At 43.2% G+C, this 60,948-nt stretch overlaps 7 protein-coding genes and 3 non-coding genes across 10 annotated transcripts in view; 3 read left to right on the top strand and 7 right to left on the bottom strand.

Moving 5' to 3' along the window:
* Positions 1–1,830: 1,830 nt before the first annotated feature.
* Positions 1,831–1,902, bottom strand: trnag-ucc (transfer RNA glycine (anticodon UCC)). The gene has a single exon. It is a non-coding gene; the product is annotated as a tRNA-Gly (tRNA).
* A 9,677-nt stretch (positions 1,903–11,579) lies between these two features.
* Positions 11,580–12,533, top strand: LOC115829430 (olfactory receptor 56A4-like). The gene has a single exon (XM_030793536.1). It carries the CDS (start codon positions 11,580–11,582, stop codon positions 12,531–12,533), a length of 954 nt encoding a protein of 317 aa, XP_030649396.1.
* A 3,698-nt stretch (positions 12,534–16,231) lies between these two features.
* On the bottom strand, positions 16,232–16,303 carry trnag-ucc (transfer RNA glycine (anticodon UCC)). The gene has a single exon. It is a non-coding gene; the product is annotated as a tRNA-Gly (tRNA).
* Positions 16,304–18,908: 2,605 nt separating this feature from the next.
* Positions 18,909–19,862, top strand: LOC115829407 (olfactory receptor 56A4-like). The gene has a single exon (XM_030793507.1). It carries the CDS (start codon positions 18,909–18,911, stop codon positions 19,860–19,862), a length of 954 nt encoding a protein of 317 aa, XP_030649367.1.
* Positions 19,863–23,214: 3,352 nt separating this feature from the next.
* Positions 23,215–23,286, bottom strand: trnag-ucc (transfer RNA glycine (anticodon UCC)). The gene has a single exon. It is a non-coding gene; the product is annotated as a tRNA-Gly (tRNA).
* Positions 23,287–26,025: 2,739 nt separating this feature from the next.
* On the top strand, positions 26,026–26,979 carry LOC115829323 (olfactory receptor 8U1-like). The gene has a single exon (XM_030793402.1). The coding sequence runs from the start codon at positions 26,026–26,028 to the stop codon at positions 26,977–26,979; it is 954 nt and encodes a 317-aa protein (XP_030649262.1).
* Positions 26,980–28,464: 1,485 nt separating this feature from the next.
* Positions 28,465–29,415, bottom strand: LOC115829226 (olfactory receptor 6N1-like). Its single transcript, XM_030793286.1, has one exon. The coding sequence runs from the start codon at positions 29,413–29,415 to the stop codon at positions 28,465–28,467; it is 951 nt and encodes a 316-aa protein (XP_030649146.1).
* Positions 29,416–35,628: 6,213 nt separating this feature from the next.
* On the bottom strand, positions 35,629–36,579 carry LOC115829224 (olfactory receptor 6N1-like). The gene has a single exon (XM_030793285.1). It carries the CDS (start codon positions 36,577–36,579, stop codon positions 35,629–35,631), a length of 951 nt encoding a protein of 316 aa, XP_030649145.1.
* Positions 36,580–43,002: 6,423 nt separating this feature from the next.
* LOC115829649 (neuronal acetylcholine receptor subunit alpha-10) lies at positions 43,003–53,889 on the bottom strand. The gene is made up of 5 exons (XM_030793810.1): positions 53,829–53,889; positions 48,692–48,837; positions 47,878–48,032; positions 44,843–45,375; positions 43,003–43,748 (listed from the first exon to the last, which is right to left on the bottom strand). The coding sequence occupies exons 1-5, from the start codon at positions 53,887–53,889 to the stop codon at positions 43,003–43,005; spliced, it is 1,641 nt and encodes a 546-aa protein (XP_030649670.1).
* A 2,204-nt stretch (positions 53,890–56,093) lies between these two features.
* The window catches only part of nup98 (nucleoporin 98 and 96 precursor), a 19,378-nt gene continuing 14,523 nt past the window's right edge, over positions 56,094–60,948 (bottom strand). Inside the window, 9 exon segments of the mRNA XM_030793498.1 lie at positions 56,094–56,474; positions 56,722–56,833; positions 57,272–57,426; positions 57,596–57,837; positions 58,064–58,285; positions 58,488–58,639; positions 59,854–59,994; positions 60,372–60,529; positions 60,808–60,948. The exon segment at positions 60,808–60,948 is cut by the window's right edge and continues 120 nt beyond it. Coding sequence (XP_030649358.1) covers positions 56,272–56,474; positions 56,722–56,833; positions 57,272–57,426; positions 57,596–57,837; positions 58,064–58,285; positions 58,488–58,639; positions 59,854–59,994; positions 60,372–60,529; positions 60,808–60,948 — 1,526 coding nt within the window. The 3' untranslated portion in view covers positions 56,094–56,271.

Below are 60,948 nucleotides of genomic sequence, written 5' to 3'. Positions count from 1 at the left end.
TTAATTCCAGGTTGGGAGGCAACAAAATAGGAAGTCTGAGTAATATCTGGCTAAGATGAATAAGCAGAAAGAGTAATGAATGGGTAAGTGGGGATATCGACTGATAGTCCGGTTATGAATAAGGCACAGATGAAGGCATAAAGTGCTGAGGATAAATAACGTCCAGGAACAGTCAATCCTGTAGTGTGCAGAGAGCAAAGTGATTAGAATAGTGAGTAAAAAAGGTAAGTCCCAGTTAAAAATCAGTCCTGACATATTTGAGTGATCAGATATATCTCTATAGTATTCTGGAAGTCCTGATGTGCAAAGAGCAGAGTGTCAGGTACAGATAGTGTTGCAAGTTTAGTCCAGGAGCAGTTCAGTGTCGGCAGGCTTGGCAAAAGCAGGTGAACTGTAGAGTCTGAGAGCACCCAGCAGGAATGACCTCCTGCATCCCTCCTTTACACACTGAGGTTGAGTAACTCTGTTGTTAAACGGTGCTCTTTAGCTTGGCTAACATGTTGTTTACGGGGTGGAAGGCATTGCCCAGGATCACCAGCAGTTTTGCCAACATTGTGTCCTCCATCACCTCCTCCAGTGTGACCAGCTTGGATCCAATGACAGGCCCAGCCTTCTTTATGAGTTTATTCAGTATGATGGTGCCCTTTGCTGTGATGCCTTCTCCCCAGCACACCACAGCACAGAAGATGGTGCTCGTAACACCAGACTGATAGGACATGTGGAGCATCGTGTTGCAAACATTGAAGGACCTGAGCCTCCTCAGGAAGTCAGGGTTCATACACATTTTTATCAATAAATTTCCATGACTTTGAGGAATAAGATATTTTGCCATAGGCTACATATTTTTAAGTGATGTATATGCTTAGGTGCAAGTCAGAATATATGGTCTAATAGCAATTCTCTGACTTGCCACTATGCTGCACCGCAAATCTGTGACTCCAAAACTTGCGTACGTGAGTTGAGATTTGACGTGAGATTTGATCGTAGCATCCGCTCACATCCATATTGATAAATGCCGAGCTTTGCGTGGAAATGACCGTATACCCAGTTTTCTGTCGTACGTTTGTTTCGTAAATGAGTGCCAGTGCTGTCATCGTTTTCTAAAGGTTCCGTATTCGCCTGTCTACACGGCAACATAAGGGTTGGGACATAAGGATAAACTTTTCTGTTTTCACAAAAAATTCCATTTTTACCGTTGTCGTGTGGATGGCCCCTGAGTTATGGTCTGATCTGCCAAGAGGGGGCAGGGCAGTGGAGCTGTAGGCATCTTTCACACTTGCATACAGTAGTCTTACTTTCTCTAGTTGAGCACTTGACAAATTGGTAGAAAGAGGGAAGGACGGTGGAGAAAGAGGCATGATTAAAATCACCTGTGATTGAAGGCGCCTGGGTATTTTGTTTGCAGTCTCACAATTACTGAGTGAATTACGTCACATGCTGCTTCTCCTTCTCTTCATTCTCCATTTAACACCGGCTCTGCATCCCCGCTGTCTTCTCCATACTTCCTCCAGAATTTAGGGCTTTCCTCCGGCCACAGTAGTCAACCACTGCAGGGCAATCAGCTGATCGCAAGTGTAGATAATGCCAGCAGAGTTGCAGGCGAGGCTTCCAGTCATTAGAAGTGGTCCAGGGGAAAGGAGAGCAATAAAATGTATCCAAACCATTGAAAAAGCATCTTGGTGTTGGATGATGTCCAGTAGCATAAAACAATCTATTTGAACACGACAAGTACTAAATACAACAATAAAAATGCAATAAAAAGGACAAAGACACATGGAGCTGCTACAACAGGCTGCCGGACGCACGGTGCTATCTTGAGTGTAAAACAGCTGCATTGGCCGGGAATCGAACCCGGGTCAACTGCTTGGAAGGCAGCTATGCTAACCACTATACCACCAATGCACATAACAGTAGTTCTCCGAAATTCATTCATCTATGAAGAGTCCTCATAACTCTGTTTTGTGGATATTTACTTTTGGTCCAGGTTGATAATGTGTCGGTAAAGTCTTGACAAACCTTTTGGGAGAAGAACTGACAACTGGGGTAAAAGGCTCTGGCCAGGAACTATAATGTGATCGAGTTCAATGCAGTCCACCAAGATGCTGTTTTAGCTATCCTACTGGCAAAAAAAAAAAATCACAACAGATGTCAAATATGCTGACGTAGATTCTCAGATAATTCCAGTTTTCAAACATGTTGTTTATATCCCCCTAAGGATTCTGAAACACATTTCCTCCTGATATTAAAATGACCTATACTAGCTTGTCACAAACGTAGCACAAAATGGGACAATTTTTGCTACTCTGTCTTTCTAGGTAGTTTTTGCCTGTGGACTCTAGTTCTTGAATTTTCAGGCTTCCTGCTGGTCAGTGTTTGATAGCCAGCTGCCTTACACGTGCTGTCAGTAAATGGTCTGAAATCTGTGCCCTTTTGTTGGGCTTCTGTAGAGCCATGAGATGAACTGCTAAGTTTATCTGTAGGGATGGATGTGATGTGATAAACACCTCTCTTGCCTTAGTCTCAGGCTATGTACTGTGGAACGGTTTCCAGGATCCATGTTCAGTAAAATCACATTGCCATAGTATGGGTTCTTTAACCCATTAAGGCCGAATGCAACATTTGCATGATCCCCTTAAGACCATGTTGTTCATCTCCTTTTAGAGTCGGATGTGATGTCACTGCGCTTCAGATGATGTCATCGTTTTCAAGAGCCCTGACCGATGATTCTTTGAAATACATGTGCGGAAGGTGAAATGCTTGTTTTCGTTTCTTTGTTTTCAGCACAAAATGCGTTGCTTGTTTTCCTGAGCGAGAGGAGCGCATCAATGTCTCTCGCTCAGGTACTAAGCCATTGTCACTGTCTGAAGCATAACTTTAGAAACGTTTTTGTGGTCCAAATGGAGATTAAGAGGCTAAGACGGGCAAAAAAAAAAAAAAAAAAAACAGAGCATTTTGCCTTCCTCACGTGTATTTCAGCGAATCACGATGCATTTCATTGGTAACAGGTCTTGAAAACGATGACATCATCTAAAACGCATCCAGCTCTAAAGGTAGAAACATGCAAACGTCGCACATGGTCTTAAAGGGATCTCACAAATGTTGTATCCAGCCTTAATGGGTTAACCCAGCTGTAGTCCACAGCTGCATTTTCAGAGGCCTCAGATACATCTCCTCCTCTGAAATGTGCTTGGCTTTGAAATCCATTCAGCCTTAAGTCAGTTTACTGCATCTTAAGTCCTCTCTAAACATTGCAAGTAGCTGTCTGGATGATCTTTGCCATCTGCAAAGCTGGGAAGCATCCAAGCTTCAGCGCTGTCTGTATAGAGTGGTGGACGACCCATTTCTTCAGTTTCAAGTAAAGAAAGGCAGGTTAGGCAGTTGGGAACAGGTGGGTTCCGAGTTTCCTGCAGAAGATGGTAAGAGATTCCACATGTAACAATTGACCTAGGAATTGAACCCGGAGAGCTTGGAAGCCCAGTGCTTTACCCTTATGCCACCAAGTGTAAGACCCAAATGCAGAGAGCAAGGCAAAAGTGATTCAGTAAAGTGGTTCCTTTTAATTGATAAATCAGGGCAGAGGAATCCAAGAGAGTCAGACAAAATCAAAAATCAGTTCCAGGCAGAGGTCAAAACCAGTAAGCAAAAATATCCAGCAAAAAATCCAAGGAGACGGCAGGCAAAATCTTAACCCAAGAACAGGCAAAACAGAGGTTCAACAACAGAGAATAATAATAAAAAAAAAAAACTCACAGAGCTTACAACAAAGCTTGATCAGGAATTGCACATGTGGTAACAACTCAAGACTGAGCAAAGAACTGAACAGAGCAGAAGGCTTAAATAAATAGACAGAACAAGACACAGGTGAAAACAATACAACAATAATGGACTAAACAGGCACAAAACTAAGACTGAGGACCCCACATGGTCAAAAAAAGAACTACACCGCAGTCCTAACTGCATGAGGGAGGTCGTTCCACCACCGCGGGGCAATGGTGGAGAAGAGGCGTGGTCGGGAAGAGCGGCTGAAGTGAGGGGACCGTCAGTTGACCAGAGGTCGTAGAGCGGAGGGTTCTAGTAGGGGTATATGGAATTATCAGGGACTGAAGGTATGATGGGGCGGAGCCTCTTGTGGCCTGGTAGGCCAGCACCAGTGTCTTGAACTGGATGCAGGCAGCTACCGGAAGCCAGTGGAGCGCAGTAAGGAGTGGAGTGACATGAGAGTGCTTAGGGAGGTTGAGTACCAGGCGTGCAGTGGCGTTCTGAACGAGCTGGAGCGGCCTGATGGCGCAGGTCGGCAAGCCAGCCAGTAGAACGTTGCAGTAGTCCGGGTGGGAGATGACAAGCGCTTGGACCAGGAGCTGGGTCGCCTGTTGTGTGAGGAAGGGGTGGATTCTCCTGATGTTGTATAGGGAGAATCTTCAGGATCAAGTGACTGCCGCGATGTGACCGGAGTAGGTCAGCTGGTTGTCAAGGGTCATGCCAAGGTTTTTGGCTGCTGTGGTGGGGAACACCACAGATCCCTTGATGGTGATTGCAGTGTCGATCGTTGGGGAGTTCTTAGCGGGAAAAACAGAAGCTCCGTTTTCTCCAGGCTGAGTTTGAGGTGGTTAGCGGACATCCAGGAGGCAATGTCAGCTAAGCAGGCTGCGATACGAGGCTGAACCTAAGAGTCAGAGAGGGGGAAGGAGAAGAACAGCTGTGGTAAGAGAGACCATGGGCGGAGATAACTTGACTGAGTGATCTGGCGTAGAGAGAGAAGAGGAGTGGACCAAGTACAGAACCTTCTGAGACTCCAGCGTGGAAAGGGTGGGGGGAGGAGACCGATTCCCTCCAAGAGACCTGGTAGGAACGGTCAGAGAGATAGGACTTGAACCATGCAAGTGCAGATCCCACGAAGCCCAGCCCTGCAAGGGATGAGAGGAGAATCTGGTGGTTGACTGTGTCAAATGCTGCGGAGAGGTCTAGGAATATGAGAACAGAGCTGAGAGACCTCCGAGCAAGGAGGGCCGTCTCGGTGGAGTGGCCGGCTTTGAATCCAGATTGATTCTGATCCAGGAGATTGTTCTGGAGAAGATATGGAGAGAGTTGGTTATATACTGCACGTTCCAGGGTTTTGGAGAGAAACGGTAGGAGAGAGACTGGACGGTAGCTACTGACATCAGCTGGGTCCAGAGTGGGCTTCTTAAGCAGTGGCTTGACCCGTGCCCTCTTCAGGGCAGAAGGAACTGTGCCAGTAGACAGGGAGCTGTTGATCAAGGACGAGATGAAGGGCAGAATGTCGTCCGAGATGACCTGAAAGAGAGGGGAGGGGATGGGGTCTAGAGGACAGGTAGTAGGACGATGGGATTTTATAAGTAGGAGAGCTTCAGAGTCAGATAGAGGGGAGAAGGAGGAAAAGATAGTGGGGGGGGGGGTGTGCAGGATCCGAGGTGGGAGGGGATGGGGGGAAGGAGTTGCAGATGTCTTTGATCTTCTTCTCAAAGAAGGAGACAAAGTCATCAGCAGATAAGGATGAGGGAGGAGGAGGAGGAGAGAGGACGGAGGAGAAGGTGGAGGATCCAAGTAAGGCTTTGTTTTAAATTGCTTCAATAGCTGCGATCTCTGGTTTCTCTCTTGTCTCTGTTGCTTGTTATTTGCCTGAGTAGCCGCGATTTCTGTTTGCTCTGCTTACTCTGTTGTTGTTCACCATATATAAAGGCGCTTTCGCACCGAACAGTTCTAGGGTCTAATTCGATAGGAACTACCCCCTGTGGAGCTTCCCCTAGAACTACATTCGTTCTAGGGCCTTTTTTCTGTTTGCTTTCGCACCGCCAGTAGGAACGCTGAAGTGACGTAAGCCGGCCGACGGTATAGCAGCTAAGAGCTGTTGTTTATGACTAACCAGGATAGCTGCACATTTTGAAGTACAAATTTAATGACTTTTAAGACCTTTTAAATACCTCCAAAAGGAAAAAAAGAACCATTACTGCGGCAAAAGAAATCGACAAACTAGACTACAGTATACGCAATGAGTTTTATTGAATTTGAATGACAGAAATATTGATTGCACATTAGATAACCTATAACTGCCTTCTCATTAACGAAAATAAAACTGTATGGTGATAGACCCAGTCCAATGGAGAAAATAATTTCCCAATGCATTTATGCATTTACCAGCGCAGTAGCAGTGAATGACTTGATGGGCATAGTACTTTTCGGGTGCTAGCATAGCGCTTGTGCCTGACCCTTGCTCGCGGCATCGTGTTTTTTTTCCCCCGCCGCAGCCCTAAAATCGTAAACTGGATAAACACATTCTTATTTTAGGTTAAAATGCGGATCACAGCCACGCAAGCGGACACACAAGCACCTACCGAAGCGGAGTGTACGCTACCTCTTCAATGTACAAATATACATTGGACATTGCAAAATGGTCATTTTTGGGGGATATAAAATACCGGTAAAATAAAACATAAAAACGATGTGCCCCCTCCTACAATTCCAGACATTTTGAGACATGAATATCAAAAGTTAAATGAAATACGTTCTAAGACTTTATATTTTGCACGGATCTTTAAAAATGGCGGTTGCAATCATCGTATACCTGCGTCTGGGCCAATGGCTGTACACCTACGTCACAAGGTTCCTATTGTGCTGCAAAAGTACCTACCCTGGAGTAGGGGCTAAAAAAGCCCCTCAAAACGGCGTTCTTAGAACTAAAATAGTTCTAAGTTCCTGCGGTGCGAACACGCCAAAAAGGGGGTACTTTCTCCAACAGTTCTAAGAACTATGAAAAGTTCCTCCAGTGCGAAAGCGCCTTAACTTACTTCGTGCTAGATTCTTTCAGGTTCGCTTTGACTTAGGTTCTCTGTCAATTTATAACTGTGTGCTCTGTCTGGTAGCGTCGCAAGCTTACTTTACTAGGGAGTTTGAATTGAATTCCTGTCGCATCAGCTGTTGAGTTGCTGATTTGCGTTTGTTTGTTTGTTACTCTCGGCCACAGCCGATTTCTGGTTTGTTCTGGTTCCTGAGGGGGCGGGGCTGTAGCCAGCCCTTAAGCCACGAACGCTGTAGTCACAAGTAGTCACTACCCTACTTCTCTAAATACCTTTGTCCCCCTCCTTCTGTTTATCTATGTAATTGGGCAACTACACCTATTAATGCGGATTCCTTGTTCTGATACTGCCACACTTTCCCAATTGTCTTTGTCCCTCTCACACACACACTAATCATGTGTCATCTCCCTATTCCTGTTCGAGTTTCCTCTCACAATCTCTACAGGTGACAGCTGCTGCATCCTCGTGGACGCAACCTGTCTAACCTCATCCATCTGCCGCGCTCTGCTGACACTACTGTTGTCATTTCTCTATTGAAGTTTGGAGGTTCAGGCATGGACCAGTGACTCTTCATAGACACACAGCTGGGCACTGGAGATCCTGCTCTCTGAGTCTGCAGTCTGTTTGTGAAAACAAACAAACAAACAAACAAACCAAATCTTTGCATTTCATCTCTGCTCAAGCCTCCATGCTGTCCCTGCACTTTCTGGCCCTCACTGATGGCCTACTCTCCCTCCTTCAGTCCTTTGACTTTACCCACGCGGAGTCCCCCGAACGCACAAGGGTGGCAATCAGCTGGACCTTGTCTTCACAAGAGGCTGCCATGTTCCTGATCTCACGGTCACACCGCTCCACGCCTCAGATCACTTCTTCATGTCTTTCTCTTTCTCGATCTCACCCTCCCTGAAATCCTCTGCTCCCACGCTGCCAGTCTCAGCTAGGCGTAACCTTTGCACCCTCTCCTCTAGTGCCTTCTCTTCTATGGTCTGCTCCTCTCTCCCATCTGCGGAAGCCTTCTCACTTCTTCCCGTGGAGGAGAAATCCTCTACGGTCCTTTCTCCACTGGCCTCCTCCCTGGACACCCTCTGCCCCCCTGTCACCAAACCAGGTCGCCTCTCCGCTCCCAGTCCCTGGCTGACTGATAGTATTCATGCTGACAGAGCCAAACTTCGCACGGCTGAACGGAGATGGCGGAAATCGAGATCCCCCAACGACCTATCCCACTACCACTCTCTTCTTTCTTCTTTCTCCTCTACCCTGTCCTCTGCCAAATCTACCTTCTTCCACTCCAGGATCAATTCTGCCTCTTCTAACACTTCTCCACCTTCTCCTCCCTCCTCCTCCTCCCTCATCCCTATCTGCTGATGACTTTGTCTCCTTCTTCAAGAAGAAGATCAAAGACATCTGCGACTCCCCCCATCCCCTCCCACCTCGGATCCTGCACCCTCCGCCCCCCCATCTTTTCCTCCTTCTCCCCTCTATCTGACTCTGAAGCTCTCCTACTTATAAAATCCCATCGTCCTACTACCTGTCCTCTAGATCCCATCCCTCCCCTCTCTTTCTGGCCATCTCGGACGACATTCTGCCCTTCATCTCGTCCTTGATCAACAGCTCCCTGTCTACTGGCACAGTTCCTTCTGCCCTGAAGAGGGCACGGGTCAAGCCACTGCTTAAGAAGCCCACTCTGGACCCAGCTGATGTCAGTAGCTACCGTCCAGTCTCTCTCCTACCGTTTCTCTCCAAAACCCTGGAACGTGCAGTATATAACCAACTCTCTCCATATCTTCTCCAGAACAATCTCCTGGATCAGAATCAATCTGGATTCAAAGCCAGCCACTCCACCGAGACGGCCCTCCTTGCTGTCTCGGAGGAGCTCCACTTGGCCAGAGCGAAGTCTCTCAGCTCTGTCTTCATACTCCTAGACCTCTCCGCAGCATTTGACACAGTCAACCACCAGATTCTCCTCTCATCCCTTGCTGGGCTGGGCTTTGCGGGATCTGCACTCGCATGGTTCAAGTCCTATCTCTCTGACCGTTCCTACCAGGTCTCTTGGAGGGAATCGGTCTCCTCCCCCCACCCTTTCCACACTGGAGTCTCAGAAGGTTCTGTACTTGGTCCACTCCTCTTCTCTCTCTACGCCAGATCACTCGGTCAAGTTATCTCCACCCATGGTCTCTCTTACCACTGCTACGCTGATGACACACAGCTGTTCTTCTCCTTCCGCCCTCCTCTGACTCTTAGGTTCAGCCTCGTATCGCAGCCTGCTTAGCTGACATTGCCTCCTGGATGTCCGCTAACCACCTCAAACTCAACCTGGAGAAAACGGAGCTTCTGTTTTTTCCCGCTAAGAACTCCCCAACGATCGACACTGCAATCACCATCAAGGGATCTGTGGTGTTCCAAACCCTTGGCATGACCCTTGACAACCAGCTGACCTACTCCGGTCACATCGCGGCAGTCACTCGCTCCTGCAGATTCTCCCTATACAACATCAGGAGAATCCGCCCCTTCCTCACACAACAGGCGACCCAGCTCCTGGTCCAAGCGCTTGTCATCTCCCACCCGGACTACTGCAACGTTCTACTGGCTGGCTTGCCGACCTGCGCCATCAGGCCGCTCCAGCTCATTCAGAACGCCACTGCATGCCTGGTATTCAAACTCCCTAAGCACTCTCATGTCCACTGCTCCACTCCTTACTGCGCTCCACTGGCTTCTGGTAGCTGCCCGCATCCAGTTCAAGACACTGGTGCTGGCCTACCAGGCCACAAGAGGCTCCGCCCCATCATACCTTCAGTCCCTAATAACTCTGTATACCCCTACTAAAACCCTCCTGCTCAACTGACGGTCCCCTCACTTCAGGAACCCGGCAGCCGCTCCTCCCGACCACGCCTCTTCTCCGCCATCGCCCCGCGGTGGTGGAATGACCTCCCTCATGCAGTTAGGACTGCTGAATCTCTTACCATCTTCCACAGGAAGCTGAAAACCCACCTCTTCAGAACCCACCTGTCCCCCACTGCCTAACCTCCCTTTCCTTACATTAAAAAAAAAAAAAAAAAGCTCGTCTTGTATCTATGTTTGTCAAAGTATCCCAGGGGCGCAATACGAAGGGGTAAGCTGACGCTCAGTCTTATTGTGATCTCTGCTTATGAGGTATTAGGAATCCGACTGATGCACTGATTGTAAGTCGCTTTGGCTAAAAGCGTCTGCCAAATACCAAATTGTAAATTGTAAATTGGATCCTGCTCTGAAGGAGAATCAATGTGACTGATGAACAATGCACACACTAACAGCAAGTGCTATGAGGATCGGTATTATGTGGGCTGGCTACAGCCCCGCCCCCTCAGGAACCAGAACAAACCGGAAATCGGCTGTGGCCAAGAGTAACAAACAAACAAACGCAAATCAGCAACTCAACAGCTGATGCGACAGGAATTCAATTCAAACTCCCTAGTAAAATAAGCTAGCGACGCTACCAGACAGAGCACACAGTTATAAATTGACAGAGAACCTGGGTCAAAGCGAACCCAAAAGAATCTAGCACGAAGTAAGTTATATACGGTGAACGACAACAGAGTAAGCAGAGCAAACAGAAATCATGGCAACTCAGGCAAATAACAAGCAACAGAGACAAGAGAAAAACGAGAAATTGCGGATAGTGAAGCAATTTAAAACAAAGCCTTACTTGGATCCTGCTCTGAAGGAGAAGCAATCTGACTGAAAAACACATTATCTCATTGCTCCAAGAGTTGTGACCTCTTCTTTACTAATTCATGAGCCGTCTCATTCACATCGTCCACCTTGTTTACTCTGATATTGTTCTGTAACGAGGGTCAGCAACCACTCTTTAAACCAGTCTTTCTCTGGAACAAATTATATTTGGTGCTGTGTGTAGGGCTGGTTCCTTCAAATTAGATTTTATCACAATTCTTAGCTTGCACCCACAGAGTATTAAAACGATGAATGTGGTTCGTTGGTGTCTTAACAAACAAATAGAAAAGATTTGGGCAAGTTAACTCAAAGTCTTAAATGTTATATAGAATACTCATTCTAGCATTTGATGTGCCTTCAGCAGTGCACTATACCAATACATTTATAAGTTACAAGAAAGTTTATTGGTCATGTGAAGTCTTTGTGTTGTTTTGTTACTGAAAGCACTTTTGTACTTTTTTTTTTTTAAGATTAAAAATGTCTTAACCTGACTCTGTCTGCTAACCTGTGTTGCGTCAGTGGGTTGATCGCCCGCATCTAATAACATGCACAAGGTTTATGAGATTTCCTGACACCTACAAAACTCAATCCAGACAATAACAGACTACGACTGTATCCGCTCCCCTGAGTAATGTTATGTTAATGACGGTGACAGTCTGATGCCCCCATATAAAAGTCTTGCTTTTCGTACGAGTTGTCAATGTTTTAGGGTGAGTGCAGACTTTATTTTATAGAGAACTTTAGACTTAAATAAAGAAAACATTCATTTAGTTACTTATGCATTTAACTCATTAAACTAAAGCGATACATATAACCTGTTACCCCTGTTTCAGGTGGTAGAGTATAACTTGTAGATTATTTCAGTAGTTTGGTTTTTATGAGTGCATGATTTTCAGAGCTTTTTGTAAAGCTCTGAGATTCACTATTGGTGTTGGATTTATGCGACCTAAAAACATTTGGCCTCGATTTGTTTTAGACTTCTCTAGAATTCCAGTCAGGTATTTTGTCAACGGTGGTTAATGTGTTCTTTCTTCTTCTGCAGGTTGTTTTTAAAACCAGATGGAAAACAAAACAGACATGGCAATGTTTCACCATAACATCTTGTTTATTGAGGGACTGACAGTTACGGAGCAAACCTTCTATCCGGCCTTCATCCTTTTTCTCCTAGCCTATGTCTTCATCATGGTGTCTAATATTGGACTGCTTGTCCTCATCACTATGGGGAAAACCCTTCATGAGCCTATGTATATTCTACTGTGTAATCTACCAGTAAACGATGCACTGGGTGCCTCTGTTTTGATACCTCGTTTGCTTTATGATGTTGTCAAGCCAGCATCAGAGAGATACATCACCTTCTCCGAATGTATAATTCAAGCGTATATATCTCACGTGTTTGGGACAACCTCTCATACTGTGCTGATGATCATGGCCTATGACAGATATGTGGCCATATGCAACCCCTTAAGATATCCCACTATCATGACCAACAAAATGGTGATTAAACTGACTGTATTTGCCTGGGGAGTGGCATTTGTTTTGGTGGGAATTCTGTTGGGCCTTACCGTTCGCCTCTCCCACTGTAGATCATCCATCGAAAATCCCAGTTGTGATAACCCATCTCTGTTTAAGCTGTCTTGTGAGGATTTGTTAATTAACCAGATATATGGCCTAACTTTTACTGCGGTGCTGTGGGCTTCCTCAATAGGCAGCATCGCTCTCACGTATGTAAGAATAGCTGAGGTGTGTTTGCGCAGCAAGAACAGTGCTTTGAACAGTAAAGCTGTGACAACATGCAGTACTCATTTACTTGTGTACATTATCGTCCTGTGTTGTGGTTTCATTATCATTGTTCTCCACCGTTTCCCTGACTACACATTCCACAGGAAGATGGCTGGCATCATGTTTCAAGTTGTTCCACCTGGTTTGAACCCTATTATCTATGGCCTACAAACAAAAGAAATAAAACAGAAAATTTTGAACATATTTGGTAAAAATAGGTTGAATGCACTGTAAAGTAATGGTAACTGTAATATCTTATGTAATATTACCTCTGATTATAACTATGATTCATACCTTTTTTTTGTTTGTTTGTTTGTATGTTAGTTTTCAAGGAGACACGATCAGTTAAAGTTTCCCCCATATCTCTGTGTCTGGCATCCACAACAACATCAACAGGGTCAGGGTGTAATTGAAGTCCAGAGCTTTCAAGTAACTTACAAATAGTATCTGATCCCTTTTCCAGGAATTATCCCGTGTGATATAACCTCCATATAGTTGAGGGCAGTGGATAGAATGTGTGTGATGGCAGAGGATCAGACAATAATAGACCCTCAGACAGAGGAGCAACATGATGTGTTTAGCTATCTTTACAGGTTACTGGGGGGGCATGTATACTATTGCTTTAAATTCCAACAGTTTTCAACAGTTGGAAATGTAGGATGGTTTTTTCTGTCTTCGCATGTTATCGTCATGTTTTGAGGCACTGATATCTGATATGATGATATTGTGAGCAGCAGGTAGAGTTGCATGGTCTTAACTACATGTGTGATCAACGAACATAAGTGCATTACAGCTCTGTAATTATAGAGGGAAGAGTAGTGTCTGAGAATCACTGGTTGTTTTATTGGTTGAACTTGTAATGGACTTTTGTTTACAGATTTTGTTTACAGGAATAGTCTGGTTTTTATGTATGTGTATGAGTCGCATTACAGAATGTTCTGACTTGCTACGGCTGCTGAATCTTTGTTCCAGTCATGAGTAATACAGTGCTGCTTTTGAATTACCATGAAACCCGTAACCGTAGGAAAACATGATACACTTCTATTTTTGAACTGCTCTGCTAAGCTAACAAGAGCTCACTGAGTAGTGTGTAATGAACTCTGTCTTATCATCCATATCTAACAGAGCAAGCACATGCACTAACAGGGCTGTTACACATCTGCTCTACGCTGTGCCTTCCTGACATCCTCCACTAGGAGGAGCATCACCCCCACAAATTGTTTAATGTTCCTCAGACAACGATGATCTGTGCTGAGATTTTCAGCTAAAATTAACAGACACGAAGAGGAAAGTCTTTTGATTAGCTTTCATTTAAATAAAAGAAGAAAAAAGACATAGATGTTCAATTAATGTGAAACATGAGATGCATAAATAATATAGCAAAAATACATTCATCTAATTACAGAAGAGGTGCTCATGGTGTTGTCATTTACAGAAGCTTTTAATACCCAGAGGCAGTTAAATTTAGGTGAATAAATAATGTTAGGTTTCAGTCAGAAAAGCTGAAAGGCTATACTGATTCTTTTCATTGCTTGGTGATTTCTAAGCAGTTACAAAAGCTGGCACGGCACCAAGGTGCACCTACATTGTTTTGGCACAGAATAAGATATTGAAAATAAGAATGAAAACACTACAGCCCAGCTTATACAACACAGGGTAGCATGGTATGATATTTGAATAGCAACATATCGACATTAATGTGAGTTTTTAATTTTAAGCGATTCAGAGTGGTATAACAGAGGCAGTGAGGCCCAAATATCTCTGATACAAAGTCACACAGGAGTAGTGGGTGCACCGTGGTTATCTTAGTATACGGTGGAGGTGCTGGAGTGAAGTTATAAATGAAGTTATAATTCAAGTTGCCCACATATCTCCGAGATCAATTTGATTGTAGTAGACACAAACAACTAGCGAGTGACCAGGGCAGCGTGCAAATGAAGCAGTTTGATTGTGCGACAGCCCCATGCACAAAATACTTGCATTTATTGTCATTACTAACAGAAACAATATGAAGAGATAGGTGGGGCTTTATGTTTACTGGCTCACATGCTTTCAAGAGAAAGAAAGACTTGCTAGTGTGCAATTCAGCAGAAACACAAAAGTTCAGCTGTGACTTAGAATTCATCATAGCAGCCAGATACATTAAAATACAAATCTCAACAGGTACATGAACACAATGGCTAAGATGAACAAGCAGAAAGAGTAATGAATGGGTAAGTGGGGATATTGACTGATAGTCCAGTTATAAATAAGGCACAGATGAAGGCATAAAGTGCTGAGGATAAATAACGTCCAGGAACAGTCAATCCTGTAGTGTGCAGAGAGCAAAGTGATTAGAATAATAAGTAAAAAGGTAAGTCCCAGTTTAAAAGCAGTCCTGATATATTTGAGTGATCAGATATATCTCTATAGTATTCTGGAAGTCCTGATGTGCAAAGAGCAGAGTGTCAGGTACAGATAGTGTAGCAAGTTTAGTCCAGGAGCAGTTCAGTGTCAGCAGGCTTGGCAGAGTCTGATAGCACCCGGCAGGAATGACCTCCTACATCGCTCCTTTACACTCTGGGGTTGAGTAACTCTGTTGTTAAAGGTGCTCTTTAGCTTGGCTAACCTGTTGTTTACGGGGTGGGAGGCATTGCCCAGGATCACCAGCAGTTTTGCCAGCATTCTGTCCTCCATCGCCTCCTCCAGTGTGGCCAGCTTGAATCCAATGACAGGCCCAGCCTTCTTTATGAGTTTATTCAGTATGTTGGTGCCCTTTGCTGTGATGCCTTCTCCCCAGCACACCACAGCACAGAAGATGGTGCTTGTAACACCAGACTGATAGGACATGTGGAGCATCGTGTTGCAGACATTGAAGGCCCTGAGCCTCCTCAGGAAGTCAGGGTTCATACACATTTTTATCAATAAATTTCCATGGCTTTTGAGTGACTTTTCCATGACTTTGAGGAATAAGATGTTTTGCCATAGGCCACATATTTTTAAGTGATGTATATGCTTAGGTGCAAGTCAGAATATATGGTCTAATAGCAATTCTCTGACTTGCTGCACCGCAAATCTGTGACTCCAAAACTTGCGTACGTGAGTTGAGATTTGACGTGAGATTTGATCGTAGCATCCGCTCAATTCCATATTGATAAATGTAGAGCTTTGCGTGGAAATGACCGTACACCCAGTTTTCTGTAATACGTTCATTTCGTAAATGAGGGCCAGTGTCGTCCTCGTTTTCTAAAGGTTCCGTATTCACCTGTCTACACGGCAACATAAGGGTCGGGACATAAGGATAAACTTTCCTGTTTTCACAAAAATTCCATTTTTACCGTTGTCGTGTGGGTGGCCCCTAAGTTATGGTCTGATCTGCCAAGAGGGGGCCGGGCAGTGGAGCTGTAGGCATCTTTCACACTTGCATACAGTGGTCTTACTTTCTCTAGTTGAGCACTTGACAAATTGGTAGAAAGAGGGAAGGACGGTGGAGAAAGAAGCATGATTAAAATCACCTGTGATTGAAGGCGCCTGGGTATTTTGTTTGCAGTCTCACAATTACTGAGTGAATTACGTCACACGCTGCTTCTCCTTTTCTTCATTCCCAAAACCGGCTCTGCATCCCTGCTGTCTTCTCCTTACTTCCTCCTCCGGCCACAGTAGTCAACCACTGCAGGGCGATCAGCTGATCGCAAGTGTAGATAATGCCAGCAGAGTTGCAGGCGAGGCTTCCAGTCATTAGAAGTGGTCCAGGGGAAAGGAGAGCAATAAAATGTATCCAAACCATTGAAAAAGCATCTTGGTGTTGGATGATGTCCAGTAGCATAAAACAATCTATTTGAACACGACAAGTACTAAATACAACAATAAAAATGCAATAAAAAGGACAAAGACACATGGAGCTGCTACAACAGGCTGCCGGACGCACGGTGCTATCTTGAGTGTAAAACAGCTGCATTGGCCGGGAATCGAACCCGGGTCAACTGCTTGGAAGGCAGCTATGCTAACCACTATACCACCAACGCACATATTAGTGCTTCTCCCAAATTCATTCATCTAGCAGGAGTCCTCATAACTCCAGTTCCAGTTTGATAATGTGTCGGTAAAGTCTTGACAAATCTTTTGGGAAAAGAACTGACAACTGGGGTAAAAGGCTCTGGCCAGGAACTATAATGTGATCGAGTTCAATGCAGTCCACCAAGATGCTGTTTTAGCTATCCTACTGGCAAAAAAAAAAACAAAAATCACAAAGATACCAAATATGCTGACGTAGATTCCCAGATATTTCCAGTTTTCAACATGTTGTTTTTATCCCTCGAAGGATTCTGAAACACATTTTCCCCTGAAATTAAAATGACCTATACTAGCTTGTCACAAACGTAGCACAAAATGGGACAATTTTTGCTACTCTGTCTTTCTAGGTAGTTTTTGCCTGTGGACCCTACTTCTTGAATTTTCAGGCCTCCTGCTGGTCAGTGTTTGATAGCCAGCTGTCTTACACATGCTATCAGTAAATGGTCTGAAATCTGTGCCTTTTTGTTGGGCTTCTGTAGAGCCATGAGATGAACTGCTAAGTTTATCTGTAGGGATGTGATGTGATGTGATGAAAACACCTTCTGTCTCCAGAAGGTGTTCTCAGTCTTTGACAACTCTGTCCACTTGAGCAGGTAGTTGATGATCCTCTCTCGCCTTAGTCTCAGGCTATGTACTGTGGAACGGTTTCCAGGATCCATGTTCAGTAAAATCACATTGCCATAGTATGGGTTCTTTAACCCATTAAGGCCGAATGCAACATTTGCGTGATCCCCTTTAGACCATGTTGTTCATCTCCTTTTAGAGTCGGATGTGATGTTGTGTGTTTTAGATGATGTCATCGTTTTCAAGAGCTCTGACCGATGATTCTTTGAAATACATGTGCGGAAGGTGAAATGCTTGTTTTCGTTTCTTTGTTTTCAGCACAAAATGCTTTGCTTGTTTTCCTGAGCAAGGGCAGCACATCAATGTCTCTCGCTCAGGTACTAAGCCATTGTCACTGTCTGAAGCGTAACTTTAGAAACGTTTTTGTGGTCCAAATGGAGATTAAGAGGCTAAGATGGGCTAAAAACAAACAGAGCATTTTGCCTTCCTCACGTGTATTTCAGCGAATCACGATGCATTTCATTGGTAACAGGCCTTGAAAACGATGACATCATCTAAAACGCATCCAGCTCTAAAGGTAGAAGCATGCAAACGTCGCACATGGTCTTAAAGGGATCTCACAAATGTTGTATCCGGCCTTAATGTGTTAACTCAGTTGTAGTCCACAGCTGCATTTTCAGAGGCCTCAGATACATCTCCTCCTCTGAAATGTGCTCGGCTTTGAAATCCATTCAGCCTTAAGTCAGTGCATCTTAAGTCCTGACTGTATAGAGTGGCGGACGACCCATTTCTTCAACTCCCTGGTGTCTAACTGGTGTTGTTGGGCTCCTAGGGCCTCCCTTTTGTCTTGATTCTTTCTGTTCCATGCCTCTTTTTTCTCCTCTCTTTGCACTTCTGTTTCTCCATATACTAGAAGAAAGAGTATTTCTTCTCTCCTTGCCTGAACTTCTCTATCTTCTCATTACTCTAAGAGACATGACCTCTTCTTTACTGATTCTTGAGCCATCTCATCACAGAGTCCGCCTTGTTTACTCTGATATTGTTCTGTAACGAGGGTCAGCAACCACTCTTTAATCCAGTCTTTCTCTGGAACAAATTGTATTTGGGTGTTGGGTGTAAGGCTGGTTCCTTCAAATTAGATTTTATCACAATTCTTAGCTTGCACCCACAGAGTATTAAAACGATGAATGTGGTTCGTTGGTGTCTTAACAAACAAATAGAAAAGATTTGGGCAAGTTAACTCAAAGTCTTAAATGTTATATAGAATACTCATTCTAGCATTTGATGTGCCTTCAGCAGTGCACTATGCCAATACATTTATAAGTTACAAGAAAGTTCATTAGTCATGTGAAGTCTTTGTGTTGTTTTGTTACTGAAAGCACTTTTGTACTTTTTTTCTTTTAAAATTGAAATGTCTTAACCTGACTCTGTCTGCTAACTTGTGTTGCATCAGTGGGTTGATCGCCGCATCTAATAACATGCACAAGGTTTATGCGATTTCCTGACACCTTCAAAACTCAATCCAGACATTAACAGATTACGACTGTATCCGCTCCCCTGAGTAATGTTATGTTAATGATGGTGACAGTCTGATGCCCCCATATAAAAGTCTTGCTTTTCATACGAGTTGTCAATGTTTTAGGGTGAGTGCAGACTTTATTTTATAGAGAACTTTAGACTTAAATAAAGAAAACATTCATTTAGTTACTTATGCATTTAACTCATTAAACTAAAGCGATACATATAACCTGTTACCCCTGTTTCAGGTGGTAGAGTATAACTTGTAGATTATTTCAGTAGTTTGGTTTTTATGAGTGCATGATTTTCAGAGCTTTTTGTAAAGCTCTGAGATTCACTATTAGTGTTGGATTTATGCGACCTAAAAACATTTGGCCTCGATTTGTTTTAGACTTCTCTAGAATTCCAGTCAGGTATTTTGTCAACGGTGGTTAATGTGTTCTTTCTTCTTCTGCAGGTTGTTTTTAAAACCAGATGGAAAACAAAACAGACATGGCAATGTTTCACCATAACATCTTGTTTATTGAGGGACTGACAGTTACGGAGCAAACCTTCTATCCGGCCTTCATCCTTTTTCTCCTAGCCTATGTCTTCATCATGGTGTCTAATATTGGACTGCTTGTCCTCATCACTATGGGGAAAACCCTTCATGAGCCTATGTATATTCTACTCTGTAATCTACAAGTAAACGATGCACTGGGTGCCTCTGTTTTGATACCTCGTTTGCTTTATGATGTTGTCAAGCCAGCATCAGAGAGATACATCACCTTCTCCGAATGTGTAATTCAAGCGTATATAGCTCATGTGTTTGGGACAACCTCTCACACTGTGCTGATGATCATGGCTTATGACAGATATGTGGCCATATGTAACCCTTTAAGATATCCCACTATTATGACCAACAAAATGGTGATTAAACTGACTGTATTTGCCTGGGGAGTGGCATTTGTTTTGGTGGGAATTCTGTTGGGCCTTACCGTTCGCCTCTCCCACTGTAGATCAGCCATTGAAAATCCCAGTTGTGATAACCCATCTCTGTTTAAGCTGTCTTGTGAGGATTTGTTAATTAACCAGATATATGGCTTAGCTTTTACTGCAGTGCTGTTGACTTCCTCAATAGGCAGCATCGCTCTCACGTATGTAAGAATAGCTGAGGTGTGTTTGCGCAGCAAGAACAGTGCTTTGAACAGTAAAGCTTTGACAACATGCAGTACTCATTTACTTGTTTACATTATCGTCCTGTGTTGTGGTTTCACTATCATTGTTCTCCACCGTTTCCCTGACTACACATTCCACAGGAAGATGGCTGGCATCATTTTTAAAGTTGTTCCACCTGGTTTGAACCCTATTATCTATGGCCTACAAACAAAAGAAATAAAACAGAAAATTTTGAACATATTTGGTAAAAATAGGTTGAATGCATTGTAAAGTAATGGTAACTGTAATATCTTATGTAATATTACCTCTGATTATAACTATGATTCATACCTTTTTTTTGTTTGTTTGTTTGTATGTTAGTTTTCAAGGAGACACGATCAGTTAAAGTTTCCCCCATATCTCTGTGTCTGGCATCCACAACAACATCAACAGGATCAGGGTGTAATTGAAGTCCAGAGCTTTCAAGTAACTTACAAATAGTATCTGATCCCTTTTCCAGGAATTATCCCGTGTGATATAACCTCCATATAGTTGAGGGCAGTGGATAGAATGTGTGTGATGGCAGAGGATCAGACAATAATAGACCCTCAGACAGAGGAGTAACATGATGTATTTAGCTATCTTTACAGGTTACCAGTGGGCCATGTATACTATTGCTTTGATTTCATACAGTGCTGCTTTTGAATTACCATGAAACCCGTAACCGTATGAAAACATGATACACTTCTATTTTTGAACTGCTCTGCTAAGCTAACAAGAGCTCACTGAGTAGTGTGTGATGAACTCTGTCTTATCATCCATATCTAACAGAGCAAGCACATGCACTAACAGGGCTGTTACACATCTGCTCTACGCTGTGCATTCCAGTATTCAACATGTTGTTTATATCCCTCTAAGGATTCTGAAACACATTTCCTCCTGATATTAAAATGACCTATACTAGCTTGTCACAAATGTAGAACAAAATAGGACAATTTTTCTACTCTGTCTTTCTAGGTAGTTTTTGCCTGTGGACTCTAGTTCTTGAATTTTCAGGCTTCCTGCTGGTCAGTGTTTGATAGCCAGCTGCCTTACAGATGCTGTCAGTAAATGGTCTGAAATCTGTGCCCTTTTATTGGGCTTCTGTAGAGCCATGAGATGAACTGCTAAGTTTATCTGTAGGGATGTGATGTGATGTGACATCCTCCACTAGGAGTAGCATCACCCCCACAAATTGTTTAATGTTCCTCAAACAACGATGATCTGTGCTGAGATTTTCACCTAAAATTAACAGAGACGAAGAGGAAAGTCTTTTGATTAGCTTTACTTTAAATAAAAAAAGAAAAAAGACATATAGATGTTCAATTAGTATGAAACATGAGATGAATAAATAATATAGCAAAATTACATTCATCTAATCTAACAGAGGCAGTGAGGCCCAAATATCTCTGATACAAAGTCACACAGGAGTAGTGAGTGCACCGTGGTTATCTTAGTATACGGTGGAGGTGCTGGAGTGAAGTTATAAATGAAGTTGGAATTCAAGCTGCCCACATGCCTCCGAGATCAATTTGATTGTAGTAGACACAAACAACTAGCGAGTGACCAGGGCAGCGTGCAAATGAAGCAGTTTGATTGTGCGACAGCCCCATGCACAAAATACTTGCATTTATTGTCATTACTAACAGAAACGATATGAAGAGATAGGTGGGGCTTTATGTTTACTGGCTCACATGCTTTCAAGAGAAAGAAAGACTTGCTAGTGTGCAATTCAGCAGAAACACAAAAGTTCAGCTGTGACTTAGAATTCATCATAGCAGCCAGATACATTAAAATACAAATCTCAACAGGTACATGAACACAATGGCTAAGATGAATAAGCAGAAAGAGTAATGAATGGGTAAGTGGGGATATTGACTGATAGTCCAGTTATGAATAAGGCACAGATGAAGCCATAAAGTGCTGAGGATAAATAACGTCCAGGAACAGTCAATCCTGTAGTGTGCAGAGAGCAAAGTGATTAGAATAGTAAGTAAAAAGGTAAGTCCCAGTTTAAAAGCAGTCCTGATATATTTGAGTGATCAGATATATCTCTATAGTATTCTGGAAGTCCTGATGTGCAAAGAGCAGAGTGTCAGGTACAGATAGTGTAGCAAGATTAGTTCAGTGTCAGCAGGCCTGGCAAAAGCAGGTGAACTGTAGAGTCTGATAGCACCCGGCAGGAATGACCTCCTGCATCGTTCCTTTACACTCCGGGGTTGAGTAACTCTGTTGTTAAACGGTGCTCTTTAGCTTGGCTAACGTGTTGTTTATGGGGTGGGAGGCATTGCCCACAATCACCAGCAGTTTTGCCAGCATTCTGTCCTCCATCGCCTCCTCCAGTGTGGCCAGCTTGAATCCAATGACAGGCCCAGCCTTCTTTATGAGTTTATTCAGTATGTTGGTGCCCTTTGCTGTGATGCCTTCTCCCCAGCACACCACAGCACAGAAGATGGTGCTTGTAACACCAGACTGTTAGGACATGTGGAGCATCGTGTTGCAGACATTGAAGGCCCTGAGCCTCCTCAGGAAGTCAGGGTTCATACACATTTTTATCAATAAATTTCCATGGCTTTTGAGTGACTTTTCCATGACTTTGAGGAATAAGATGTTTTGCCATAGGCCACATATTTTTAAGTGATGTATATGCTTAGGTGCAAGTCAGAATATATGGTCTAATAGCAATTCTCTGACTTGCTGCACCGCAAATCTGAAAACTGGCGTACATGAGTTGACATTTGACATGAGATTTGATCGTAGCATCCACTCAATTCCATATTGATAAATGTAGAGCTTTGCGTGGAAATGACCGTACACCCAGTTTTCTGTCGTACGTTCATTTCGTAAATGAGGGCCAGTGTCGTCCTCGTTTTCTAAAGGTTCCGTATTCACCTGTCTACACGGCAACATAAGGGTCGGGACATAAGGATAAACTTTCCTGTTTCCACAAAAATTCCATTTTTACCGTTGTCGTGTGGGTGGCCCCTAAGTTATGGTCTGATCTGCCAAGAGGGGGCCGGGCAGTGGAGCTGTAGGCATCTTTCACACTTGCATACAGTGGTCTTACTTTCTCTAGTTGAGCACTTGACAAATTGGTAGAAAGAGGGAAGGACGGTGGAGAAAGAGGCATGATTAAAATCACCTGTGATTGAAGGCGCCTGGGTATTTTGTTTGCAGTCTCACAATTACTGAGTGAATTACGTCACACGCTGCTTCTCCTTTTCTTCATTCTCCATTTAACACCGGCTCTGCATCCCCGCTGTCTTCTCCTTACTTCCTCCAGAATTTAGGGCTTTCCTCTGGCCACACTAGTCAACCACTGCAGGGCGATCAGCTGATCGCAAGTGTAGATAATGCCAGCAGAGTTGCAGGCGAGGCTTCCAGTCATTAGAAGTGGTCCAAGGGCAAAGGAGAGCAATAAAATGTATCCAAAGCATTGAAAAGCATCTTGGTGTTGGATGATGTCCAGTAGCATAAAACATAAAACAAATCTATTTGAACTCGACAAGTACTAAATACAACAATAAAAATGCAATGAAAAGGACACATGGAGCAGCTACAACAGGCTGCCGGACGCACGGTGCTAACTTGAGTATAAACCAGCTGCGTTGGCCGGGAATCGAACCCGGGTCAACTGCTTGGAAGGCAGCTATGCTAACCACTATACCACCAACGCACATATCAGTTATACTCCCAAATTCGTTCATCTAAGAAGAGTCCTCATAACTCTGTTTTGTGGATATTTACTTTAGTAACTTTAGTGTCCTTTGCTGAGGTCCAGTGTGATAATGTGTCGGTAAAGTCTTGACAAACCTTTTGGGAAAAGAACTGACAACTGGGGTAAAAGGCTCTGGCCAGGAACTATAATGTGATCGAGTTCAATGCAGTCCACCAAGATGCTGTTTTAGCTATCCTTCTGGCAAAAAAAAAAAAAAAAATCACAACAGATGTCAAATATGCTGACGTAGATTCCCAGATAATTCCAGTTTTCAACATGTTGTTTATATCCCTCTAAGGATTCTGAAACACGTTTCCTCCTTATATTAAAATGACCTATACTAGCTTGTCACAAACGTAGCACAAAATGGGACAATTTTTGCTACTCTGTCTTTCTAGGTAGTTTTTGCCTGTGGACTCTAGTTCTTGAATTTTCAGGCTTCCTGCTGGTCAGTGTTTGATAACCAGCTGCCTTACACATACTGTCAGTAAATGGTCTGAAATCTGTGCCCTTTTGTTGGGCTTCTGTAGAGCCATGAGATGAACTGCTAAATTTATCTGTAGGGATGGATGTGATGTGATGAAAACACCTTCTGTCTCCAGAAGGTGTTCTCAGTCTGTGTCAGCTCTGTCCACTTGACCAAGTAGTTGATGATCCTCTCTTGCCTTAGTCTCAGGCTATGTACTGTGGAACGGTTTCCAGGATCCATGTTCAGTAAAATCACATTGCCATAGTATGGGTTCTTTAACCCATTAAGGCCGAATGCGACATTTACGTGATCCCCTTTAGACCATGTTGTTCATCTCCTTTTAGAGTCGGATGTGATGTCAGTGCGTTTTAGATGATGTCATCGTTTTCAAGAGCTCTGACCGATGATTCTTTGAAATACATGTGCGGAAGGTGAAATGCTTGTTTTCGTTTCTTTGTTTTCAGCACAAAATGCTTTGCTTGTTTTCCTGAGCAAGGGCAGCACATCAATGTCTCTCGCTCAGGTACTAAGCCATTGTCACTGTCTGAAGCGTAACTTTAGAAACGTTTTTGTGGTCCAAATGGAGATTAAGAGGCTAAGATGGGCTAAAAACAAACAGAGCATTTTGCCTTCCTCACGTGTATTTCAGCGAATCACGATGCATTTCATTGGTAACGGGTCTTGAAAACGATGACATCATCAAAAACGTGTCCAGCTCTAAAGGTAGAAACATGCAAACATCGCACATGGTCTTAAAGGGATCTCACAAATGTTGTATCCGGCCTTAATGTGTTAACTCAGTTGTAGTCCAAAGCTGCATTTTCAGAGGCCTCAGATACATCTCCTCCTCTGAAATGTGCTCGGCTTTGAAACCCATTCAGCCTTAAGTCAGTGCATCTTAAGTCCTCTCTAAACATTGCAAGTAGCTGTCTGGATGATCTTTGCCATCAGCAAAGGTGGGAAGCATCCAAGCCTCAGCGCTGTCTGTATAGAGTGGCGGACGACCCGTTTCTTCAACTTCCTGGTGTCCAACTGGTGTTGTTGGGCTACTAGGGCCTCCCTTTTGTCTTGATTCTTTCTGTTCCATGCCTCTTTTTTCTCCTCTCTTTGTACTTCTGTTTCTCCAGATACTAGAAGAAAGAGAGTATTTCTTCTTTCCTTGCCTGAACTTCTCTATCTTCTCATTACTCTAAGAGCCGTGACCTCTTCTTTGCTGATTCTTGAGCCATCTCATCACAGAGTCCGCCTTGTTTACTCTGATATCGTTCTGTAACGAGGGTCAGCTACCACTCTTTAATCCAGTCTTTCTCTGGAACAAATTGTATTTGGGTGTTGGGTGTAGGGCTGGTTCCTTCAAATTAGATTTTATCACAATTCTTAGCTTGCACCCACAGAGTATTAAAACGATGAATGTGGTTCGTTGGTGTCTTAACAAACAAATAGAAAAGATTTGGGCAAGTTAACTCAAAGTCTTAAATGTTATATAGAATACTCATTCTAGCATTTGATGTGCCTTCAGCAGTGCACTATACCAATGCATTTATAAGTTACAAGAAAATTCATTAGTCATGTGAAGTCTTTGTGTTGTTTTGTTACTGAAAGCACTTTTGTACTTTTTTTTTTAAGATTGAAAATGTCTTAACCGGACTCTGTCTGCTAACTTGTGTTGCGTCAGTGGGTTGATCGCCCGCATCTAATAACATGCACAAGGTTTATGCGATTTCCTGACACCTTCAAGACTCAATCCAGACATTAACAGACTACGACTGTATCCGCTCCCCTGAGTAATGTTATGTTAATGATGGTGACAGTCTGATGCCCCCATATAAAAGTTTTGCTTTTAGCAAGAGTCATCAATGTTTTAGGGTGAGTGCAGACTTTATATTATAGAGAACTTTAGACTTAAATAAAGAAAACATTCATTTAATTACTAATGCGTTTAACTCATTAAACTAAAGCGATACATATAACCTGTTACCCCTGTTTCAGGTGGTAGAGTATAACTTGTAGATTATTTCAGTAGTTTGGTTTTTATGAGTGCATGATTTTCAGAGCTTTTTGTAAAGCTCTGAGATTCACTATTGGTGTTGGATTTATGCGGCCTAAAAACATTTGGCCTCGATTTGTTTTTAGACTTCTCTAGAATTCTCTAGAAATTTCCAGTCAGGTATTTTGTCAACGGTGGTTAATGTGTTCTTTCTTCTTCTGCAGGTTGTTTTTGAAACCAGATGGAAAACAAAACAGACATGGCAATATTTCACCATAACATCTTGTTTATTGAGGGATTGATAGTTACGGAGCAAACCTTCTATCCAGCCTTCATCCTTTTTCTCCTAGCCTATGTCTTCATCATGGTGTCTAATATTGGACTGCTTGTCCTCATCACTATGGGGAAAACCCTTCATGAGCCTATGTATATTCTACTCTGTAATTTACCAGTAAACAATGTACTGGGTGCCTCTGTTTTGATACCTCGTTTGCTTTATGATGTTGTCAAGCCAACATCAGAGAGATACATCACCTTCTCCGAATGTGTAATTCAAGCGTATATAGCTCATGTGTTTGGGACAACCTCTCACACTGTGCTGATGATCATGGCTTATGACAGATATGTGGCCATATGCAACCCCTTAAGATATCTCACTATCATGACCAACAAAATGGTGATTAAACTGACTGTATTTGCCTGGGGAGTGGCATTTGTTTTGGTGGGAATTCTGTTGGGCCTTACCGTTCGCCTCTCCCACTGTAGATCAGCCATCGAAAATCCCAGTTGTGATAACCCATCTCTGTTTAAGCTGTCTTGTGAGGATCTGTTAATTAACCAGATATATGGCTTAGCTTTTACTGCGGTGCTGTGGGCTTCCTCGATAGGCAGCATCGCTCTCACGTATGTAAGAATAGCTGAGGTGTGTTTGCGCAGCAAGAACAGTGCTTTGAACAGTAAAGCTGTGACAACATGCAGTACTCATTTACTTGCGTACATTATCGTCCTGTGTTGTGGTTTCATTATCATTGTTCTCCACCGTTTCCCTGACTACACATTCCACAGGAAGATGGCTGGCATCATGATTAAAGTTGTTCCACCTGGTTTGAACCCTATTATCTATGGCCTACAAACAAAAGAAATAAAACAGAAAATTTTGAACATATTTGGTAAAAATAGGTTGAATGCATTGTAAAGTAATGGTAACTGTAATATCTTATGTAATATTACCTCTGATTATAACTATGATTCATACCTTTTTTTGTTTGTTTGTTTGTATGTTAGTTTTCAAGGAGACACGATCAGTTAAAGTTTCCCCCATATCTCTGTGTCTGGCATCCACAACAACATCAACAGGATCAGGGTGTAACTGAAGTCCACAGTTTTCAAGTAACTTACAAATAGTATCTGATCCCTTTTCCAGGAATTATCCCGTGTGATATAACCTCTATATAGTTGAGGGCAGTGGATAGAATGTGTGTGATGGCAGAGGATCAGACAATAATAGACACTCAGACAGAGGAGCAACATGATGTGTTTAGCTATCTTTACAGGTTACCAGTGGGGGCATGTATACTATTGCTTTGAATTCATACAGTGCTGCTTTTGAATTGCCATGAAACCCGTAACCATATGAAAACATGATACACTTCTGTTTTTGAACTGCTCTGCTAATCTAACAAGGCTGTTACACATCTGCTCTACGCTGTGCCTTCCTGACATCCTCCACTAGGAGGAGCATCACCCCCACAAATTGTTTAATGTTCCTCAGACAACGATGATCTGTGCTGAGATTTTAACCTAAAATTAACAGACACGAAGAGAAAAGTCTTTTGATTAGCTTTCATTTAAATAAAAGAAGAAAAAAGACATACAGATGTTCAATTAATATGAAACATGAGATGCATAAATAATATAGCAAAAATACATTCATCTAATTACAGAAGAAGTGCTCATGGTGTTGTCACTTACAGAAGCTTTTATTATCCAGAGGCAGTTAAATTTAGGTGAATAAATAATGTTAGGTTTCAGTCAGAAAAGCTGAAAGGCTATACTGACTCTTTTCATTGCTTGGTGATTTCTAAGCAGTTACAAAAGCTGGCACGGCACCAAGGTGCACCTACATTGTTTTGGCACAGAATAAGATATTGAAAATAAGAATGAAAACACTACAGCCCAGCTTATACAACACAGGGTAGCACGGTATGATGTTTGAACAGCAACATATCGACATTAATGTGACAGCAAAAATAAAGTTGAGTTTTTAATTTTAAGCGATTCAGAGTGGTATAACAGAGGCAGTGAGGCCCAAATATCTCTGATACAAAGTCACACAGGAGTAGTGGGTGCACCGTGGTTATCTTAGTATACGGTGGAGGTGCTGAAGTGAAGTTATAAATGAAGTTAGAATTCAAGCTGCCCACATATCACCGAGATCAATTTGATTGTAGTAGACACAAACAACTGGCAAGTGACCAGGGCAGCGTGCAAATGAAGCAGTTTGATTGTGCGACAGCCCCATGCACAAAATACTTGCATTTATTGTCATTACAAACAGAAACAATATGAAGAGATAGGTGGGGCTTTATGTTTACTGGCTCACATGCTTTCAAGAGAAAGAAAGACTTGCTAGCGTGCAATTCAGCAGAAACACAAAAGTTCAGCTGTGACTTAGACCCTATCAGAAGATGGATGGGATGGTTTTTCTCATTCGTCCAGTGCCACATCGACAGAAAGCCCTCTTCACTGCGTCTCGTAGCTCCTTATTCCTCAGGCTGTAAATGATCGGGTTCAGCACAGGGGTCAGGACAGAATAAAGCACAGCGACTATGAGACGCACGTCTGGGTCAAACGTGGCCACGCGATAGGATATGTAGACGCAGGAAGCCGACACGTATGAGATACAGACGACTATCAGGTGAGACGCGCATGTAGCGAAAGCTCTGAGCCGTTCAGCCGTACCCATTCCGACAATCGCTTTGCCGATGCTGATGTAGGAGGCCAGAATGAGGAGGAACGTGCCGATGATAGCGATGAGAGCCGACGTCAGGGACACTACGCTGTTGATACGAGTGTCGGTGCAGGCCAGGCGAACGACAGAGGAGTGGTCACAGAAGATGTGGTTCACCCTGTTAGGCCCACAGAAGGGCAGCTGTATTGCCATAGAGACAGCAGGGAGTGGTACCAGCCATCCAAACGTCCAAGCAGAGAATATTAGGACGATGCGAACCTGCGGAGTCAAAATGCTTCCGTAACGTAGGGGGTTACAGATAGCCAAATAACGGTCAAAGGCCATCGCTGTTAACAAAGCACGTCCAGTCACTGCCATAGAGAGGAAAAAGTACATCTGCACAAAGCAGCCTGTTTTAGAGATGGTCTTGACGTCAGTCAGGAAGCCTGAGAGCATGTTGGGGATGGTCACTGACGTGTAGACCATGTCTGAGAAAGACAGGTTGTGGAGGAAAAAGTACATGGGCGAGTTGAGCCTGGAGTCTGTCCGCACTACGTATATTATCAAACTGTTTCCTCCCAGTACGAGTATGTAGACGGTGAGGAAAACGGCAAACAGGAGCATGTACTTGTCTCTCAGTCCTTCAATGATGAAAAATGTCACAAGGGTAGTATCGTTCATTTTATCTCAGACAGACTAACTCAAACTTAGACCTGTAAAAACAAAACAAACAAAAGTAAACAAGGATGTATCTGATGAGAATAAAATTAAAAACATATTTATCATTAATAAACAAGCAAATGAAAACCGGTACAAAAAAAATTGCATCACTCTGTCGTCCTGTAATAAATTAAATATCTAAACAGTATGTGAGATACAGATATTTTTACCATAATTTCATCATTCCAAAGATTCAGCACTATAATATGTTGTATTCCAGAATATGTTATTGAATACTGATAAAACTACATAAAAAAAAAATATATATATATATATATAGTCGTTGTAAGCAATGTGTTTTGATTATGTTATCAAGCTGCGACATCCTTTTCAGAGAATAAATATAAGTCAAAGCATATGAGCATTCTGTAATAAAAAGTTCATTTTTATGCAGTTATGAAATAACAGAAGGAATGGCAGCGTATGTCAGGGAATTAGTCTCAGTTTAAATTATAGTGCACACCTGAGATGGTCTCATCTGAAGTCGGTTGAGCTGTCACATACTAATACAAACAGGTTTTGCACACGTCTCAATTTAAAAAGTCAGAAATGTTTAGCATAAGAAATTTGTTTTTGACCCACAACCATAGCTGTAAGTATTTCCTTGGCTCAAACATACCAGCTTCCGTCAGCTTCCCTTACTTCATTTTAGTAAGGCATTTGTGGCACAAGTGGAGAGTTTATGTGGAGCATTAGTTCATCTCTTTTTCATAACTGATTCCTATATTCTCTTGTAACATTCGCAATCAAAGCAAACGAATTGTGTATCATGACTTTGCCCAAAAAACATCTCTCACCTGAGTTCAAGGGCTCCGCGTGGTGATGAAAAGGAGCTTGGCCTTAAATACGCTTACACCAGAAATAAAATCAATGGTTTTTCTGTGTGTTGCTGCGAAAGCCGAAGGGATTTAATTTTCGTACTGTATTGTGTCTTGTCGTAAAGCTTTTCTTGCGTCAATTAAAATGTTTTGTCTTCTTTTATTTCCCTGGTAATTATGTTTTTCGCCCAATTAATAGGACTCTGGTACACAAGTTTAACCCTCTTTAGTATATTGTTAGGCTTTAATTGCCCCATTAGTGTTTTGCTGTGTGTCTAGTGTACAATTAAACAGAGTGCTCGGAGGTTTTCAGCTCATGCTACCAATTGTAAAAGTTACATATTGTGTAATTAGCATTATTTAGATACTAATTGTCCTATTTCCACTTTCCACAAGTCCCATGAATCACCTCTGCTTCTCTGCTAAGGACCACTTTTAAATTCCCTTCTGTTCACCTGTTGGTTCTTGATCTGCTTGATTACTATTTTTTGCTGATATGTGCCCAAAATAATCTTATCCAAAAAACAAAAAAACTTTACGAAATCAGTAACGAAACTGTGCCAGTTAGCACAGGGGTCACTTCCCAATGTAAAGGGAAAATAAGAAAGGACAGCCATACATTTTTGGGAATTAGCTTGGATTCTGACTTAGGGTTTTGACATTTTCATGACTCTTGCTGTTTACCACCAGTCCATCCTCGTTTCGTCACAGGAGAAAGGTTGACAGTAGTTCAGCCATCTCCTGTCTGACAAAAGCATGACCTGCCAGCATCTCACACATGCCTCACAATTGTGCCCTGTCCAAATCAGCACTGAGCCCCATTGACCTGATCCCTCTCATTACTTTAGTATGCTTTTTGTGGTATGATTTGTGTAATAGAATAATCTTCACAAAATGGGTATGAAAGGAGAAATGAAAAAGGAAAGACAGAAAAAGCAGAACGGGAAAAAAAAACTCATTTTTTCATTGTGAGGAATCCTGCTGGTAATACCTGGGGTCAGCGGGCAAGAGGCTGCTAACCAACTCCTCCAGCTGTGACAAGGGTAGCCATGCTGTGCCCAATTATGCCATCATGTTCAGCACTCAGAGGGTGACAGAGGGTGGCTGGTACCCAGAGGGGTCTCTCAGAAGAGGTCAAAGACATGCCGCCTCCCCAAGGTTGAGTGACCAACCAAGATGGTCACCTTTGGATGGTCACCTTTGGGAGAGGTGGAGAGAGCGCCGGCATGAATTACCCAGGGTCTCAGAACAACAAGCCCTTTACAGCCCTGATATCCCCTGTGCAGCCTCACCTGAGCTCTTCACTGCACCCCCTCTGGAAGAGCCAATGCAACTTGATAGAACCCATTTTTTTTTCAGGCTAAAAGAGACTGAAGGATGAGGGAGGAGAGACGTCTCTACCATGGTGAACACGGCCACTTCTGAAACTCCTGCCCTGAACTGACCCGAAAAGTCACAACTCGTCCAGGGACAGGAGAACTGTGACGAGTCTACTCATCTCTCCCGAGTCTCCTGTCCCTCCAGTGCCTGGGGTTCTGCTGGCACTCTCTCCAGGGGCCAGGGGCCAGGGGCAAGCGAGCCCTCAATGCCTTTATAGGCACTGCAATCTGCACACTTCTGATATGCCGAACCAGTCTGTGGTCATCTATTCTGAAGATGTTCTAATCTTCTTTGAGTCTCTTCAGGAACATTCTAAGGTCCTGCAGTAGTTACTTCAGAATCACGTCTTCATCACACTCCAGAAAAGTGAGTTTCTTGTCTCCATGGTACCCCTTCCTGGGGTTTCAAAATTTGGAGGGGAAGTGCACTGATGGATCCTTACAAGACCATGGCAGGTCAGGGATCGGACACAACCCACATCAGTAAAACAGATGCAGAAGTTTCTATTACCAGAGGTCGTTATGGCCTTTGTGTTGTTATGTTTTGTGTTAATTATTGTTTTCACCTGAGGTAGTTTTGGTTTGCACATGCCTCATGTTACGTCCTGTCTATTTTAAGTCCTACTTTGGTTGTCCTTTGTTTTGAGTCTTGAGTTTGCTCACTCCACTGTTTGCTCTCAAGAAGAAGCCTTGTAATTCTTGACAAACCAAGCAAAGTTCATTTTGTTTGTTCATACTGAGTCTGTGGTTCACTCTGCGTTGGGCTTTACCTTGTCAACCAGATTCATCTCGCCAACCATGGTGTTTCAGCGGTTAGAGAATGGTGCAGTTCCTGAGTGTTATCTCATCCCACTACAAATATTAAAGAAACAGTGAAGTACAAAGATTGACACCACGTGAATTCGGTGTCAATGTTTATGAATTACAAGTGATGGCAGCAGTTTAGTACAGATTTTGGAGACTGAGAGAATATATAGCTTCGAGACAGGAGGCTGGAGGACAGGCCAAGGTGAGGAATGCAAAGAACTGATGTGTGATATAGAGATAAGACAGAAAGGCTTGAGGTGGCCTTCGGAGGGGTGCATCTTGCTAGGTCACTGTCTGTTAATATAGGAGTGCAGCCTACGTCTGAGAATCATTGTCTGAATCCCAGCTGTGTAACCTCTGAGGTAAGATATGGCCACAGTCCTTTGGATGGATGTATCGGAGACACTCGCTCTTGATCAGTGGCAGTGCCCGATGTTCCTCCAACTGGGTTAAGTTGGTTGATAACACCATACAACCCACACCATACAACCCACGGGCAAGACTGACTTGCTTCACACGTCAGAAAAAGTGCATTCAGCTGTGATTGGTCTTGACTGAGGTGAGTGCCGTGGGAGCATTATTGGATATAAGGCGTCCCATACTGAGGAGGAAGAAGGAGGAGGTTGGACAAGTTGTGACTAGAGTGCACAGCACAGAATCCACACAGTAGCAATTTAACTTTCCAGATCTGAAAACTCAGACCTTTAAAAACAAATATGCACACAAGAACATAAATGATAAAGAGAAATTATACAACCTGATCATTAAGTACGCTATATTGTAATGTATGGTGGGGCAGTGGGTAGCGGCATTGCCTCACAGCAAGAAGGTTTCGGGGTTCGATTCTTGGCCGGGAGGCCAGGGTCCTTTCTGTGTGGAGTTTGCATGTTCTCCCCGTGTCTGCGTGGGTTTCCTCTGGGAACTCTGGTTTCCTCCCACAGTCCAAAGACATGCAGGTTAGGTGAATTGGAGACACTAAATTGCCCCTAGGTATGAAAGTGTGTGTCTGCCCTGCGATGGACTGGCAACCTGTCCAGGGTGTTTCCCCGCCTTTCGCCCCTTTCGCCTTTCGCTGGGATAGGCTCCAGCACCCTGATCAGGATAAGCGGCTTAGATAATGAGTGAGTGAGGGTGAGTAACTACAGTTGCGGTTGGAAGTTTACATACACTCATCATGGACATGAATGTCATAGCAATACTGGGCTTTCAATGATTCCTTTGAACTGTCCTTTTTTGTGGGGCAGAATGATTGTACGACACATTATTGTATGTTGGACATCTTACTGCCCTCCTGGATTAAGAAGTTGAATAACTAAACAGTATATGAGATAAAGACTTTTTTTCATCACTTCAAACTTCATCACTTTATCATTTCAAAGATTCCGTACAGATTAATATGTATAATATGTATTGTATACCAGAATATATTAGAAAATACTGATTAAGATACATAAAGATTTAGTATTTTGTGTAAACAGTTATGCATTTATAACTATATATTTATAAGGTTATATACTTGTACAAATATATTTTTCAAAGAATAAGTACATTTGAATAAAAGCATATGAGCATTCTGTATATTAAACATCTTTTTTTTTTTAATTAAATTAAAAGACAGGAAGAATAGCAGTGTATCTTAGTGAATTGGTTTGGTACAAAGAAAAGTCAGGAAAACAATTGATTGGTATATTGTTATTTTAAGAGAAAGCATGTGATGATTTAGATATTATTAAAATATTGATATTTTACATGAATTAAATCAGGTGAATGCTCTTTGAATGAAATTTTACTGTAGTGTTAAAAGGAGAGAGAGAAGGAGGGAGAGAGAGAGAGAGAGAGAGAGAGAGAGAGAGTCTGCATTACAGGGCTGTGTGCAGAGGAGCATGGGAAAGGGAGAGGAGAGGAAGAAGAGAAAGCTTAAGGAGGTGGTGTCATAAGACGCAGTTTAGTCCAGTGTTATTATAATCAGTATTATGACCACATGATTATTCCCAACAGAAACAGTCAAAATTTACCCTGTCGGTGAGGCCACATCTAATGCCCCGCCCCCTCTTTACTATAGTCACAAAGGACATAAAGTCAGTAATACCGTTCACCACGCCTCCCCCCCCCCAAAACACGGAGCAACAGGCCCAAGAGGTATTGTTTTGGCGTTTCCGGCCGATAAACTCTTACACATCCAAAGCCCGTCACACTGGTGTTGCTGTCTCCGGCAGGGCCTCTGAATCTGGGCAGAGATGGGACAATAACGAGGCCCTTGCTTCAGCTGAGATACATGACACAAGATCACAGACTTATGGGATGTCCATGTCATGTTTATTTTTATCTGCCACCCCCCCACCCCCCCCCCCCATTTTAAAGGATGGAACCAAGCATAATGTGAGCATTTTCTGAGAAAAAAAAAAAGTTAAAGGTAGATGTTATGTTTCATAATCACAGTAGATGGTGGTGGTCCATTCGTCATAAAAGGCACACATAGAATCAGTTTTCTGTTCCTGTGTGTACTTCAACATTAACTGTTGGTGTGTCTGAATGTTGTCTGTATGAATCTGTCTTACAAATGCTCGTTTATAATATTACATATAGGGTTCTGCAGGACTCAGAATGTTTTACATTAAATTAACTAACATGGTCTATCACAGATTCTCTGAATGTTGGACAAAAAACATTTAAGTAGGAAGCACAGCTAAAGGACAGTGCTGTAGTTTTAGGATGGACACATGTACTAATGTATGGACTTTAATTTAATGTCAATGATCACAGACAAGTTACAGGTCTGTAAGTGGTCCTAATCATTTAGACACAGCCATCCACTGTACAGAAACACTGGGGGAATTTTATTTGTGTTACACAGTCATTGTGGTCGAAAATTATGACATATTAATTGGTAATATTGTTCGCTGAAGATTACAATAAGATAGACTAACTGAAACGGGACTGGACATGCAACCAAATATTACCATGGTGGGTATACCTGAAAATGAAGATAGCAAGATCTAAAGTTCATGGATTTCAAAGGGATAGTGCTTTTCTTTTCACGTTCAACATGGAAAGAAACCCCATAACTACAGAACTGTAGTGGCTTAAGAAAGGTGTTTGATGCTGGACCGCACAGAGAAAGGCTTATATGCCAAACAGTTCGCAGAAGTCCAACCATGACTTAGACCCTGTCAGGAGACAGCTGGGATGGTCTTTCTCATTCGTCCAGTGCCACATCGACAGAAAGCCCTCTTCACTGCGTCTCGTAGCTCCTTATTCCTCAGGCTGTAAATGATCGGGTTCAGCACAGGGGTCAGGACAGAATAAAGCACAGCGACTATGAGACGCACGTCTGGGTCAAACGTGGCCACGCGATAGGATATGTAGACGCAGGAAGCCGACACGTATGAGATACAGACGACTATCAGGTGAGACGCGCACGTAGCGAAAGCTTTGAGCCGTTCAGCCGTACCCATTCCGACAATCGCTTTGCCGATGCTGATGTAGGAGGCCAGAATGAGGAGGAACGTACCGATGATAGCGATTAGCGCAAATGTCAGGGACACTACGCTGTTTCTTTGAGTGTCAGTGCAGGCCAGGCGAACGACAGAGGAGTGGTCACAGAAGATGTGGCTCACCCGGTTAGGCCCACAGAAGGGCAGGGGTGCAGCCAAACTCAGGGCAGGAAGGGTAATCAGCCATCCAAACCCCCAGGCAGAGAATATAAGAAGAACACGAACTTGCCGAGTCATGATGGTTGTGTAACGCAGGGGGTTACAGATAGCCACGTAACGGTCAAAGGCCATTACTGTTAACAAAGCACGTCCAGTCACTGCCATAGAAAGGAAAACGTACATCTGCACAAAGCAGCCTGTTTTAGAGATGGTCTTGACGTCAGTCAGGAAGCCTGAGAGCATGTTGGGGATGGTCACTGACGTGTAGACCATGTCTGAGAAAGACAGGTTGTGGAGGAAAAAGTACATGGGCGAGTTGAGTCTGGAGTCTGTCCAAACCAGGTAAATAATCATACTGTTTCCTCCCAGTACGAGTATGTAGACGGTCAGGAAAATGGCAAACAGGAGCATGTACTTGTCTCTCAGTCCTTCAATGATGAAAAATGTCACCGGGCCAGTATCGTTCATTTTCCTGGCGCCGTCTTAAAACCCTGACATATCCAAAACAAATAAACAGTGATAAACAGGTAAACAAGTAAATATCTGAAGAACACAGTGTAGAGGTAAAGAATTCCTTACCTGATAAGTCATTTGTTTATGAATAAGGGTATATCAAAAAGTTACATGTATAAGGAGGAGAAAATTGTCTTAAATTTCAATATATATATATATATATTTTTTTTTTTTTTTTTTTTTTTTAGGTATGGCAATTACATTTGTTAGGTATGGCAATCTTACTCTTACTCTATTAGCATATCTCAGTATATTCAAAGCATATTTTAAAAAAATGGTGTACAATTTTTACTGCCTCTATTATTCAAATTATTTCAGCATGTCCATTTTCATGAAATAATGTCAATTTGCTTGTTGCATTATTTATTTCTTTGGTTTAATAATATCTTACAGCCATTATCCTACAAATTAGGAATCCAAAATGGTGATAGGTTGCCCAGAATTTGGGCAGTAAAATTTCATACACAAGCAAACCTGTCATTTTTAATGTGTTTATCAGCCATACAGGGGTCTTGTAAGACAGTATTAGGAAAGGAAAACCTCATAGGAAAACCTCAGGCAGTGTTTGTCCCACCACACTGCATTCCTTATATCTCTGTCTGCCCTAACATGCCCGGTTCAGTTTGTCAGCCGTTTATCGAACGGACACACTGCTACTGAGGCAGTTAAAGTAGAGAAACTCACATATGTGAGTACAGCCTTCAATAACACAGTCTTACTGAAAACTGTCTCAGCCCACACTGTTACTGAGGCAGTTAAAGAAGAGAAACTCACTTATGTGAGTACAGCCTTCAATAACACATTCTTACTGAAAACTGTCTCAGCCCACACTGCTACTGAGGCAGTTAAAGTAGAGAAACTCACATATGTGAGTACAGCCTTCAATAACACAGTCTTACTGAAAACTGTCTCAGCCCACACTGCTACTGAGGCAGTTAAAGTAGAGGAACTCACATATGTGAGTACATGCTTCAATAACACAGTCTTACTGAAAACAGCCTGTTTTTTTAAAGTTTTTGTCCTCCATATGTTTCAAACAGTGTAGGGGCTGTTGTCCTGTCGGTAGGTGTATATAGTTTACAGCATCCACATTCCAAATGACTAATATACTTACACGTATTATAAAATTAAAATAGGCATAGATCTGTTCAGCATCTGGTTCTGCTGTAAAAACTGAAACATTTTACATGAAACTAAAAGAATTGCATCCCCACTGCATACAGAGATACCGAACGGGGCATTTCCCTCAATGCAATTTTAACAAAGAGCGTGAGCAAAACGTCAGAATCTGCATTACTTATTGATTGTAGTGGTGGTGTAACGTTATTGTTTGCTACGTTGCCATAACTCTGCTTTCACAATTCATTATGGATTTGGCACAGCGGCGGGAAAAAAATGCCGAATGGACGTTTCCTGGCACGACAGACCGGCGTCGTCGGCACTTTTCCAAAGTGACATTATCCATAGACATAATAACTGCATCCCATATTTTGTGCCACTGTGAAAATTATATTACAACCAGGGTGCAGTATCACACGGCACTATCCCTTGTACAGTGGACAAGTTGTTTGGGTCATAACGCAAATCCATAAATCTTGTGCTGAATTATTCAGTATAATACACTGTTACCACCTTCAGTACACTCCTAATGGGTTACCACCATTAGACCTTCAATGCACTCCTAATGGGTTCCTTCAGAGTCTGTGGAGAGAATCACTTATCAAGTTAAAATTATTATAGATGTCACACACACAAAACTGAACTATGGTACAAAATTAGTAACAGAAAAAAAGAAAATTTTACATGAATTTGTCTTGAAGAATTTACCAGTTTACTAGTTTCCCTGAATGCAGTGCTCAGGTTTTTGACAGGTGCTCTCCGTTAACCTTCGGTTTACCTGATACTCATCAGTGTGGTTCTGTTGTTTTTTCAAAACACTAAACAAAGAAATGATATTACAAAATGGAGTAAGACATCTCACCTCAGTTCAAATGGAAGTTTGTGACAGAGAAGAAAAGTTCTGGCCTTAAATACATTCGTATCAGAGATTCATCTTTTAGATCTGCTATGTCGGGAAAGGCCAAAGGGAGTTTCCCCCTTAACATCAATTAAAAGCTCTTTTTATTCTCTGCCGTCATTGAAACGGTTTCAGCTTTCTTAGTTACCATGGTTACTTTGTTTTTGTTTTATCCGCTTAATTTGACATCATTAAAGAAAGTTTATTCTCTCCTGTAAATTAGACTGTTCTAATTGCTCTTTTACAGACACATTTGGTGTCAGGTGTACAATTAGGAAGAATGGGCCTCCTAACAGGTGTAGCAGTGGGCCAGTGTACTCTTCTAATATTATGAGAACTTTAGCAAAACACGGCATGATATAGAACTGTTAGAAAATGATCATGTAATAAATAAAAAAAGTTTTAAAATGTGTGACGAAATTATGCAGACTTACAAATTTTGTGGGATTTTTTTCTTGTTTGTTTGTTTGTCTTGTTTTTCCTGAGTAAAAAGGATACAAAAAAAAAAAAACAATGTCCTCAGAACTTCTGGATAAGTCCTGAGCTTGTAAACCCATGTTAGAGACCATTTTAACCTGAACTGGGCAGGAATCTGTGCACATTAACAGGAGGGAAAAAAACAAAACAAAACGCTGGACAAGTGAAAATAGTGCTTTTGTTCTGAGAACATCTGGCTAAGCAAACATAATCTTGCCCAAACCTTGTAAATGTCCTAGGAAACATTGACTCAAAAGTATAGAAACAAAAATTTCAGTTGAGTTGACAAAATGAGCACTGATGACTGTTTGAGTTTAGCTCCCGCTCTTATAGTTTCATATGAACCATTAAAGAGAAATAGCTTAACGTCGCCCTGTATGACATTCAGAGGAGCAGTAGGCCTGCCAGATAGTCATGAGCACGCTAGAGCCCAAACTGGAAAAAAAAGTCCCTGTTAATCTACAGATAATGTACTGTAATCCAAAGGGATTTTTCTTCCTGCATCAAATAGAAACTTTTTACTGTACTAATTAACCAGATTAGACTTCTAATTAACCACAGAAACCTTGGTTTCCAGGGAAAACCTGTTTTCACTAACTCTGTGCGTGCGTGTGTTAGTGTATGTCATTATCAGAAGTCATTAGTTATCTGATAATGGGGTTGAGCAATTATTTATATGATAATTGGCTTGAGTGTGTCTGTGTGTGTTTGTGTGTTTTACCAGGTGTCTTGTGTCCAATTAAGAAGATCATTTTGAGACTTGAAACTTGCAGTCAGTACCTTTTACAGACCAGGTAATTATACTCATTTTAAGCAGGGTCTTAAAGATGAATACACACTGATGAGAGCCTGATCTGTCTCTTATTGAAGTAGAGTTATATGCTGTGTCTGGTGCCATGTGGAGATGTTCTGTATGCGGGGCTTTTGGCCCATATCCTGATTGTGTTAAGTTCTTCACGAATTTATTGAATCCCTCTCCTGCTAAATGAAATGTTAAAAGGTGAAAAATTATTTAAAAACTCTAAATCCCCTTCAAATGCCAAACTTTCAAGGTATGGCTTTGTTTGTGAATCTGTAAAAAACATTTTTTGTCCTCCTTTGTTTACTCAAATTGTCGGATGTGGATGTTCAGTCACGATACGGTCATGTGATCAGACGTGATAGTACTGACCCCCCTCTCACGCTGTATCCTCACTCTCTGATGATATACACGTTATCAAAGTCAGGGACCCTGGACAGAGTCTGGATATAGTGGAAATCTATGTGAAAACATATGATGGGTCGAGGTGACAGGATGAAAATGGGTTTTGCTATATTCACGTCTCAGACAGTGGCCCAAAAGTAGCTGTCTCAGTTGGAGCTGTGTGGTGCAGCAAAACCGTCATTGGGCTTTTTCTTTCTTTTATCTTTTTTTTTTTTAAATCTGGACACACATGAGCGGTCAAAGAGTCCATGAGTCAGTGAGATCAGGGCCTTGTAATCACGCCAACGCTGCAATGCCATCGACTCTGAGACGGACAGCTCAGAAAAGTTATAATTAAACCCGGAAGAGTCTGAGAGATAAGAGAACATCCAAGGTCATTTTCCCTGTCGACCGACAAAAAATAAAATGTTTTTTTTTTTTTTTTTTTTTTTAAAGTTAATTGCTTTTATCTTCAGCTTAAGAAAAACTGCACCATCGTCATTATCACATAAACTGATAAATGTAATTCCACCGTTTGGGTTCCTGAAGTGGGGAAAAAAAAGGGCTACTGAATTTTCATAGGGGCCCAGACCCCTGTGGTGGGGGAAAGTAATTAACCTTACGGCTGCTGAGAGGAGCTGCGGGTCTGAAGGTTAAGTGGTCGGCTGTAAGGGACGATGCATGTTTTATGAGCTGGTTTGATGATATATGGTAAAATTGGCCTCACTTCAAAAGTGTCTCATTGATTCCTGTTGCCACGGAGTCATTTAATCATCAGGGTTACAGCCATAAGTGTGTTTTCTCTCTCTCTCCCTCTCACACACACACACACACAAACACACGCAAACACACACATGCACTCAATATGTAACGGATGTAATAAGGTATGTATTGGCCTTTATGTCAGTTCACTGACGTTCAGCAGATTGACATGACATTTTTGTGTTTTGGAAAATTTAATGGTTTGTCCTGTAAGTGAATGTACTACTCTCTGTAATGGGATGTTGACTTTTAAGTGACAATTCATTCACTCCTAGAATATCAAAAGCCAAAAAGTCCACAGCGGATTTTACAAGTAACACAGACCACATGAAAAAGGTAAATAGTAACGGTCCACTTAACAGGCCTGAGGATATGCAAGATCACAGTTCTGTTTAAACGTCCACCATTACATGCTGAACTCCATGAGTCAAACACTTTTTCTGTGCAGACCTGGCTTCAAGTCACAAAACAAACATGTGCACCTTAAAGAGATCTGGTTGTTTGTTTGTTTGTTTTTTTGTCTGTTCTTGTATTTGTACATTGTGTCAACAAACAAACCAAAAAAAGGATCTTTCCTGTTGAAGTCAGTTGTTATGTTCTTTTTGGACACATATCACTGGCAGTAATAAAACATTTCGTGAGCACAGAACAAATCTATTTTACGGACATAAAAATGACTTTTTACACAATGGTTTGAAGACAATGTGAAAATGTCAGATGGCCTCATGTCAAGTTCAATTTTAATCCCTCTTTGCACCAGATAATTCATCACTAAAAAAAAAAAAAAAAAGTTTTTTCCGGCAATATCATTGATGTTCTAAGTCAAAAGGATTATCCTGCACTGTCTGTATGTGGAGGAATTTAAATGGACTTACGGTCTTACTGTGGATTACACTGTGTTTCCACCGATTCACATAGTACCACTCCAATTCTGACCTATGACAGGTAGTGACTTTTTTATTTTATTTTTTTTTTTTTTAACTTTTTTTAACTCCTGGCATTCAAAGACAGAGGGTTGTTTTAAAAAGACAGTAACAGTATTAATACAGAAGTAGTATATGGACACTTATAAACATTTTAATGACTGTCTTCACGGGCACAAATATGTGCTGTTCTATACATGGCCAACTATTGTTTCTGTGTATTGTTTTGTTGGTACTAAACAAGCTTCTAAAAGTGTTCATGTTGCAGAGTTGCCCTGTGGATCACATGCAGAGACAGGTTATTGGTGAAACACTACACCATTTTTTAGATCAGTAGAAGACACAGTAACAAAAGCTGGCTTCAGTCCACCCTCGCTGAACTAGTCTTCATTTGTTCTACTCAAGAACTGTTCCTAAGATTTCTTTTTCTTTCTTTTCTTCAGAAATCGTGTCCTCAGTCTGTATTTGTAAGAACAAACCTTCAGATATTTACTTCACTAAAGAATGTCTGTTTTTATCCTGACTATAGGAACAATGCAACTGCCTCACTGTCTCCCAAAATCTCAAGAAAACGTGTCCTTTTCCAAGAGCAAAGATTCATGAGGAACCTTCTTATATCCAGTTGTCTCAAAAAAAAAACAACAACAACAAAAAAAAAACCCCCAATGAATGAACCGTCATTAAGTTGGCTTTATGTTCAAAGGGTGAGGTCTAGGGTAATTGTCCCATAAAAGTTGTCACAATGATGAAAGTATACAAGAGGCTATGAACATATACTGCATCACCTCAATCTGTGAGTGTTTTCTGTTAGAGAAGGTGAGAAAAAGACTCTAAAAAAGGTTTCTGAAAGCTTTCAGAGAGCATTTCCCAATATCTGGAATCAAATGTAAAGATGTTATGATCAGCAAAAAAAAAATGTCAAAAGGGGTTTTCTGCTGTTGCTGGTCTCACTTTTTCACAGGTTGGCTGATGTCTCGTAACTTCGATTTTAACCGAAAAAAAAAAAAAAAAACCCTTCAGACTGCTTTCCCCATGATCAGCAAACTCATGAGGAAAACCATGATAAAGAAGATCCACATGAAGAGACGGTCCATGACTTTGGCCACTTTACGCCACTCTCCAGTCCGCCTTTGGGTCGCTCTCTGCTCGTGGTAACAGTTGGCAATGTACTCGATATTCCTGAGCAAGGGCTGCTGATGGCACAGGCACTGGCTCCTCACGGCCAGCTCTCTCTTTTTCTCCGATCCTCTCGCCCCTGTTGCTCCTCTTTCGGACGCTTTCGCTCCCTCTGCCTCTCGGTTCCCTCCACATTCTCCATCTGCTCCTTCATCTTGATCTACGCTGACGAAAGTCCCATCTGTCCAGCAGCTCTGGTAGCCATTAGGGTTCGACCCTGGTGATAGCGCCGGGCTTAATTCATCTTCTGCTTCCTCCTTAGACCCCCTCTTCCTCTGGGGGTCTGGAGCCTCCTTGGGAGAGGCTCTCCGGACCTTCAGCTTAAAGTCATCCTGTCTGGCCTGGCCGTTGACGGTCCATCTGGTCCCTCTCCGAGACGGTCGGTCTGGCGACTGGGACTGGACGGTGATGCAGGTCTCGCCCACCTCGTAGACGAAGCAGATTCGGGCCAGATAGTGCAGGATGAGTCGCCGCGCCCACTCCGGAACGGGCCGGGCTTCGGGACCACAGTGATGGATGTTCATGATGAAGATGGTCAGGGCAGTGGAGGCAGTGATCATGGTCATCGTGGCGATGTAATACTTCCCTGTGCACACAACAAAAGAGGATCAGCGAACCAAGAGCCGCAGGCCTGATTTGAGGCCCCAGGCACACTAATAAATACCCTGAGGGCGACAGAGAGATTATTGGTTATTGAGCCGCAAGAGCAGAGTTAATTTATCCCTGCAGTCTTCAGCAACTGGCCAAAAGGCCCTAGTGGGAGAGTACAAGTACAAGAGAGAGAATAAAGAATTACAGCGCAGGGCAGTCCAAACTGCATTAGGCTTGCTCATTAATGCATAATACGGTTATTGACCCACGGCCTGGCTTGTGTGCTGACTTACTTGTTATCCTTTTGGCTGTGTTGTGCATTATGACACTTGTTTTAATGTCTCGTTGTTGAATTTGTTTTGTTTTCGCTTTTCATTTGACCACATAATTGCCCGCAGCAGATTATTCATCTGCCGTGCTGAGTAAAACACATTAAACATTTACAAAACCTGAACTTACTTTAACTGGCGCAAATGCAAGTGTGGGTGTATTCCATTCAGACATTCTCAGGTGCAGATATAAAATCATTTTAAACTATTTGCGTAATTTCACGGTCATGAGATAACATTCCGTTTCAAGATCAAGATAATGTTCCACTTATTTAGGTCACAAAAAAGTGCATCTGGCAGACACAGCTTGACTTTTCTAACATAGCGTGACTGGTGCAGTTACGCAGAATAACATTATAATGGACATAGTAACTGAGAGAGATCATTTGGATCTAGCAAGGAAACCTATCATCCTGGACTTGAGACTGCCACAGCGGTGTAATAACACTTCTTGACACCAAAAGACCACTGCATGGTCACTCGTTGTCATAAAATCAAAGGCCACAACATGGCTGCTGATGTACAGGAGAGGGACCGTGACCTGGCAAAAAGTTTAGCGAACAGCTAGTGGCGGAATATCATTTGAATTTCCCAACTTTTTCAATGTTCCTTTATGATGTACCTAATTAAAACAAATGAATACTTTCAGCCAAATTCTAAATACTAATTAGAGCACATAGTCATCAGGTTTATGATGAAAGTACTGAGTGACGGGGTTATGGTGAGTAAGAGATGAGAGAAATTAATTCCAAAGCCTAACCAATAAGAGGAACGTTCTCCGAAGGTGGCATGCTCTCAGCGACCAGCAGCTGGAAGACGGTGAGCGCGAGAAGCACCGTGACTCCGAGCGAGACTTTCTCCCCGGAGTCGGCGGGCAAGTAGAAACTCAACGGGGCCAGGAATGAGATCATCATGCAGGGGATCAGCAGGTTGAAGATGTAGAAGGAAGCCCTCCGTTTGAGTTTCAGTGTGTAGGTGATGTCCGGGTAAGGATCCGAGCAGCAGCCGTAGAGGATCACGTTCTTCTTCGCCGGCATCCCCAGCAAATCCCACTCCACGTTCTCCACAAAGTCGGCCAGGTCGGCACTGTCCAGGGCGTTCAGAAGGTCCATCTGGTTGCCGTTGTGCGTCCAAGAGCCGAAAGTAAGCGGGCATTCCTGTGCGTCGAAGGGGAAGAAGGAGACGTCCACCTTACAGGAGCTTTTGGCGATGGCCGGCTGGTCCCACGTGATCTGGCCATCGTGACGTATCACCACGTTGGTCTCCATGGAACTAGAGAACTGGTCATCGGCACTAAGGGTCAGAGGTTAAAGGGCAACAGAGGGTTCTTATAAGGACGTAAAAGGGAAAAATAACACAGATAATTACCTTTTCATGTGTGTCTGTATCACAGGCATCAAACTCCAGTCCTTCAGAGTCTACCAGTTGTTGTTCCAACCATGCTGTAAAATGTCTGGTATTTTACCTCCTTAGTTCTGTAGGTGAACTAATAAATGTAATCAAGGAGTCTTATTCATGATTGGAGCCAAAACCTGCAAACAACGTGGCCCTCAAGAACTGGAGTTAAATATTGCTGGTTTATGTTCATTTTTATATGTGGAGTGAGTATGATCCACAGCAAAAAGCAAGCAGTATTTTGGCATTTGTGTTGGACTTATGTGTGAGCATATGTGTATTTGCATGTATTTTTCTTGTACTAAGTGCAAAAATAAAAGCCATGTCAAAGGAGGAGGCTAATTTATGTAAATTTGTGAGGCTATAATTTATTGTAAAGAGATTTCAAAGGAGAGAGAAACCAATGTCAGAGTGCAGCTAATTAACACACTATCTACTGGAGAAAAGAAAAAAAGATACTCACTTGCAAAAGGCCGGCTCAGTGGTTTTGAAGAACACGTTTCATGTTTGAGAATGGAGAAAATCAGGGATCAACAGATAGAGGTTAGAAGTGAAGAACAGAGGGGTTGCCTAGACACAAGAATCTAAAGAAAGGAGCAGAAAGTTCATCCAAACTAACTACTCCTTTCTTACTGTCACGTTAAGTTTCTGCATTTCATAACCGCTGCAACTACAAAAAGTGTTCAGGTCATTTTCACATTCTTTATCCATGTGATGGATACCCTAACATTTGTTATTAGTAAAATACTTATCTAGAATAGAACGCCTAATAGCTACATTAACTATGAAACAGTACTGCACATTCTAAATGTGAAGATATTTAGAGCTTGACCTAGATGTGCTTACTGTACCAGTTTAATTGTGGATGGGTTTTCCCATTTTTTTCCCTAAACCTATTGGCAAGGCAGCGTATACATCTACAGTTGGCTTTGATTAACCTGGTTGCAAATTGCTTAGATGTGTTGCGGGGAAGGGGGGGGGGTTGAAAAATTCATTAGTGCTGAGATTAAGCCATTTGCCACTTGTCTAGATGCCATTTAAATCTTGGAACACTCTAAACCTTTTTTCCCTTTTTTCTGTTCTTCTAAAGTGTTTAAAATCTTAAAGTAAATCCACCCAGTGGCCTTATTTTTTGAGTTCTTACTTTTGGAAGTTTTTTTTTTTTTTTAACATCAACAACCTAACAAGCACCCATGTTTTTTGTGAAAGCACATAGGGAAACTCACTTACTGAGACTGACGTGTTTTCCCTGTCAGAGAGGCTAATGTGATGATTTAATCATTTTTAAGCCCTCATCGGACCACAGCAGATCCATTTAGAACATTCGATCTTTTTCAAGGCTTTCCGAGCGAGGTGAGAGGGAACAGGGATCCGGGATCCGGGATCCGGGATCCGTTTTGCTGCGCCCCTGGAGCAAACCGTTCAACAGCAACAGCCAGTGAAAGGGCGAGAGACTTTAGAGCCAGCGTTCCTGCTTTACCAAGTCAGCATCCTTACATGTTTGTCCCGGGGATCCAAACCAGGAACCCTTTATTTCATTGACACAGAATCTCAATGTCAGCCTCCGCCACTATTGTACAGAGAAAGGCTGTGAGAGTCAGTGTAGTCTGGACAGTGTTGCCTCACGGCACTATTGTACAGAGAAAGGCTGTGAGAGTCAGTGTAGTCTGGACAGTGTTGCCTCACGGCATTGAAAGAGAGTAATACAAAGCCGATTTAATTGTTGGTTGGATGCACTAAGCACGTTCTTATCCCCATATCCTAGGAATTATAATTTAATACTCAAAATCCCAAGTGCTCTGCTTTAAAGCATTGAGTTTTAATGGTTACGTTGGAGGGATTATGTGATCTCCTCACACCTGACTAAGCACCTGTCCAACTATATTTAGCTCTCTAGTATATATTGACATCCGGTCGACAGCAGGCTTCTCTCCATAAGGACACATCCAACACACCGTTACATTAGTTATGGCCGTGTCAACAGTAATTACCAGGCTGTGATGCGTGATATGGAACATAGCTCAGCTGTGTTAATGAGTTTCCAAACACAATTATTTCAGAAACGCTTTTTAAAAAAAACACACACACACACACACACATACACAGAAGAGTCGTTTTTTCAAAGTGTGAGAGTAATAAACGTTAAGGAAAACCTTCCAAACACGTTTGAATTATCTGAGCTAGGCGGGGCCAGACCGCTGCTGTTATGGAAAGCAGAAACAGGACATTTGACTGGACACTCCCCATGGAAAACAGCTTCAGGGAATGTCCAGCTTGTATCCACGGCAACACCAAGATGATTGACAGGGCAGGATCAGAGAAAAGAAAGGTAAGATGGTGAGATGACAAGGATGACAGCGGAGGGGGAAATCAGCGAACTCCAATACCAGTCTGACCTACTTGTTATATAGGACAATATCAGGTCTCCACACATAACTACTAGGTATACGAATGGTATCGAGTCCATCATAGTCAGCCTTACTCCAGTTGAGATAGGCATCGATCCAGACCTGGCGGATCCACAGGTATGTGGTGAGGATCTGGTTACGCTCATCCTGTGACAGAACAGAGAAGGTTCTGGAAACTCCATTGAGAACTGAATTCGTTTTGTGTCACGACAGTGATACAAAGCACCTCTTCGTTTCATCATCGCATTCATAAGAAGATGAAGAATGCCCTTTTTATTTATTTATTTTTTTTAATTCTGTGGAAATCAGTCTTTAACTAATAACACATACTTAATCAGAAGCCACAGTCAGACAATACCCATGCATTGTTATTGGACCAGAGTGGAAATAGGGATAGAGTTACAGCATGCACAGAGCAGTCAGATGTCATTATCAAACAGCTCCGTGGTCACCTCTGGCATTCATCATTGCATGCCTCACAACCCAAAGTGTTATGTTTGTCAGGTATTAACTGATGGGTTTCTCCCATACCCACGTCCCACCATCTCTTTCTCTCTCTCTCTCTCTCTCTCTCTCTCTCTCTCTCTCTCTCTCCGTCTCTCCCTCTCTCTCTCTCTCTCTCTCTCTCTCTCTCTCTGTCTCTCCCTCTACCTCTCTCTCTCCCTCTCTCTCTCTCCCTCTACCTCTCTCTCTCTCTCTCTCTCTCTCCCTCTCTCTCTCTCTCTGTCTCTCTGTCTCTCCCTCTCTCTCTCTCTCTCTCTCTCTCTCTCTCTCTGCTTGTTTTGTTTTGTTTTGTTGAGGATTACCATGTCAATGATCTGGGACAGTGTGACCTGCAGTGTGACGTTGATGATGTTATCTGTGTCATCCACCGGCCTCAGAGCGTTGGAGTAGTTCACGAACAAATCCTTCAGCAGCTTGTGTGCATACCTTCCCTGCGCACCCAAGCATACTGCCGCGCAGACAGACAGAGAGACAGACAGAGAGACAGACAGAGACAGAGAGAGAAAGAGAGACGGGGGGTGAATGAAGGAATATCTTGTTACTACACTCGTTTTATATAGTGGAGTGATTATTCCTCTTTCCTTAATATAATCACACACACACATATATATAGGAGGATGGTCACGGTGGTTACTCTGCTGCACGGTATAAATGTAACCTTTGACCACTCCAATGGGCTAATTAACTTTGTCTTCTCCGAGGATTACAGGGGTGTTCCTCAGACTTATCTCAGGCCTAAAGCCTATTCGATAGAACAAACATAACACGTATGTTATCCTGCTCCACACAATTACCACCTTGAACGTATTTTATCTTTAATTCATGTTTATCTTTCATTCATTCTTAATTTCTTTTTTTTTTTTCTTTTTCAACCTTAGCTCAGTTCTCTCCCCAAAACGATTAACTCTTCCGCTTTTCTCAAATGGGTTTGGTCCAGATGTCTGTGTCTTGTGTAACAAAAGCCAGTCAGTCAAGTCAGTCCGTAAATCACTCTGTCTGATTGCCCCTGGTAGTTACTGTCCCGTAAACTATATCTGAGCACTTGCTGACAATGTTGCTCTACTCATCTGACAATGTTGCTCTACTCATACATACATCACATTGTGCAGGTGGAGTCCTGTTGCCGTTGGATACCGCTGGGCGCCCAGCCTTAAAAAGAGGCAGACCAATGTAATGGCAGTATTAACTTACTTGACCTCCCGTTTTCAGGTCACCACATGTCACGTTAATCAGCGGATGATGTTAAGGTCAGTTTTCACAAATGTTTACGGTTTCACACGCGTTTAACTGTTCTGGAGTGTCTGACGTGTTACTTTTAGGTGCAGAACAGGTGACGATGAAATGTCAAAACTGAAGACAACAGGGTATGGCTAATTCAGCACGCATAACGATAATAAACATAATGTGTTTATGACACCATAGAAAAGTAAGTACAACAGGCATTGGGGTGAGGTGTAACTTTCCTTAATTTCATTTCATTGTAAATGCCATTTCAGTGCTAACTTTCATTAGCGTTCTAACGCGGCTCATTAAGCACCGTGGTTTTTGGCTCTTTATGACTTCATTGCTTCCCATCTTGATGCCAAAGCTTGGTTCCAGGCTGTAAACCTCTAAGATACAGCTGCCTGTTTGGAATGGCACTGACGCTAGAGGAGGATGAGACATTTCAACCATCTTCTCCATGACTTCTGAATCTTCAGATTAATGCGCCGCGGCCAATTTATTAGGTACACCATCCCATTCGTGAAAAACGAACCGCTCCCAGAGACGGTGAGTCACAATGCCGTGTAATGCTATATAAAGCAGGCAGACAGGTATTGCGGGATCCAGTTACTGGGTTAAACATTGTTATGGGCACTGTACTATGGGTGACTTTAAATATGAGTATGTTCATCAGCAGGCCGGGCGGTTTCCAGGATGCGACCAAAAAAAAAGCCACGTTCCTGGGCGTTTAGCACATGACCATGTCTCAGGTTTACCGAGAACGATGCAGCAGAGTACAGACATGCAGATATCAGCTGTGAGTTATCAACAGTTCATGGATGAGACAGGGCAAACGAGAGGGGCAGAAACAGTGCAAGCTGAACAGATGGAGCCCAAACAGGCGAAGCGAATGGCAGCACTGTGTAACAGTGGTGTACAGAACAGTGTCTCAGAATGCACAGGTCATCAGTGCATATCACAGATGGGGCCGTAGCAGCAGACAGTCACACAGGAGGGTCGTACTCCTGTCACCTACAGACAAGGAAAAAAACGGTTCCCCCGACGAAAACCCGATCGCCAACGGCGGACAACAGAAGAACGTGCCTCGTCTGACAAAATCCGAATTCCGGGTTGCGATACAAACACAACTTCAACACGTCCGCGCCATCTAAGGGACGATGACGACGCTCCAGCACGTGCTGGCGTGCTGCGGTCCGTCCACTGTGCTAACCCTGAACCCGTCGGGCCGGCTCGCTCTCTACTGAGCCGTGCGCTAATGAAGCAGCGCACTTACACTTCTCTGTGTAAAGCATTACCCAAGGACTTCAGACACTCAGTCCACTCAGCAGTTTCCCCGGCATCAATCCGCCCGGGAGAGAAACTAAGCGAGGACACTAATGGAGGGAAAGACAGCAGAGCGCCGAGTGAACGGCCCGGGTTATGAGCCAGTTGGCAGCAGAAGCCATCCTGCAGTGGGTTACTGCTCTCAGAGGAGCTCCGGGTCTGCAGTACAGAGTGGGCTACGTCCACAGCCCCCCCCCACCCCCCCTCCCCGTAACTGCATTAACTTTTAGGACATGTGCCGTTAAAAGTCAGAACTGTCCAAAATTATCTACTGTTGTTTATTTCCTCTCCCGGGCAATATTCAACACTCAAGATAAATGTGGTTCTGGTCACAAGTTTTGCCACAAACTCAAAATAAATAAATAAATAAATAAATAAATCCTGCTTTGTGGAATACCTTCCAGGGATGGATTAGTGCCCCTTACAGAGATCAAGATGTATTAGTGACCGACTGGGATTTTCCATAATAACTCTCCCTGTGGTAGTGATTAGGGGTCAATGGCGGTACAGCAGGGAGCAGTTTGTATTGGAAAAAAAGAAAAAAGAAAAAAAGCAAACGTCAGTAAGATGAATATGTTATCCACTGCAGCATTTATAATTATATGAAAAACATCAAGCTGTTTAAACGCCCATTTGGACACTGTGAGGTGATCCAGCACTAAGACTGACATCTCAGCTCTGAAAAGACAGTCGAGGGTCTGTAGGGTTTTACAAAGACCTCTGCAAATCTCGAGGAGACTCAGCTGTCTGGCAGGGCGGGGCGGGGCCGGGGGCCTCAGAGGGTCAGGAGGGATGGGTAGGACTAATGCAGTCAAGCCTTCTGATTGGTAAAACCACAGGGGGTTTTAAAATTCTAAATTCTAAAAGCAGGGTGGGGAGTTCACTGTTTAACCTGCACATTCACCTCAGACGGAATTGCCTCAGCTTGGCCCTTAATAGATGCTCTTGTTGTTGTTGTTGTTGTTGTTGTTGTTGCTGTTGTTGTTGTCGTCATCAGCTTGGATGTAAATAATTGGTCATTGGTGACTATTTTTAATGAGTCTTTTTCTTACTACTACAAACTGGTTGTGGGTGTTTTTGGCCGTCCCAACCCCCCCCCCCCCCCCCCCCCCCCCCGGCTTTCACAATGCGACCATCACTGGACAGTGTCAGTGTCAAAACGTACAGCTCTCCCAAATGTCTGAGCCTCCAGTTAAGTTGGTTTCAACACCAGACTCCCCCCCCCCCCCCCCCCCCCCCCCCCCCCACAACAAAAATGAACTGCCTCCCATAAATGTTTTGGCTCAAGCCATTTCTGACCCCCTGATTCAGACACAAGACAGAGTTCATACGGACGCTGACACGTGACTTCCGCATCCTACACGTAACTATTGCTTTGTGAACATACACACTGAACAGCTGATGATCTGAATGTTACACTAGGATAAAAATGATCATGTTCATTTGAACCAGCTTCTTTTTTCTGCATCGGTGTAACATTAAAAAATAAAATAAAATAAAATCCCAAGACTGTGGTGAGAAGTGCACAGTTCCTAAGGGTGCGGGAACATATGCAGGAGCAGATGGAAAGCCAGGCCGATCATCGGAGTGTTGTTCTCCTCTGTGACATGCTCAGAACGGGGTCCGTGCTAGACTCTGTCCTAGAGTCAAAACACATCAGTTCAGGAGACTTGGGGTTTGTGGGTGTGTGAGTGTGGGTGTGGGTGTGTGGAGAGACAGACATCACCAAATTCCCAATACATTTCCCAAAATACAAGCATGAAGCCTTCCACTGTCACTCATTCACACAGAAGCCTGAACTGAGGTGAATTTTCGGTGATATTTGCCACACAGTACAGTTTGTTTAACTCTCTCTACATCCCTCAGTGCACAGAATGTAGTCCCAAAGCTCAGTGTCAGTGCATGAGAAACAAAACTTTGAACAGTCCTGGGGCACGTAATAAAAAAAAAAAATGTCAGGATGAACAGGGAGAGATGTACAATAATTACAGACTGTAGGGAATGTCACAGGAATCCCCTGACGCACTGGTTCTGCCGTTCTGTGAGATTTAAACACTAATTAATTAAAAGAGGCCTGGATACCTGTCTTAGGTAAAAGACCAATTTATCTCTCATTTTTTGACAGAGGAAATTTCGACATCACAAAAGAAAATTCCAAAACTATTACAACATCTTTTTCCATTATACGTCCGTCCAGCTTCGAACAAAACCAATGCCCTGTGAAGACCTCAACTGGGGGCGTGAAAAAAAAAAAGGTCAAAGATTGAGATGCCTCGTCAAACCCTTTCAGTACATTACAACGACTGTTTGAGTGTTTTCCACATGTGCAGCGTATGATTAAAGATGGACCAGTGGCTATGTCCAAAGACATTAACGGAGGTTGTAATCCACAGATGGTGCGGATTACAGAGGGATGATACGAGGAGGAAAAGAGAGGGATTAGAATAGCCCTGAACAGCTTGCCACGCAAGAGAAATCACGAGCGAAAATCATTAATACTGAACCTTTAAACTACTGTAGTGGAGAGAGGCAAGTTTCTACACTGGTTCGTTAAAAAAAATTTAAAATCTATGACTAATGTCTTTTTAGATGTCATTAGTGCATTACCACTCACAAACAATGTCCTATCAGCATAGTCAATATACGTAAAATCAAATGAAAGTAGAAATATCTGACATGGGTTCATAATGAGAACTGGTATTAAATAAAATGCTGAAAATGATTGTTAAAAAAAAAAGAAGAAAAAAAAAAGAAATCCAGTTTATGTGTTATTGCTATGTTTTCTTAAGCAGTCAGCAGCACGTTTCAATTACTGCACACACTCACAGCATGTGACAGACAAATCAACAATAACGCAGCGAACTCGAAGGCAGACGAAATGAAAGCGCATACCTGGCGTTAAGGTGAAACCCAGGAGAAACCGCAGCGTCACCAAGCAGCTCTGCAGCCTCATTTCTCTTTGATTAAAAAAAAAACCTAATCACTCATTCAGTCAGCAATTAAGGAACCGGTCAGGACAAACATCGAGCAGCCCGTTTCGACCCTAGCTCGACCGGGATCGCAGTATATGACTGCGCGAGACGGCTGCGCGAGTGGAAACACAAGCAGATCGAGGAGTGCAGCGAGGCAACCAAAACGCACTGTGCTAATTACAGTAGTGCTGGTCAGTCCGTGACGCGCGCTTTCACTGCGAGGTGGACGTAGCTTGCAGGAACACTGGATGTTAAATGCTCAAACCACGTTCACTCCATGTAGTTTGGGAGCGTTGCAGCATTTTCGTCACAGGTGTAAACTCATCTGATGGCTGCGAGTCTAAAATTCTCGCTACGAGAACTCCTTGATAAGGGTCAGAAACATAATCGGAAAGTCATTTGGCCGCGTTCTGCGTTTGTTGGAGTGACTGTGTCTCTGACATGCGGGCCAATTAAAGATCAGTTGTCTTCCCGACACTTAAATAACAGGCAACACCAGGACAAGAGTAATAATAAATAATGTATTAGGCCAAGGAACAGCTATATCCCTGCGAAACACGTTTAACTGTTACGATGGGTGTCCGGTTCTAACTTCATTTAACGTGCTCCCCTAATACTTTGTCGGGGCGTGTGTAGGGTCGCTGATGCTGTCCTGCCCTGAAAATAAAATGAAAATTGACGCTAAACTAACAGTTACAGTAGGTTGAGCAAAAAATGACCCCGCTCATCTGATTTGTCTCCAGTTGGCATCACCAAATTATGTTACAATCACTCAGCAGTGGGAGACATGCATTTTTTTTGCACGAATATGAGGTAATTGTGATGTAAGAGAATAAGCCTACGCATTAACTGTCCCTCTCATCTTCAAAGGTCGCGCGCTAATGTCGCCCTTTAAATTCTTGCGCTATATCTAACCCCAGCCTACAAAAATGATACAGAGAACACCAGCAGATAATCAAGAACAAACAGAACATTCACTCATTTATTCAACATAAACTGATAACTACTGATGACGACAAAATATATTTGCTCTTTGATTTATTAATGGTTTAATAATAGTAATAATAATAGTTAAAAAAAAAAACAACTTGAGCCATGCACAAAGAAAAGCACAGAACCAATAACGCGGGCAAAAACCGCGCGTGGGTTTCATTCACACTTCACACACGAACCAAACTTCAAAGTGAAATGAAGCGATTTAACAATTTGCCTTTCCGATAACAAGAGCAGTTGCATTACTATGTGACAGCAGCAGGTATAGAACTTGTGCTCAGAGAGCGAGAGATGAACAGAGAGCGAACGGATCCGATGTCGCTCCGTTCTCCGAGCACACAGGTAACGAAAGCTTAACCCCAAGAGTGAATTTTAGGTCTTTCGTAGGTTTTTATTATAATAAAAATGCATTTAGGTTTACAGAACATTCTAGAAACTTTAAAATACGTCTTTATATTCAGGTGTTACTCCAACCTCTAACAGGTTTCTGTTACACCTGTAAGCATCTGATTTCGCCGATTTCATTATATATGTACAAAACCCCCTACAAAAATAGAAATATCCGTGCCCGTTTATTCATGACACCGGATATCTTTTGGTAGCGATAATATTCACTTAGTTGTGTAATCACACTCGAAGATGAACTTTCACACACCGAATCAGACAGATTTGTTAACAAACCTTTGCCTGCTAGGCATATACGAAAGAATAAGACACATTTTTGGGGCTCAAAAAAACAAACAAACAAACACACACAGAAATACATTATGAGATGCACGCGCCTCAGGTGAGTTTAAACTAACGGTCTTCGACGACGGGCAGATGAGTCTGTCTTTACCAGAATAATTGAAGTGAACCATAGACGACGTGTTCAATGTTCATCAGTAAGTGGGGGGAAAAAAACCTTCCATGAGAAAAAAGAAATGTGAGTTGCACTTTCAATTGTCATAAATCTTGCCAAAAGTCAAGAAAACAATCATTTTTTCTAATAGCTGGTGACTTTTGCCCTTTAAACAGGGTATAGTTACATCTGGGGTCAGGTCAAAGGGGCAAAATAAGTTTTATTTAATAGATTCTGCAAAATGTCATTCAATTATGCAACAAACACACACGACTCTTGACTTCTAGTTGTACAAAAACATTAAACACATTTAAAAAAAAAAAAAAAAATTCCAAGGTACACAGTCACACACACACAGGGACAGACAAAGGAATGCTTTGAGCGGAGGACTGGACTTAAACCAGGGTTGGACAGCAGCCTATGACAGCAGAACCAGGGAGGCTGTGAAACACTGAAACACACAGCAGGGCCCGACTGCGCACGCCCCCGGGGTTTTGAGGCCCCCGGGGGGCCCTGGGCTCCGGCGGACTCAGTGACTGGTGATGTACTGGCGCAGGTAAGACTGGGTGAGGCTGCGGAGCTCTTCCAGAGCGTAGTCCTCCGGCATGGGCAGGCGGCCGATGTGGGGGGCCAGGTGACAGAGCGGGATTTGGAGAGGGTCTGGGGTACCCTCCGCCCCCTGCTGCAGACTCAACACCACACGCAGGATGTTTGCCACACGCTTGGCCATCTCTACAGACGGAGAGAGAGAGAGAGAGAGAGAGAGAGAGAGAGAAAGAGATGTACACGGGAGGGGGGTTAAGACCGGGACGGGACAGTTAGCAGGTTTGGTTTAATAAAAATTGGGTTTTGAGGGTCCATACAAAAAACCACTCTCCAAAAGCATTTAATGGGATTGCGAACAACCCTGCTTTGGAGTCCACTCGCGGGAAGCGGCAGAGCATCCCATTCGGTTTGAGTGACGGACGAGGCGTCTCACCTGATTGGGCGAGGCGGTCCTTGGCTGTGAAACAGGGGAGGAGCTCTATCCTACTGCACAGTGACGTCACTTCTGTCTGCAATTGCTCCAGCTCGTACTCTGATCCCTCCATCTGTTTATACACACACACACACACACACACACACACAGACATAGACATACACACACACACACACCAAATGATTAGATTTCAAGCACAGTTAGAGTTATTGCAGTAATAGCAAAAATAATACATTTTACCACTATCCAATAAACACACAGTTTAGGAACCAGACAGCCACACACCTGCCAGTTCTGCGTCTATTCACTAACATGTTCCAGCGGCAGCGAGCGGACGTTTTAGCCATAGTTCTGACCAAACATTTCTAATGACATGTGAGAACCAACAAACATGAGCATCAGCGTTTAGTAGGTGCAGTGTGTGTGGTCTATGGAACAGTGTGTCACAGCTGTGCGTGAATACTGTGCGGGTCTCACGGTGTGTGTTTTATATGGAGCGGCATGTTGATGACGGGGTAATGTCTGTACGGGCGATAAGGCAGTGTGTTACCTGTTGAATGGTCTGTAGCGTCTGGATGACGTGAATGTAGTCCAGGTAAAGCTTTCCAGCTCTGTCCCAGTCCTGCACCTGAGCGCAGCGTTCGGGATCGGCCAGTCCCTCCAGGAACTCCAGCAGGTAGCCGTGTCTTTCATTAATGATGCAGTCTACAAAGCCCAGAACAAGAGATCAGAACCAGCATGAGCTTGGACTGCCTTCATGGTTCTCAGAACCCAAAACAAGAGACCAGAACCAGCATGAGCTTGGACTGCATTCACGGTTCTCAGAACCCAAAACAAGAGACCAGAACCAGCATGAGCTTATGTGCGTGGTTACCTGAGGCCAGGTGCTGGATGACCAGGCGGTGGCAGTGGTTCCAATGTCCGGCTCTGTAGAGGTGCATCGCCTCCTTGTGTTTGTCTCCGGTACTGCAGGCTCGTGTGGCTTTGGCCTCGTGGATCCACTGCATGGGAATGTGGAGCTTCTCTGTGAGGAACTGCTCCTTCTCCACCGACTCCTCCGTCTCCTCCAAGGAGCAGTGAAGGTTTAGCACCTCTCTGACCGCGCGCTCCCGATGCCTGAGGGAACACGGCCGACAAACGACCATCAACGAAATTTCCCCTCAGCGTTACGCTCGGTATCCGCGGGGCTAACACATAACAACAGGGCGTGAACGGTCCCTCGCTCAGACAGTTTGATTCATTTATCATCAGTTTGATTCATTAACCATCAGTACTTTATGAGCTCTGTTGTTTATTTTAAACTGTACTCCCTCCCCCTCCCCCTCCCCACAGCGGTTCTTACGCGGCGTCAGGGATGTGCAGGAGCACGAAGACGGCCATTTCCCAGAGACCGGCGCTCTCGAGCTGGGCGGCGTAGCTGGTGTGCAGCCGGCCCTGCCGCGCGGGCGACAGGTGGTCGTAGTTCAGCGCCTGCAGAACGTTCCAGAGGTGCCAGCTCAGCCTGTAATCCAGGACCTCGGCCGTGACGGCGCTCGGGTCCAGCAGCTGCTGCAGACTGTAGTGCCTGTGAGACAATATCCATAAAACATCAGCGCTCAGTGTGTGTGTGTGTGTGTGTGTGTGTGTGTGTGTGTGTCTGTGTGTACAGGACAGCTTTAAAAAAAAAAAAAAAAATGAGGTTGCTAGCGATGCAGGCAATGATAAAACGGTATGTAGTGTAAGTGTGTAGCACTGGTGGAGTCAGCGTGTTGTGTTTAATAGCCGACCTGTCACTGTAGAGTTTGAGGAGGTGGAAACAGATGTCGTAGAGCTGCTTGTTAGGCTCCGCCTCCTCCATCTCTTCTTCAAGGCTCAGCGGAGTGTCGTCCACGTACGGAGGAAGAGGAGCGCAGGCATACTTCTGACCTTCTCCTGACCCCTGGGACACACAGACAGACAGACAGACACACACATAACTCGGATGAGCCCTTAAGCCCACACTGAATTTCCAGTCAATCCAACTCCAATTCCGTTACACTAGCCGAGTGGTTGAACCAGTAATGCTCTTTCATTCAGTAAATCAAAAGAAAAGCTGCCTTTCATCTGCACATACACTTTTCAAATGAAAACATCTCTACAGTCAATGCCCATATATGGACATCCTCTTCCTTAGACAGAGTGGAGCCCTCAGCTCTGCTTGACGACATTACACTGATTATTTTAACCTTATTACAAAAGCTTATTCAATTAAACATGGACCACACATGATAACAGATGAAAAACAACTTCTAACGATTTTTAAAAAGATTAAACAGGAAAACCCATGGGCGGAAGACCAATGAGATTAGCAATATAACCCCACAGACCATAATATCATACAGAGCATCCTGGACACCTCCAGCCATGGAACTATACCGGGATCACATTGACAACCACCCAGGATTATTAATCCACAGTCTTATTTTGTGAAGATTACAAACAAGATGCCCCCCACTCCTTGAAAGTAAGGAACCCCCCCCCCTCTTATTTGTGTTAGGACAAAAGAAAAAAAAATTTAACATAAAATTTTAAATTTCAAAGTCTGTTCTTGAGTGAGAATACCAATGAAATAGTAGCTTGAATGTTCACTTCAATTTTTTTTTCCTGTGTGTAACTGATTTTAAACAGAATACCAACTAACAGTCAATCAGTCGATAAGATAACTCATCTTAAACAAATGAATAAATAGTGAGTGAGTCTGGGGTTGTGGGGGTGAATAAATAGTGAGTGAGTCTGGGGTCGTGGGGGTGAATAAATAGTGAGTGAGTCTGCGGTTGTTGGGGGTGAATAAATAGTGAGTGAATCTGCGGTTGTTGGGGGTGAATAAATAGTGAGTGAGTCTTTGGTTGTTGGGGTGAATAAATAGTGAGTGAGTCGGGGGTTGTGGGGGTGAATAAATAGTGAGTGAGTCGGGGGTTGTGGGGGTGAATAAATAGTGAGTGAGTCTGGGGTTGTGGGGGTGAATAAATAGTGAGCGAGTGAGTCTGGGGTTGTGGGGGTGAATAAATAGTGAGCGAGTGAGTCTGGGGTTGTGGGGGTGAATAAATAGTGAGCGAGTGAGTCTGGGGTTGTTGGGGGTGAATAAATAGTGAGTGTGTCTGGGGGTGTGGGTACCTGGAAGGCGGCCTCGTATTTGATGAGTGCGTCTGCGATGGAGGCTGTGGGTGGGAGCATGTACCACAGGTGCACAGCCACACAGCGCTTCCAGTCCAGCTCAGAGCACACGTTTATACAGCAGTCTGTCGACTGCCACACCTGCACACACACACACACACACACACACACACACACACACACAGAGATTATTAACACAAGATTCCAGCTCAGAGCACACGTTTATACAGCAGTCTGTCAACTGCCACACCTGTGTACACACACACACAAATTATTAACACTAGATTTCAGCTCAGAACACATGTTTATACAGCAGTCTGTCGACTGCCACACCTGTACACACACGCACAGATTATTAACATGCACACACACACAAAAGACTATTAACACAAGATTAATTCAAACACTCAAACTGGCAAAACGCGCATACTCCAACACGCTCCACACACACACACACACACAAGAATCCTTCCAATACACCACAAACTCGCAAATCAGAAACACGCACGTCCACATACCGGTTTTCCTGCCAGCAAGGTGATGATACGGAGTCTCTCCTCCTGTATGAAGGAGTCAGTCATCATTCCGTTCCAGTCTGCCAACTGCATTCCCAACAGCTCCCGACTGGGATGGGAACCCGTCGCCTGAGACAGGAGCAGGGACAGACGGTGGTCTCCTGAACACGCACACACACACACACACACACACACACACACACACAATCAGCAACACACTTCAAAAGAACTTCTGCACCATATCTCCATACTTCAGTTCTAGGAGTTACAAACAAGGCGTCATTTAATTAACAATGTGGAGGCACCATAGAGAACAACACTCTTCTAACTGTGAGATGTTTTTCTGTCTGGTCTGTCAGTAGAGGATCTGAACTCTATGACTGGAGACTGTGAATGTTTTGTTTTTTGTTTCGTTTTTTTTTTTTTTTTCGATGCCCACCGCTCTTCTGGGCGAGTCTGCAGGCGTCGCCGATGCGGTCTCCCGTCAGGTAACTGAAAATGGCCTCCAGGTGTCCGGATTGCTGCACTTCCTCCTGAATGCGCACGGCTGCGCTCTCCGACAGCCAATGGGAGAACCGCC

Source organism: Chanos chanos, chromosome 16 (genome assembly GCF_902362185.1).
Source record: "Chanos chanos chromosome 16, fChaCha1.1, whole genome shotgun sequence".
NCBI classification, from domain to species: domain Eukaryota; kingdom Metazoa; phylum Chordata; class Actinopteri; order Gonorynchiformes; family Chanidae; genus Chanos; species Chanos chanos.
This window is presented reverse-complemented; position numbering and strand designations above follow the sequence as displayed.

Coding starts and splice junctions, on each gene's coding strand:
- LOC115829430 (XM_030793536.1), top strand. CDS start 11,580: ATGGAAAACAAAACAGACATGGCAATGTTTCACCATAACATCTTGTTT.
- LOC115829407 (XM_030793507.1), top strand. CDS start 18,909: ATGGAAAACAAAACAGACATGGCAATGTTTCACCATAACATCTTGTTT.
- LOC115829323 (XM_030793402.1), top strand. CDS start 26,026: ATGGAAAACAAAACAGACATGGCAATATTTCACCATAACATCTTGTTT.
- LOC115829226 (XM_030793286.1), bottom strand. CDS start 29,415: ATGAACGATACTACCCTTGTGACATTTTTCATCATTGAAGGACTGAGA.
- LOC115829224 (XM_030793285.1), bottom strand. CDS start 36,579: ATGAACGATACTGGCCCGGTGACATTTTTCATCATTGAAGGACTGAGA.
- LOC115829649 (XM_030793810.1), bottom strand. CDS start 53,889: ATGAGGCTGCAGAGCTGCTTGGTGACGCTGCGGTTTCTCCTGGGTTTC. Junction 48,838..53,828: donor GGGTTTCACCTTAACGCCAG/GTATGCGCTTTC, acceptor TCTGCGCGGCAG/TATGCTTGGGTGCGCAGGGA. Junction 45,376..47,877: donor GATATTGTCCTATATAACAA/GTAGGTCAGACT, acceptor TCTGACCCTTAG/TGCCGATGACCAGTTCTCTA.